The 72,089-nt window shown below is 39.0% G+C and overlaps 2 protein-coding genes across 6 annotated transcripts; one reads left to right on the top strand and one right to left on the bottom strand.

The window, feature by feature from the left end:
- Window positions 1–16,466: 16,466 nt before the first annotated feature.
- On the bottom strand, window positions 16,467–54,472 carry LOC115768107 (BTB/POZ domain-containing protein 7). The gene is made up of 5 exons (XM_030712610.1): window positions 54,232–54,472; window positions 34,045–34,112; window positions 19,531–20,054; window positions 16,975–19,470; window positions 16,467–16,912 (listed from the first exon to the last, which is right to left on the bottom strand). Exons 3-5 carry the CDS (start codon window positions 19,906–19,908, stop codon window positions 16,769–16,771), a joined length of 3,018 nt encoding a protein of 1,005 aa, XP_030568470.1. The 5' UTR covers window positions 19,909–20,054; window positions 34,045–34,112; window positions 54,232–54,472; the 3' UTR covers window positions 16,467–16,768.
- Window positions 54,473–66,810: 12,338 nt separating this feature from the next.
- On the top strand, window positions 66,811–70,511 carry LOC115768105 (guanine nucleotide-binding protein subunit beta-1). 5 transcript variants are annotated; one of them, XM_030712606.1, is made up of 4 exons: window positions 66,811–66,923; window positions 67,710–67,922; window positions 67,985–68,482; window positions 68,546–70,511. In XM_030712606.1, exon 4 carries the CDS (start codon window positions 68,675–68,677, stop codon window positions 69,695–69,697), a length of 1,023 nt encoding a protein of 340 aa, XP_030568466.1. In that variant the 5' UTR covers window positions 66,811–66,923; window positions 67,710–67,922; window positions 67,985–68,482; window positions 68,546–68,674; the 3' UTR covers window positions 69,698–70,511. The 5 variants fall into 5 exon arrangements, with proteins under 5 accessions (XP_030568466.1, XP_030568467.1, XP_030568469.1 ...); XM_030712607.1 differs by lacking the exon at window positions 66,811–66,923 and having other exon boundaries at window positions 67,481–67,922; window positions 67,985–68,101; window positions 68,246–68,482; XM_030712609.1 differs by lacking the exon at window positions 66,811–66,923 and having other exon boundaries at window positions 67,481–67,922; window positions 67,985–68,206; window positions 68,383–68,482.
- Window positions 70,512–72,089: the final 1,578 nt, after the last annotated feature.

Genomic DNA, 72,089 nt, shown 5'->3' with positions numbered 1-72,089 from the left:
ATCGCAAGCTAGGCTACATAGATTGCTGGGGATAAAGTAACAGGAGAGGCTGACTGCGCAACAACCAGCAACAGCAGAGATCTGGAAATGGCGAAGGACTTTCCTCTGCCATCAAGGGCATGAGCCGAGCTATCGAGAGAATGGCAGTAATGCAACAGCAGATTTTGGGTATGCAACAGCAAATCCTTACCCTTTTGACCGCGTTGCTATCCAAATGAACACACCACTGAAGGTGTCAATCTGGAATGCCAATGGCATTTCAAGTAAAGTACTAGAGCTGGAGGCTCTAGTACAAAAACACGCTATAGGAATAATTCTGCTGTCAGAAACTAGAACCAACGGTCCTACTTTCCCCAGAATTGTTGGCCTCGAGGCGTACCCTGTACACTGGACTCAAAAGCGCTCAGCTAGTAGCGGCTGCGCTGTCCTCGTCTGGAGTAATTTGGTTCACTTCCCGCAATTGAGCATTGCAAATCGTGTTCGACTGTGAAAGTCTCCACTGATGCTGGTAGCGTGGAATTTGGAGCAGTCTATTGCAGGCCTCTCAGATATCTAGTGAGAGGCGACTGGAATGCATATCACGGGCTGTGGGGCGCAATTAGCAGCAATGCGCGCGGCCTTCAACTAGCTAACAGCCTAGCGCATCGTCAAGCGAATGTACTGGCCAGAGGTTCTCCCATAAGATACCCGTACGGCAGCAGAGGCACTCCGTCTTGCATAGAATTCGCTATCTACCAGGGAATCCCTGACCAGCTCCTTCCAATCGCTGACGATTGGGACCTCCCGAGCGACCACCTGGCAAGGATAGTTACCTTGGAGAGCACGGCCAGAGTGGTCAGCGCAATACCGTGGCCGATCAGCTCACGCACTAATCTCTGTGTCTTCCAGAGACAGAAGAGTGATAGTATACACCTCGATGCTATAAAGAACGCCATTGAGCTGCTTAACGCAAGGATTAGCGCAGCAGCAGCCGAAGCCACCCCCCCACCAGTTGCCAGGCGATTGGATAGTGCTGGCAACGGCCTGCCCGCAGATCAAGAGGTGGTGCGGATGCAGGTTCCAGACTCAGCATCCATGGGACAAGGTGGAGTGGCAAAGAGCGGAGCGGCAAATCATGGAGGCCCTTCGCAGACACAAAGAAGGTTGGAGAGCATGGACCATACCCATGACTCAGGATACTCGCTCTGGCGAGCAACTAAATACCTGAAGCGCTAACTATGGAGAACCGTTCCCCTTCTTCGCCACAATGGTACATACTGCCTTACAGACGAAGAGCAAGCTGATACTTTCGCCAGCCACCTGGAGGACCGGTTTACACCTTTCGATTTGGCCTCTCCAGAAGAGCGCGATGAGACTACACGAGCGTAAGAGACTCCGCTTCAGATGTGACCACCTATCAGACCCATCCGCGTCCAGGAGATGATCAACGTCGTCAAAGTACTTGCCAGGGCAAAAGCACCGGGCCATGATGGAATACGCCACACTACTCGAAAGGCCCTGCCAATGCGCGCGCTCCTTTTTATAACATTGATCTTCAACGCCATATTAAGGACGCAACTCTTCCCTGCCCAGTGGAAGTTAGCGACGATCCATATGATCCATAAGTCAGGCAAGCCGCAATATGACCCTGAGTCATATCTGCCGATCAGTCTCCTGCCTTGCTTGTCAAAAATTTGGGAATGACTAATTGACGCCCGACTTGCTAGGCGTATGGATTAAATGGCCATTCTTCCAGATCACCAATTTGAGTTCAGGGGTGGGCATGGCGCTGTTGAACAGGCTCACAGAGTGACTTACCATATTCTTAAGGCTTACGACCTCAAAGACTATTGCTATGGAGTCTTTGTAGACGTTAAGCAGGCCTTCGACCGAGTCTGGATAGATGGATTGCTCCAAAAAAATCAAGAAGAGTCTTCCCGCCCCCTTCTTTCTTTTTTTTCGCTCTTATCTAATGGAGCGTATGTTTGAAGTCAAAGTCAAGACAGCAATCTCTCCGGTTCGCTATATGAAGGCGGGTGTCCCTCAAGGCAGCGTACTGGGTCCCTTCCTCTACAATTTGTACACGGCAGACATCCCCACTCCGGATGACCTACATGAGTTCGCCACCCCAGGCAAACACTTAAAGGCCACATTTGCTGATGATGTGGCAATATTTTACTCTGCCCACTGTGAGTACGAAGCCATTGATGGAGCCCAGGAATACATCCACTTGCTTGAGAGCTGGGCTAGCAGTTGGAACATCAAGCTCAATGCCTCGAAGTGCCAGAAGGTCAACTACACACTGAAGCGTTGGAAGGCACCAGCAGTCTGGATAGACGGCAGCCCCCTTCACCCTGGCATAAGCGCCAAGTGTATTGGAATTGTACTGGATAAGAGGCATACCCTTCGAGCGCACATCGCCGGCCTTCTCAAGCAGTGCCGCTTTAAGATTGCCAAGGCCAACTAGCTACTAAGCCCCAACAGCCCATTGCCACTTCGCTGCAAACGGGCAGTTTACAACGTCGTGGTGGCGCCAACTTGGAGATACGGTATCCAGGTTTGGGGAATTGCATCTCGTACAAATCGAAGACGGATTCAGACACTCCAAAACTTTGGCTTGCGCCGAATGACCGGTGCTGACTGGTACGTCAGAAACTTGCACAGAGACCTTAAAATGGAGACTGTAGACAGCCAAATCGAAGCATTCGCCAACCGATACAACGAACACTTGCAGCGAAACTGTAACCAGGTAGCAAGAGACCTCGCTGGGAGGTGTGCAGTCAGGAGGCTCAAGAGAAGATCCTTTAGTGACCTCCTCCAACCGCGACACAGGAGACGCCCCAGAGCCCCCCGACTATCTACGTGACGATGCAGCGTTACTCAAAGAAGACGCCTTTGACGTTTGTCCAAGATAAAGCCTGAGGACCCAACCAGGCTTGGTGAAATACCACCTAAGTTAACTGTGTTGTAATAATATGTAAGATCTCAAGAATGGATATACCACGTTTACATGCGTGAATGTTCAACAAATACACCGCTTTTACAACACATCTAGGCCTATTTGAATATCTCCGAATGCCCTTCTGACTAACAAATGCACGTTTTTTGTTCAGCGGTTCATAAATAAGATATTTTGCGATATGGTAAAGAAAGGTAAAGTGATAGTTTACCTGGACGATATATTAAAATCAACAAGTGATTTAGACGAAAATTAAGAAATATTAAAAGAAGTTTTTAAGCGATTAGTTGAAAATAAACTGAACTAGTTCAGCCCATCGCATCTCGAACGATAGAAGACACGAGACCGCCTCTGCTGGTATTAATGAACATTTTTCCGGAGCAGGTGTATTGCGACAATGAGCTCGCATTCAAGTCAGAGACCATAAGGTCTCTGCTATTTAATAATTACGACGAAAGCCGACGTAACGATAAATGCGCCTCCCCTGAATAGAACGTCTAATAGGCAGGTAGAACGCTTTCACAACACCCTACTGGAAATAGCCAGGTGTTTAAAGTTTCAAAGGGGTATAGTTGACACGGTCGACCTCATACTTCAGGCCACTATCGAGTATAACAGCTCAATCCACTCAGTGGTTGGGAAGAGGACTAAGGACATTTTGCATAACTATTCGCCGGAAGGTACCCGCGAGGTTAGGGGTAAGATAGAAGGGGCCCAAATTCTGCAAAACGCCAGGGTTAACCACTGGCTACAGAACAGAGTCTTTGAAGTAGGTAAAAAGATCCTAGTAAAGACAAATCTCAGATAAACCAACAAGCTATCGCCTTTGTGTGTCGAAAAAAAGGTTGAAGCGGACTTTTGGACAACGATCCTCATTGAGGGAGGGTGGTCTACAAGGACAACCTCCGTATTAATAATACTTTCGACATGGGATAACGCTTATCATACTTTCAATCATGACCATGACGACGGCAGGGTGACTGACCACACGCACGATCGCGGACGGGGATATCTTTCTACCAATCTCACGGACAACAAGACAATAACCGAAGAGGGTATGAAACTAACGGGACTATTTCCACATTCCCTTATGAGGAAATTGCTGAACGTTGACACCGGACATGTTGTCCGCCCTCGATGTGCACCATCGCGAGAAGCATTGACTTCATGGAAACAACTCCTAAAATAGAACTTACACACACGCAGCTGGTCACTGCAAGCAATAGACAGATTTCTATAAATTTAAAAATACAAGTAAAGATTAAGCAACTGACCGACACTCTAAACAAAATTCTAAAATCCTTAAAAGATAAGCAGGCCGACACAGGCGCCCTTTTTAAATCCTAACCACACGCAACAGAATAATGATAACAGAAATAGCGTACATTATGCTTACTTTAATCCTATAAAAATAGATGTAATATGCCCAACAGTAATTGATCACTATGATTTAATGAATATTCTCACTGACCAAGTCACAGCGACCCCCATAACAGACATTTTGAAAGTATCTACTATTAAACAAATTCAGTTCCCACTAATAAGCGAGCATTGCAAGAAGACAATCATTTCCCGGTTGGTTCCGTAATTCAACTCCACAACAATTTTGTGGCTGATTGCGATGGCCAGATTGTAGCTGTAGCAAATTGTTCGCAAACAGCAACTGCCACATTTTGCAAGAAGTCCGAGAGCAACATCTGCGCGCAAGGTCTCTGCAGGTTGCAGGTACTGCTCATTGGCAAACGCAGCCGAGTCACCTCGACTCTGTCACTATAGTGGACGACGGCATCATCATAATAAGCGATCCCAGCGAAATACTGGGATACTGGGACAAACCTTGTCACCTTCACGTCCCATGCAACTGTAAGTGACACGCGATACTTCAATCGCATGAGCGTGCAAAATCGGTTCCCGGCAGTAACGGCATCCCTGTTACTTAGCATCAGCAGTCACGACACGGTGTTCAGCCTTCCTTACCTTCATCGTCTGAGTGAGGAGAACCTTAACTACATCAAAGAGGTCAGAGACAGTGTCGCAGTCGGAAACAAATCGGCAATTTCCCTCGGTATAATTTTGTTAGCTTGTGCTGTGGAAGCTGTGGAGTCTACTGGTTTCATTGGCTGGTGATCAAACGCCGAGACTCCCAACAATTTCGCAGATGCTTATTGAAAACAAAATTATATTTTATTATTCTAAGTTTGGATATGAATAAAGCGAAGCGTATCGCTCCTTCATTCGATCATCCGCTTTCGCAGCGTGCGGACGTGTTATTCTAATCCGCTTTTCCGTTTCGCATTTGTGTTGAGTGCAATACTGAAGTATAAGCAGCTCAGCTGAGAAACTTTCATTTTATCCAGTGCTCTTCGATTTGCCGCAGAGTTTTTCATATTGCGTGCATTGATTTATCAACGGAGGCCTTAAAGCTTTTAACAAACTTGCCAAATTTACTATGGGAGTGTGACTACTGTGTCGTGTATAATGATTCTCACACGAAAATAGGTTATCTTAGTGCTAAAGTATTAATCCTGGAGAAACTTTATGACGGTTTTAAAGCAACAAACTGTTCCTAATCTTGCTCCTTAGAATATAATAAATACAAAAATTCAACAGCGCGTCATAGAAAGCGATCAAAAATCTGTTTCAACAGCTAGAGTGGGCACTAACCTCATTCACTTACCTTTCTATGCAGCTATAACGCATGCAGACTTTGTGAGAGAATATTCTGTAACAATTCGAAAAAAGCAAAGGAGAAAACAAGGGAAAACAATAACAATAAACTTGTGGTTGGTGAAGCACCTAATTGCTCAGCGCTTGAAGTAAAGCACAGCTTATTTATATGTTGGTGAATTCTCAACCAAAACGCAACCTGAGGCGGCGTTTGGATATATTGCTAACAATCTTAAAGTTAATATTAATGCTCTTACGTGTTTCAAGCTGGTTAAACTAAATGCGAATTTTTCATCAATGCGATTTGTCAACTTTAAGCTGAGGGTTCCTGAACCGTTATTTACAAAAGTCTATAACACATCGTTATGGTCTTTATCAGTAAAAGTGTCTAGATTCGTACACAGGCCTAAATCTGCCAACAATGATACCACAATAAGTCTGGAAGCATCGATCGATCAAGTTTTCGCTAACATTTCACCTATCACAACAAGCCCCCAGCGAGTGACGAAAGTGGCGTTACTAATGCTGTTGTTGTAGCGGCTAATATCGAATTGCTATTTCGTGAGACCGGACTACCATGCACGCTTTATTCTGCTTCGTCATCACAACAACTTTTTCATCTAATTTCGCTGAACTCGGCTCGCTTCGATATTTGCTGCACCGAATGGATGGCTAACCTGTTGCGTGCTTCAGCTACTCTTCACACACTCTCTTTACCAGAGCACTGCCCTTCGCTTCGCGTTGCGCTCTCTTCAGCTAACTGCATTTTGACAATCGATAAGAGGCTCTACGATTACCTTATAAGGCCATCCCCTCCCTTGCGTTGGCCACTCTACTCGCTTGGATTATTTGGAATTCTGGACCGCATTGCTTGGGCTACGATTTGCTGTTCATTATCGGCGCCATTGGCTGTGCGGCACACATTGCGATGTGAAGCGCTACGGCTAATTTACGATGACTCTACACTGGACAGGTTAGCCGTGCTTTGGCGGTGTAATACCAAATAGCCCTTTCGACCTATACAAAGCGCATTTACCAAAGTCTTGACGCCCATTGGTCGCTATATGTTATAGGAGATTTCAACCTTGGCAAACTGGCATGGTCATCGTTTCCTAATTCCACATCCTATCTGCCATCCAATGTTCATCATCCACACGTAATTGTTGTCATTGATAAATTATGTAGTATGGGCTTATCCTAAATTAATACAATTTTCAATCAATTGCAAAAAATATTAGATATAATTTATTTTGTTTATTAGATCTGAATTTAAACGTTAATTTTAATTTGGTACAAAAACACTGAAAGCCATACGCAACAAATTTTTTAAGAAATGTTATAAATATCGGAGACTAGGAAAGTGAGTGTTTGAATTTTTAAACAAATTTCTCTACAACCAATATATACTCAATATCGAGGATGGGATTAAGACCTGCCTAAAAAAGTTCTGGTCGTTTGTCAATTCGAAGAGAACAACCTCGTCGATGCCGTCAGCTATGACACTTGGGACGCAGTCAGCTAATTCGAATTCAGATATAGCAGATCTCTTTGCCAGATATTTTAGCTCAAATTTTGAAAAATGTTACAATTACGACGAAGGCTATTCCCTTAGCATTTTAAATTTAGGAAATATTATATTTTCCTTTAGCCTTATAACTTTTCTCAATCTGACTGTGATGGTATATCAGGACTTTTTCTAAAATCGTGTATAACAACTCTCTAACAGTCTTTACAAATACTTTTCGACAAACCCCTCTCTTCAGGAGTATTTTTAAAAAAGTGGACAAATAACGCTGATATTACAAGATGGTATTCGCAATTATGGGGGCATTGCAAAAGTAAGTAATATCTCTAAATTATTCGATATGGTTATCAAACATATCTCCTTTGTAATTAAACCGTATATGGTTTATGACTTCCTACCGGGCAGATCTACAGTGACAAATTTAGCGATTTTTTACTATTTTTGCATCCAGAGCCTTGGGCGTCGTTGTCAGGTTGACGCAGTGTATACTGACTTTTCTAAAGCCTTTGATAGAGTCAGTCACGTCTTTCTCGTTAAGAAACAGTCTAGGCTGGGTTTCCACTCTTCTTTATTAAGCTGGTTAAAATCCTCTCTGGCTGATCGTTCTTATTGCGTGCGCATCAACAATACTTTGTCCATTCCTTGTGTCGCATCTTCGGGGATACCTCAGGGGAGTTGTCTTGGTCCGCTTCTATTTAACTTGTTTATTATTGATACAGGGAGTTGCTTTCGCTCGCCCGGTCATCTATTATTTGCCGATGACCTTAAAATATTTAAGTGCCGAGACGTCTCAGCATGATGTACTGGATTTGCAGAAGGACTTACACAACCTATCTGAATGGTGTAGACATAACCAGTTACCACTGAACTTAGCTAAATGCTATCACATCACATTTGACAAATGTGTTTATGGCATTCTTCCATCCTATTCCATTAACGGGTAAGAACTTACTCGTAAATCAGAAACTTTGGACTTAGGAGTCATTTTCGACTCTAAGTTCTTATTCATACAGCATATAAACTATATTAAGCCTAAGGCGTATGCGATGTTTGGGTTTGTTAAGCGCAACTCTACCCAGCTTAAAGACCCTTTCACAAAATTATCTTTATGTTCGGATTTTGTGCGGTCAATATTAGAGAATGCCTCTTATATCTTGAACCCATCCCCAAAACAGTTTTTAAAATTTAATTTGCATTGCCTTAACTTTGCTGTCCCATTACCGCCATACAGAGCTAGGTGTCGATTACTACATTTGTCATCTTTGGAAGATAGAAGAGTGATATCAGCGTTGCTTTTACTAAACAATTTAATTGTAGGAATTATTGACTGCCCTTCCCTTCCAGCACGCTTGAACTTTACTGTGCCGAGCAAAACTTTGCGATACCATTTGCCTTTTTCTGTGGGGACTGCGATTATGCAAGTAACGAGCCTATGAATAGATTGTTAAAGCTTTATAACAGCCTACCAACAGAAATGTATAAGCTTAAAGAAATTTTCCTTTAAAACTTCTTAGTTTTACATTTGCTTTAAGTTTATATTGTCTGTTTAGTTAGTTAGTTATTTAAGGTAATATTTTGTAAGTTAAGACAACCTGTAGGCTACCAGCATTGGTTAATAAATAAATAAACAATAATTAACTGTTCTTAGTTAACTGCATTTATAAATGCAAAACAACCAAACTAAATAAAACTGCAATTATAAATGCACTAATTTGGCACAGAACACTTGTATGAAACAATTTTAGTGAAAACAGGATAGTAATAACAGAACTAGAAAATTGAACTTTTGCATTGATTACCATTACCATTGATTGAACATTGATGTAGAGGAAATAAAAACATCTCATCAGTGTTTGTATATCAGATATCCAAGAAGTTGCCAGCGTTAAAACGTTTCAAAAGGTAGCACAATTGCTGAGTGTGGTACTGAGGGCTTCGCTGTCAACGGATGTTACTCATCGGTTAGTATTATCTTCTACAGGAGATCGCAGACACAAACTTGCACTCCGGAATATCCGGAACTGTCGCGCAATGTGTTCGACGAAGCATTGAATATTATCAATGACGCAACCATAAACGTCATCGATAGTAACGGGATCGGCTAGCAAATCTCCGGGACCTATTTGCTAACTTTTGACGACAAGGTCTCCCTGAACAACACGATGTATGATAACAACTATGGGGCACTGAGAAAAAAAACCTGCGGTTTCTGCTTGACCCAAGTTCATTTATTTTTTATTTATTTATTTATGGTCGACAAAACGAGTGTCTACCTCATTATTCAATAGATTATACAATAGATAATGAAATTATATGCTAAAAGCCTAGTTAAAGAACACAAATTTCTAAATAACATTACCGACCGATGAAGGTGTTTTATTTGTCAGTTTGGCCAGCTGTGCTCCTTTCACAGCTAATTTTGTCAGTGACGCTATTAGTGCCTACATCTAAGCAGAAGGGTGTAAGTAGGAAAAAAGTGTTCTTAAGTAAAATTAAAAATAATCTTAATTTGCTATATTAATTAGGAAAATACAATAAATAGGAAAAAAGAAAGTAAGAAGATTGCTAATAAAGTAAAGAAATGTAAGCTAGATATAAAGAGTGTTAAGTAGATATGACAAAGAGAAAAGTAATGAGAAATCAGTAATGGGGGAATATTTACAGCCTGTCCGGCAAGCTATGCCCCTGCTCATAGCTGGGAATGATCAGTGATTCCCCGAAGATATCCTGAAAGCAACGATTTTATTAGGGGAAGAGAAAGTTCGGTAGAGAAAACGTGATGCAAACTATTATAATTTTTACATAGCACGCGAAAAGGATTGTGCATAGCGTAGTCTGTTGTGCACGTAGATAGGAATAAGGGGCGATAATTTCTGGTTGGTCTAGCCGGAACAGAGAATTGAAGACGCCCTAGCAGAAATGGACAATCAATGTCGCCAATAATCAACTTATGTAGAAGGAGAACACCGAGAATTGTCCTACGGTTGGTTAACGACGGAAGGTTAAAAAGAAGCAGCCTGCTGGAGTAGGATGACAACCGAAGATTAGGGTCCTAATTTAATCCTAGTAAGGCAAAAAGCAGAAATTGCTTCTGAAGAGATTCAATACGATCCTGGCTATTGTCATACTGCGGAAACCAGATGCAAGAGCAGTATTCAAGGATACGGCGAACAAGAGAGATGTACAGAAATTTCGTTATAAAAGGATCGTTAAACTTTTTAGACCATCGTTTAATGAATCCAAGTACACCTTTTGCCTCATTAACGATGGTATCTATGTCCAGATTGAAACAGAGTTTAGAATCAAAAAGAACGCCTAGATACTTAACTGTTAGTATACGTTGCAGGGATATTGACGATTGTATAACTGACAAGATAAAGTTTAGTACGATTAAATGTCATAAACATACACTTTGAACAATTCAGATGCAATTCATTGGCCATAGCGTTCAAATCGTCTTGTAGACGAGAATGATGTAGGATTAGTGTATGATAGAATAAGTTTCAGATCGTCCGCATACATGAGTACACGGGCATGTGATATAACAGAGGGGAGATCATTTATAAAAAGAGTAAATAGTAAAGGTCCAAGATGACTACCTTGAGGAACACAAGAAGTAACGTGAACCTGTTTAAAGGTAGTCACCCTCAGCATTACTCTTTGGATCCTACCTTTTAAATAAGAATTAATCCAAAGCAAATTAGACTGAGGGAAACCTATTCGGTCAAGTTTAAAAAGTAAGTAAGTAAAGTGTCATGATGCACAGAGTCAAACTCCTTACTGAAGTCAATGTAAATGACATCAGTTTGCATTTTCGAAAGGAAAGCATAATTTACCAAGGAAGTAAACTCAAGCAGATTGGTCGTAATTGAATACATGTTGAACAGGGGAAACAACTGATTTGCAGAAATGCTGCAAATTCGAAGTTATTATTTTTTCAAATAATTTAGGAATAGCGGACAGCTTTGCAATGCCCCTGTAATTTTGTATATCAGACTTCCCACCTTACTTGTGAAGAGGAGTGATATAAGATTCTTTCCAAAGAGATGGAAAGACAGAAGTTTCAAGGGATAGATTAAAAAGCTTTAGCAATGGATAAAGAAGGGAAGAACTACACTCCTTGAGTAGAATATTGTCAGAATATTGTCAGGCCCAGGAGAGTAAGAAGAAGAGTGTGAAATAATGGGAGGAGATATAGAACTAGAGGAAGAAGTATAAGAGCAAGAATTAGTATTAGGACAGACTGAAGAGTAAGTTCATTGGAAAAACTTAGCAAGGAGGTTAGCAGAATCAGAGTCATTGCTAGCTTTATCCATCCCGAGAGAAAAAGAAGATGGCAAACATGAAGATTTACGCTTCAAGTGTACAAAATTATAAAACTGTCTCGGATTTTGGGCAAATTGCCTTTTACAGCGAGTTAGATAATTCTCATAGCATTGAGAGTTCAGAAGAAAGAAGTTCGACTTGGCTATAGAATATTCAGCCAAGTCTGTACACGAACTAGACTTTTTAAACATTTTAAAATATTTAGATTTTACATTTTTTAGATGTGATAATCTGGGAGCAAGCCAGGGTTGTTTGGAAAAGAAGTCGAAGGAATTGACTTGGGAATACACACATCTAAGGGGGAATTTGGGGTGATACAAAAAAATTAATGGAAGTGTTCATATCAACCGTGTCATATAAGAAAGACCAATCGGTTGCATAAATAAACTGATTCAGCAATGAATAATTTCCTTTGCGAAAGCAACGGCGGGGCTCATTGGCTGATGAGCACGAAATGAAAGGATTACAATTGAGCATTGCAATCTCTAAAGTAGGATGATATACATCCTCAGGAAGAGATAAAGGAGGGGACCTAGACACATTAGAAATAAGGTAGTCGCTAACAAATACAAGGTCAAGTGTTCTATTCAGATGATAAAAAATTGAATTGATGTGAAACAACGAAAGATCAAGCATGCAGTCTATAAAATCGTGCTGTGCTGAGGGCACTAGATAAAAGGTACATAAGAGCATGTAATATAGATATTCATCTCAGCGTCAGTAGGCGTACTAAAACCGAAAAGTTCTGACTGGAGAGTGGTTTTCACGGCAATTAACACCCCACTACCTCGAGTCGGCCTATGCAAAATAAAGTTATTCGAAAAAACCTCAAAATCGGATATGGTTGAATTTAACCATGTTTCTAAAAATGCTATTATATCGGAGTCGAAGGAAGTGCTGGCCATGAAAAGATTTTTAAGCTTTGAAATGAGACCTCTGACATTCTGATAATGAATAAAGATTTGGTCAGAAGATGAAGTTATTTTTTTGGGCCAGAAATGGTACCCTGTATTGAAGGGGTTGGAAGGGTGACAGGCTGGTTACGCTTTTTGGGCTTGAACTCGTGAACAATCATGTGTGGAGGCCAAAATTTGGGATCACAAATGATTGGGACATATCATGTGAAACATTTATTTTGAATGATTATATTTCACGAGGGGTGGAGAAATTAAATTTGGTTATTGACACGCTAGCAGAAGATTTGCTAGCAATATAGGCTGCACATGACTCAGTAGTGGTGTCAGACGAAAGTCGAGACACAAAAACTTGCCTACGAGCAAAAACCGTTAAAGTATGCGCTGATGGGGCTGCAGGTAATACAGGAGTTGGAATTATACATTCTGGAGAAATCAATTTGCTTGTCGATGCATTCAGGGCACGACCAACGCAAGCCGCCGCAGCCCTTCTTGGCAGTTGCAGCGATATTGTCGCAATAACGGCCAGTGAGACCTGCACATTTAGCATGCATCATATTCTCACACAGCCAGCAATTAACAAATTGCGGCAGTGCAAAATCATCAACCTGCTTTAACGTGCACGGTTTCTTACAGCACGACATCATTATTATTTGCATATGCAAGTTGCGAGAGCGCAGAGTAATAAAACGGTGCACAAAAATAGAGAAAGTAAACCCTCACAAAACAATTATTCGTACACAAACAAATTGTTTGGAGCGAAAAGCAATAGCAACAATTTGCGAGAGCGCGATGCACAAGCAGAAATATGCAGCAGCGAAAAACGCACAAACAAGTGTATGCACAGGGGACCACCAAAGCAAAAGAATCAAAACAGGCAATAACAACAACGCGGCACTGACGCCGCGTTTTATAAATGCAATAATAAACAGACTTACGCTGCACCACAGATAACACTTTGCACAATTTATAAAAGCTTTTTAAATAAAGGACCAAAAAATGCAAAATTTATAAATAAGAAGCAGGATTAAAGCGCAAAAATATATAAAAATCTTGGAGCACAAGTAAAACACGTCAATCACTCTCACCTCTCTTAATGTTACGAAACATCTAGAACGACTCAGTTTATCTTTCAGTTACGCACTGAACATGAAAAACCTGCAACACATTACTAACTTACAAGATAAGTTACTAACTAGACGAATCCTGAACAGCTGCACCAGCTTGGTCGTGGTTTTCTTACTCTACATAATCATTTACCTTCTTCGGCGCCGGCTAAAGATCAGACGACAGACAGAACTTTCAGAATCATTAAAATTTAATTTCAGAAAACCGAGGATGGCCTTCATTTAGTGTTGCAAGAGCGGACGCACAGCCTACAAAGTAACTGATTAACATGACATAGGCCGAGTGACCAAGCTAAGAACGGTCTTCGTGGGGTAGGTTTAAGTTATAGTAAGTTAGTTCATATGAGGTAGTTAGCAGGCATTGACGCCTTATACGCCTTATCTATTAAATTAAATTAATTTGTGTATATATGTGCCAAAAATTACTATAGTGCAGCGTTGAAATATGGGGTTGGTAAGGTGCGATAGTGAGTGTTATTTAACTGTATATATGCATGCAAATGTGCATTGTTCTTGCATGAATTTAATATTGCATGTAGTTAATATTTAACTTATTTAATTTTTTTAAATTGAACTATATAGTTAGGTATAAAAAGGCATATGAAAAATAAAAAATTAATCTAATGATAGTAATTCTGAGTTGCAGAAAAAGAAAACCGCACTAAATCTCAGATGACTGCTCTAACTGCTTTCCGGCCTCTGCCTATAGCCTGCAAGAAGGAATGACTTTCCGGAACTAACTCACAGGTTTTATGCCGCCGTTGTCTCACCGATGCTGCTCCTGGGGCCCGTCCTTCTGGTTCTACGCCGGGAAAAAAGACGCCGGATATCCTCCGACCACTCCGGTTCTAAAGCTTCCGGAACCAGCCTGCGCCCTCAACGTGGATCCCTTTGGTGCCAGAACCAACTCTTTCAATTTGTTCCTTATTTAATGGTGTTTTCTTTAAATGTTGTTCTTTAAGTTTTGATTGCTAATTTTTGTGTCGGCGAAACTTTCGCAAACTTAACCAAGTGCGTTTGCGAACAACCCGACCGCCACTCCAATTCATTTTATCATTGCCATGGGCAGCATCGAAATCTGCTTACGTATTCGGAGATGTGAAAATTCTTGCTGACTGAGTCTGTCCTTCACGGCAACAAATTCACTGCGAGCCATTTTTTTGAAAATTATAGACCTGCTGCATGATTGGTTGGAGGACACCCTTGAAGAAGTGGCTTGGATCGCTAACTTTTCTTTGGAAGAAGGTGGGACCCGTTTAAGGGCTGAAGGCGAAGTATCCTCTTTTATCAAACGGATGTAGAAGTGTTGTTGACCTGTGCTGTATTGCTCGAACGGAAAGCCGTTCTTTACTAGCCTTGTCGTTATCAGTTGGCGTAATAGGCTTCTAAAGAGCCTCAGACTTTGATAACAGCGGAGAAAGAGTAACCTCAAATATGAGGTGGCAACACAGTGAATAGTGGAACGATGGAAACGGAAGAACAAGTTTAATTTCGAAACAGCACTTGACACAATTAGACAAAAATGGACCAAGTTAGAAGAACACAGAAGTATACCTAAACAACTAAGTATTTATGAACATAGTTAAATTGTGTATACAGGAATACAGATATTTTAAATACGAAGACAAGATATACACACAACTAAAGGGAATGCCAATGGGATCGCCGTAATCCCCAGTAATCACAGATATAGTAATGGAGGAACTGTTAGACAACGTTACGGATAAATCCACAATAAAACCAAGACTTTTGACCAAATATATAGATGACCTGTTTGCCATTTCGGACAAAACAGAAGCACAAAAAAAATTCTGAACGAATTAAATTGAATTGAATCGTTCCACAGACACATTAAATTCACAATTGAACTAGAAAAAGACGGGAAATCACAATTTTTAGACGCTTTAGTAAGTTGATTGGACAACACACTCAAAATAAAGTGGTATAAAAAAAATTCTTCAATAAGATATAATCAAAAATTCGTATGACCGACAAAAGTGCCGTAATTTACCAAATACAATGTGCTGGGGAAAATAACAAGTGCAATAGTGCGAACATAGGCACAACAAAATCCAAACTAAAACAGCCAAATTGAATTTCCACGTCAAAAAGCGCAGACGTGTAAAATAATGTATGTTAAATGTGGCAATTTATTGTTTAATTTAATATATTTTAATGTTAATAATTTTTTGTACCTTGTGTTAGTGTCCTGAAGACGGTTTGCCGATGTGCAACCGAAATCTATTGGAAGCAAAATACAATAAAATTGTTTTCATTGTTTTATTTAAACAAACCCGGACCTCGAGCCAGCCAACGATATAATTGTTTAATACCTTTTTAAAAGAATATCGAAGAGCAAAACATATAAAAATATTAATTTATTTGAATTAATTGGAACGGTAGAAACGGTCCAATTCGAAAACAATGTTTTTCTTATTTAAAATATTGTTTTAAAAACAAGATCCAAGAGAAACCAAACAAATATAAAGAAAACGAATACAATCGCAATTGCAATGCTGTTGATAGAATTCATGAAAGATGAGCATGAATTTATTTGTATGTACATGTTTGCAGAAATTCTTGCAATCCAATTGAGCTGAAGCTGAAATGAAACATATGTATGTATATAAACTATTCAAGAAGCTACATGTCGAGTTTGGTGACTGTAACTCTAAAACCCTAAGAGGTTTGCTCAAAAAACAGGATTTCGATATAGAATTTTATCAATTACTACAGGGCAAGATAACGATTATCGGAAAGAAAATAGTACTGCGCGGGCATTATGAGAACTTATGTTCCAAATTTCAAGTCTTTATCTCCTATACCTTCTGCGATCTTTGCGACGGACAGACATGACTAGATCGACTTTTTATGGAGTCAGCCAGGTACATTTCCACATAACCCTTACTTATTTTTAAATTTTTTAAACGTTTTTGGGAGCTAAAGATAAATATTCTATTTTATTATATGTGTTTACATAGCTGTTATTTATTTGATTAATATAATAAAAAAAAACTAGGTGTACATTTAATTGCGACAGATGTTATGTTAATATTATTCATTTCTCTTTTGTACATACGCTTTGCTTACATCAAAAGTGTAGAATAACAAATCATTGATGTTAGAGGCGTACATTTTTAGTAAGCTAAATTTCTTGCAGCTTAATGCTGGCACTCTGCTGACATATCATATTTCCCCGATATTTTTATGTTAATTTTCTTTAGAATGGGGTGCTTAAATCAAGCGCCATGTTGGGAGCCACTTGCAACCTCTAAAAAAACCTAGATGGCCCAGAATTGAATGCGCCTGAAGGTGGAACTTGTGGACCAGGCGAGTGTTGCTCTTGTCGCAGAATGTCAAATGGCGAACTTGAACGCTGCAATATGTGGTGGAAATTGCCTTCTGGTAGTTGATGCTGTTTAGAAAATTACAATTATTTTGGCAAGTATTTCATAAGACATTGAAAAAAAAATTCACCTGTAAGTTTCGTATAGTTATCACACCAGCTGCACTACTGATGATATGCGGAGTCGGTCCATCTCCCAAATCAAGTTGTAAGCTTTCTGACATATCTCTGTTGCTTTCAATTGGACGACTGCTGATGTTACTCATGCAACCGGCTTCTTCTGTGCCAAGTTGAAGTTGACCCAACGATGCAGTAGCCATGGCTACATCAGGCATCATGTCAGAAAGGTGTCCATTGCCAGTGTCTAAGCCACAAGCACCGCTCTCACCCCTTCTGACAATGCTCAGCGCATTGCTGTGTGGAAATCGAAAATCACCCTCTGTGATCAATGCCGGCAATTCGTTACGATGGTTCACTGATGTCGATAGACGTGCATAGCTTGACTGAAGGGCCGAGCCGGGATTGCCTGCCAAAATACTCGCGACACCTAGTAGGCTACTTGGCTGCTGACGGGGAAAAGTCAAATTTCGACTGTAGCATTCATGTACACTATTTGCACCACACGCGGATGACACTGATGCGGTCGACAAAAAAGGAGCTGTTACGGCTGTTTGGCATACAGAGCCGGTAGCTGCCGGCGACGGTGGCGGACTTTGATTTTCATTTTCTAACAGGCACTCTTCCGTATGTGTACTCGGTGGAACTCTTTCATCTCTACTCCCATGGTTAGTTAGTAGGGAGGTCTCTAACAAATCAGACACTTCATCAGGAAGATTGAACTCTCTAACGACACGAAGGCGAATTTGACGATCGATTTCATGTTTTGATGACAGTGGCAGTAGCAATGCTCGTTGGCACATTGGGGATTGACGAAGCTTATGCTCACGCTTACGCATTGCTGCAAGCGTATGACTATCTGGTGGTGGTATAGCGGTAGGTTCAAGTTTATCCCCATTCTCACCGATAATACTACAAGTCACTCCAGAAACAAAGCTGCTATTTGGAGTAGAGTTCATGCGTGAAACCATATAAAGGGTATCCGGAATGTCGGGAAAATGTCGGGATCGACGCATACGCATGAGCTCAATTTGATGATGAGACGAGGCCATTCGATCTTCCAATAAAGCCTTTACTTCCTCAAAATACGGCATGAAAAGACGTGGTCGTACAAATAGACCTTGATTTTTCCCACCCCGTATCCATGCGTTTATTCGTAAATTTTCACGCTCGTCGCCAATCATATGCGATGGCGGTGTGCTTACAAGACCGCGGCGTATAGCTTGACAAAGAACCTCACTGTTTGGCGGTAAAACATGATCCATTCTTACTAGAGGCAGTAGTTCCGAAAGTATTTCACGCAACTCAACGTCACTTAAATCGCGCTTTCTTACACCTTTCCGCGCTACGGAGTGAGCGGTATGCGATAACAGGTTTGGCTCGCGATCTTCCATGCGCCGAATAAGCTCCTGTTCCCCCCACTTTAAAACAGCCTGTAACACTTCCAACTCGGATGCTTGTAAGAAGTTGCTTTGTAATATATGTACTAACTGTGCTTTATCTAATTGATTAAGCACTGGTGAGGAGCTAACTGCAGCAAATTCTTCTCGTAAATACTGGCATGCTTGACGAAAAACCCAAGTGGAGCCATGTGGTTGACATCCCCATTTCAAGACCATTGATAGAGTATCAAGTGACAACCATTCAAGTATTAAATCTTCACAGCCCTGTGCTAATATATCAAGTTCTAGAAACCGGCCTATTTGATATAACTCCATAGCTTCCTCAAGAGTTGTAGGTCGTACACGACCAGTGTTGGTTAACGCGTGAACCTCACCAAGGGAGCCGGTCGAGCATCCAGTTCCTGCACCACGCAGTATGAGTGCCAAGTCGACTGTATCTAAATATATGGCGTGCAGTAGCACACGCGCGTATCTTTTCGGTATAACGGTTTCATCAAGTACGATGCGTGTGGGTACATGTATAGAGCGCTCTACATACTCGTCAATGTTCCGCGTTCTGCGGGCAATAAGATTACGGAAGAAAGGTGAACGAGCACTCAAAATTGCTTTATGACAAGGAAGCTCAAGTTTTGGCCGAAAGCCGTACTCGGAATTAACCGAATCTTGACGTAAGTACTCGTTTGTGCCTTCTGCTGTAAACACGAGAGCGGCATCTGCATAATCGCCGGTTTCTAACAAATAACGAAGATCGTGTTCGAGAGGGTTAGGCGTACCAAAATCATCACCTAGTTGACGCAACAAATTGATATTAATGGTCGGATCATGCGGACAAAGATCTCCGGTATACAAATAACGAAGCAATATAGAAAATATTTTTACATCAATAGACGACGTAGGCAGCTCGAGACATATGCGTGCACCAAATCCAGGACAGCCAGAAAGCAGCTCTCGAAAATATGTACATCGTGAGGATAATATTGAACGATGAACATGAAAAATGGATCCACGAAATACAAGGTCACAATCCGTACACAGATTTAAATCGTAAAGAGCGGCCAAATCTTGTTTATATGTAGTGGCCGGGGGTCGTGCCAATTCTGCTTGTACCTGTTTATAAAATATAACAAAATAATAAAAGGTGCTTAAAAATATCAGTTGCTTATTTACCGATAAATCCCTTAAAGCAGCCAACGCTTCAAACTCCTCACAGAGCGCTGCCAATTCAAGAGGCGTCCAGTCAGACACAAAGTCGCGTAAAACACGCGCGTGATCACAGGCTTTTGAGGAACGTCGACGGCGTATGAATTTGCGCTTAAGGGTCGCAAAACCTGTAACTCGCTTTCGCCTTTGATCGCGATGATAGTGCGCACCACTATAAATGAAACTTGGGTCAGGGCCTGCGTTGATTCCATTTGAGCCCGTTGAGACTATACTTTCAGTGTTAGTCGACTGTAGCACGTGTACGTTTCCATGATCACTGCTAGCACCTGCACTCTCAGTAGTTGTGGCCATTGAATAACCAACGCTAGATGTGTTGGACCCCATTTCCTTGCGGAAAATGTTGAAATCCGCAAAAAGGGTTAATAGCCAAGTTCCTCACACTTTAATTAATTTAACTAAATAACAATTTATTTGAATAATGTAGCATTTTCTTCATCTTATCAATTGTAAATATTGAATCAGTGGAGTATCTGGAAATAAATATTAACATTTTATTAGATTTTATAAATAAACCCATTGAGCCTTCTAGCCGTGAGAGCTCGACTAGCAGAGCCCCTATTCCATACTATCCAGCGGACCAAACATTCGCAAATGATATCGCCTACTCTCGAAATGCGAAACTTAACCCAACAAAACTCTCGCAATCGTATCGGAAAACGATAGCAACATGATTTATTTGTCGTTCAGTTTTTGGCCAGCCAAAACACGATCTTTAAGAAAGTAGTAGTAGATTATGCATTAAAATTGTGGCTTAAACTGGTGGGTAGTTCCAATTGGTTTATTTATTTGATTTATAGCTATGTTGTGCAGGCGTGGTGGTGGCAAAAGCTTTAAATCAAGATACTTCAAATCAATATACTATTTAAGAAGCTACGTGTCAAATTTGATGACTCTAGCTTACGAGATTTGCTCAAAACAAAGATTTCGATATCGATTTTTATCGATTGGAAACAGGGCACGTTATCGACTATCGGTAACGAACATGTACTGCGCGGGCACTGATTTTGATAAACGTAATATGATAGATTTTAGAAAAGTCAGTATACCATGTATCAATTGATAAATGCGCACAACTTACCATTGCCAATAAAAGGGATTTAAACACAAGTGTTCTGACAAGTATCTAGACGTTACACTGGAAAGAATATTAACATTCAACAGGCACACCTCACTGATCAACAAAAATGGCTGCTCTCTTAATAAACTCTCTTTAGAGACAACCACTGAGCCCCCTATTTTACGCAGGTATGTGGGTTGTCTGGGAATTCCGAAAGTAGGTAAAACAATAATTGGAGATAAAATACGTAAAAATGTAGACATACACCGTCAACCTAATATTAGCCAGGCGACATCATTTACATAAACAATTACATTTTATGTGGTCGGAGTTGCTTCCTTTTGCCTTTTTCATACATTTGCAGAAAGCCAATAAAAAGGGTCCGTATTACGAGTTTTCAATGCAATAAAAATAATCCCAGAGCCCTGTTTGGTACTGGAATGGCTCCCCTTTTTATCTACGACAAGTTTAACTTGTTAACACTAAGTAGAATGCTTCTCAAATTATATTTAATATACAAAAACGGTGGAAAAAAATAATGTTTATTTGTTCCGTGGACGCGAAGTCAACTTATCGTTTGATAAAATTGATCGACCTAGTGCTTGCGTATGTAATGCCAATTTAGTTGTAATTGAGAGAGATACCGTAATATTCTGCACGAGGCTGAAGGGCAGTGTTTTGACTTATGCTGCCGGCGATGCCTTGCGGGAACGAAAGTTCAGCTTATTATTTCTGTTAGCCGGCTATGCCGGCTGTAAATAGTTTTATAATAAGTGTAGAACCAGCTTTCGTAATTATAAGATTTATTTTCCGGACAAAGCCGTTAGATCAGATAAGAATTCGAATATAGTGCCCGAAAATAAAACCAAACCTCATCAGAAATTGATCCGTTTCAGAAAAAACCCAGAAATGGAATCAAGATCCCATGGACCCGTCGTCATAAAAATATATAGACACCCTACCAACACTGTAAAGCCCCGTACTACTAGTGCACATGCCGAAGCATCACAAGCTCAATAAAGGTAGAACCCGTCACGTCAGACGGGACAGAGACGCCAGCAATAAGGCAATGTCACTCAAAGGGTATAAAAACGCAGCCACAGTCGTGGTTGCTGATATCCTGTCGAACGACGTTGGCGTTTTCGTTACGTAAAATCCTTAAAACAAGTGTAAGAGGTTCTAGTCGGGAGCTCCCAACTAGGGGATACCCTGAACCCTCTTTTTCCAACATCAAATGCATATATATATATTCTATTTTAGAAGCTATATGTCAAGTTTGGTGACTCTAGCTGTTATTATTTACCAATATTGCCCAAAAAACAGGATATCGATATCGATTTTTATCGATTGCTTGGAAACGGAGTAAGTTATCGATCATCGGAAACAAACTCGATCTGCGCGGGCACTAAGAGCACCTACATCTAAAATTTCAAGTCTCTAGCTCTTATAGGTTCTGAGATTCTTGCGTTCATACATACGGACGGACAGACAGACGGACATGGCTAGATCGACTCGGCTATTGATACTTTATGGGGTCGGAGATACTTCCTTCTGCTTGTTACATATATTTGGATTTTGCACAAATACAATATACCCTTATACCCATTTTTAATGGGTTCAGGGTATAAAAATTTAAAAACGCAACACCTGTCGACTCCCCATTTGCTGTGAGTTCCAACACGGCTCCAGTGACGTAAAAAAAAAGTTATTTTAAAATGTTTGGAAAAATTGCCCCATTCTTTCTATTAGACACACTCAGTATGCTTCATGAAAGGCTTCGACCTACCAACGCAGGCAGAAGTGACATTAAACTTACGCGACAGCAGTATCAGTTACGGTAACATGCCCCTCATAGGCAAGTTTTTGTGTCCCGGTTTTTATCTGACACCACTTGTGAGTTCATTGGCTGCCTATATTGCTAGCAGATCTTCTGCTAGCATGTCAATATTTTTATTGAAATTCTCCACACGTCGTAAAATAGCAGCACTCAAAATTAATGTTTCCTCCCATGATTGTTTACAAGTTTAAGCAAAACCAGCCTCTTTCTGTCACCCTTCCGGTTCCTTCGATACAAGGTACCGTTACTGCAGCAATTATCAGTTCAATTCATTATCAGATTGTCAGAGGTCTCATTTCTAAGCTAGCACTTCCTTGGATGGGATATATTTGCATTTTTAGAAACATGGTTAAATTCAACCTTATGCGATTTGAAGTTATTTCGAACAATTTCATTGTGCATAGAAATATTTGACCGACTCGGGGTTGTGGGGTATAAATTGCCGCTAAAGCAGTTCCCCAGTCAGAACCTTTCCGTTTTAGTACGCCTACTGACGTTGGATTGTTTCATTATACCCCAAACAAATCAAAAATTGCGATAGATTGCCTAATATAAATAAAGACCCAAAAATCGAAACTGCAAAAGTGCAATTTGCACACAAGCAAAACAGGGAGAAGCCAGTGCTGCCGATAACAATGACGACGTGCCTACAAAAATAGCAGATAGCTTAAACAATTATCAGGCAATCAGCAACATCCCACCCCCACCACCAGCGTATTCCGAAGTCAACAGCAAGTGCAGGGGCTGCCAGCCCCGCTCATTGATGAGAGTAGATCTCCACCTGTTAACAAGATCGATCGCGCACCAGTTACTACTCCAGCAATACGACATTTTGAGCACAACTACAACCACCGCGTCCGTCAGTAGCGGCTGCAGGACCTCTGCCTGCACTGGTACAAGCTGTACCGCATTGGAGCCTATTGGAAACTCACCAAAACCACCAATGAGGTGGTTCGAGCCTATACCGGTCTTCCCCGGCAGCGGCATCTTGCAGCGCTCATAGCAGCCAACCCATTGCTCTGGGGACACTAAGGAGCGTATGTAGTATACCAGCCTTTCAGGAACCGCTGATCAAATAACAAACAGCTGGCTCAAAAAAACGGCGAAAAACAACGCTAATGGCCGAAGCCGTCCAAAAGGGAAAGTACCCACAAAAATTGCGAAAGCCAGCAAAGTAGGTGAAAGCTCCACTGCTCCCCAACAAATGGAACAGATATGCTGAATTTGCGCCTCTGACGTCGAAGACGACGAGAAGGGAAACTCCTAAGAACTAAGAATTCAAAGTCTCTCCCTGTGGCGCCATGAGGATAGACACTCACAGAGCCATTATTCGCAAGCTTACTGGGGTCAGGGTCCAGTTCAAGCACTTCTGGCACAAGACCGTATCGCGTAGGGATACCTAGGAGCCAAATCGAAGGTGCCTTTGAAAACACACGGCCACGTTGTGACAAACCTTTACAACCCGGGGACCAGGCTACCCACAGTTTACGCCGGTGCTGAGCTTACTAACGATTCGCCAAGTCGCAACTACTGGTATGTAGACCTTAACCAGGCTCCTAACAATAAAAACGCGTTTCACATTGGCAAGGTTGGCAGCGCTTGAATGTCAGACAACCGGCAAACAATGTCGATCTTGACAACCGAGGGTGCCGAAGCTGCAGTTCAAGCCCTGTTGTCAAGTACATGCCACGGCTACCAACGCTGCGCCAGAACAAATGTACTTTGAGCTTACAAGCCAAATTACAAAGGCGCTTCCCCCCATCGTTGAAAGCTTTCCTTCTCTGAAAAAGCGACTGAGGAGGGGGTACGTCCGTCCCCAGGGCCCCAGGATCGACAGGGTCTATTGCCGTAGCGCTAACAAGGTCAGGAAGGAGTTGACTATTCTGAGAAGAAAAGCCACAGACACCATTCTGGAGGAAGCAACGGCAGACGAGAGCCCAAAATTCACCTTGTGGAATCTTACCAGCGGATATAAGCTGCAAGCCGCGCCAAAGCCTTCGCCAGCAACCTAGAGGCGCAGTTCATGTCGTTTGAGACCGCAACGGATGGCATGCATGGCATTTGGGCCTCGCAAATCACCTTCCAAAAAGTGAAGCAGGATATAAAGAGCATAAAAAACAACAAAGTCCCTGGGGAAGATCGGTTGGATAACCAGACAATCAAGTAACTGCTATGCAAGGCGGTGCTTTATCTTGTCACCATTTTCAATGCAACTTTTTGGCTAGGTCACTTTCCAGTGGCCTGATATGATACACAAGAGCGGAAAGTCGATACAAACGGCAAGCTGTGCCAGAATTCCCCGTTCGACATCCCGATAGCACCAGCGTCGAAGGACAGAGTGGAAAGTCCCTAGTCAACTGGAATCCACTCGCCCCATCAGGCTTTGACAAGATTCTGGAAAGGTTCGGCATATTTAGAAGAATCCTGGATACACCGGAGATAAAACGCTTATTTCCGAAGTTCTAGTTTGGGTTTCGACTCAAGCACGGTAACCCAGAGCAACTCCATCGGGCCACAAATTTTATTTTTGACGGCTTCCGACCCAAACTTCACAACATCCTCACGTACGATATGACCACGACTAGCGAAATGGCCCCCGTCAGTTGCCATGACCTCTTGGTGGCCACGCTTGTTGATGACACGGCAATCCTTGCCAAGAACAGTTGCGTGTTTGAAACAATGGGCATACTGCAGGAGTGTCTTACTCACTTCGAAAATGGGCCTTAGGTGGAATACGTAGGGATCACACTCGACAGACCACTTACGGTCAAGAATCATGTCACCGTGGTATCCAACAACTTGAAAAGCAAAATCAGGCATCTGAGCTGGCTGTTAAGCCCAAAAAAACTCTTGCTCCGAAACAAATTCCTTATTAATAAGGCACTCCTTGCCCCTCTGTGGCGATATGGGCTCCAGCTTTACGGAATAGCCGCAAAGACGCACCTAAACCAACTTCACATCTTCCAGGCCAAGACCTTGCGAAAAATCTCTTTAGCCGAATGCAAAAGACCTATCCTACAGACCTAGCCAACCGACGCCTTAAGTGAAGCATGCAGACCCTCAACAAAATAATCTAGACCTAACAAAATAAACATGTACATAAAACCAAGGCTACGTTAATATGAACCCCCGATCCTCACGCCAATAAAAGTTTCTTAGCTACAGTAACAGCATATCAGTTGTAAATAAGCGAATTTTAGATCCCAAAACAAAAAAATGGTGTTGGGTGATTTTAATATACCTAACATTTCGTGGTCATTATTCACTGCCAAAAATTATTTATTACTCTCACCTCAGCATGACTTTATAGATTGCATGCTAGACCTTTCGTTATTTCAAATCAATTCAATTTCTAATCAATTGAATAGAACACTTGATCTTGTATGTGTTAACGATTACCTTACTGCTAATGTGTCCAGGTCCTCTCCATTATATCATCCAGAGGATGTACAGCTGTGAAAAAAATAATAGCACCACTACAACACATTTTGTTCTTGATGAAAAAAATGCGATTACTCTTCCGAATTTTTTTGAAATTTGGTTTTTTGTATATTGTTTGGTATTCCCCATAAACAAAAACAGTGTTAGCATTCTTCACATTTTTGCCAATATTTTTTTCTTTGGGGAATTTTAAGAAAAAACCCCCAAAAATGCAGGAAAAAATATAGCACCATTAGCCCTTTTCTTAGCGAATCCTCGTTATATCGCGGATTTGCCTTTGCAGAATGAACGTGTTTATTAGTTTTGACTAAGATATCATTTTTTCTATCATAAAACTTAATAATAATCATTACGATGGAACGTGGAATGCACTGCACTCCAGAGAAGCGCGATCTTATCAAAAAATTGACATTGGACAGAAAAACTTGCAGAGAAGTTGGTCAATTTGTAGGATACTCCAATAAAATAATTAAAAACGTCTTAAACTATCAAAAAAATATTGAAACACGCGGACGATAACGATCTATGACCCATCTTCATGTCAAAAGACTGATTCGTCAGAACACGAAGGATCCCTTCAAGCCTGCTACCGAGCTTAAAAAAGAGCCTAACATAAATGTGACGGAACAAACAGTTCGCTAATGTCTTAGGCAACATAACCTAAAAGACTGCAAACCAAGAAAGGTACCACTTTTAAATGCGACACCTATTACTAAGCGCATGACGTTTGCCAGGGATCATACAAATTGGACATCCCAACAATGGAGGAATATTCTATGGCCAGATGAGTCTAAGGTGGCTATGATTGGTGGAAAGAGATCTGGATCATACGTTAGACGTCCAAGGAACACAGAATACAAACCCAGTACACCACTAAACCCATTAAGCATGGAGGGTGTGGTGTAATGGTATGGGCCTGCTTTTCCTACTATGGAGTAGGTCCAATTCATTGGAGAAAACCATCATGGATCAGTACGTGTGTGTGAAGATCATGGAGACAGTTATGTTACCCTTTGTAGAATACGAAGGACACTAAACTTAATATTAAATGATGAATATATATTTAGTATTAATAGTTAAAAATTATTAACCAATGAATTCCTCACTTATTAGCCATTTTTTTATATTTTAAATTGACTTTTGAAAACTGGTGCTATTATTTTTTTCGCCTAATTTTATCAATTTCAGCAAAGTTTCTTAAATATCTGAAGAACGTTAAGCAATAGGATGATTTTCTTTTTATTCCCATGTTTGTAAGTCTTCCCTTTCTAAAAATGTGCTTCAAATTTCCTTACTGTTACCTGCGCCGAAGGACAGAGTTGAAAGTCCCTAGTCAACTGGAATCCACTCGCCCCATCAGGCTTTGACAAGATTCTGGAAAGGTTCGGCATCTTTAGAAGAATCCTGGATACGCCGGAGATAAAACGCTTAGTTCCGAAGTTCTAGTTTGGGTTTCGACTCAAGCACGGTAACCCAGAGCAACTCCATCGGGTCACAAATTTTATTTTTGACGGCTTCCGACCCAAACTTCACAACATCCTCACGCACGATATGCCCACGACTAGCGAAATGGCCCCCGTCAGTTGCCATGACCTCTTGGTTGCCACGCTTGTTGATGACACGGCAATCCTTGCCAAGAACAGTTGCGTGTTTGAAGCAATGGGCATACTGCAGGAGTGTCTTACTCACTTCGAAAAATGGGCCTTAGGTGGAATACGTAGGGATCACACTCGACAGACGACTTACGGTCAAGAATCATGTCACCGTGGTATCCAACAACTTGAAAAGCAAAATCAGGCATCTGAGCTGGCTGTTAAGCCCAAAAAAACTCTTGCTCCGAAACAAATTCCTTATTAATAAGGCACTCCTTGCCCCTCTGTGGCGATATGGGCTCCAGCTTTACGGAATAGCCGCAAAGACGCACCTAAACCAACTTCACATCTTCCAGGCCAAGACCTTGGGAAAAATCTCTTTAATCGAATGAAAAAGACCTATCCTACAGACCTAGCCAACCACACCAGCACGAAAGCAAAGGAATGGTTCAGGGCAAACTCTGGGAACGTTTTGGAGTGGCCTGCTGAGTCGCCTGACCTGAATCCCATCGAAAATTCCCTTAAAACGATGCTAGGACTCAGTTGATTCCATGCCAAGACACTGTGCAACTATTATTGCTAATAAAGGACACTAAACTTAATATTAAATGATGAATATATATTTAGTATTAATAGTTAAAAATTATTAACCAATGAATTCCTCACTTATTAGCCATTTTTTTATATTTTAAATTGACTTTTGAAAACTGGTGCTATTATTTTTTTCGCCTAATTTTATCAATTTCAGCAAAGTTTCTTAAATATCTGAAGAACGTTAAGCAATAGGATGATTTTCTTTTTATTCCCATGTTTGTAAGTCTTCCCTTTCTAAAAATGTGCTTCAAATTTCCTTACTGTTAAAAATTGGGGTGTGGCAACTATTCAAAAATTGCTTGTGGTAGTGGTGCTATTATTTTTTTCTCAACTGTGTGTCATCCTTCTTTAGAGGATGCAATATTCAATTGCAATCCTCTTATTTCTAATTCATCATATATATGACTCGGTTTATATAATATTCATGTTTTGAACCTGAACTCCCTTTTAGATGTTTGTATTCCCCATTCAAAACTGCTTCCTCAAAACCACCTTGGTTTACTTTTAAACTATCAAACCAAAAAAATATTAAGTTTATTAAAAAGTTGAATAAAAAAAGTCTAGTTTGAGTATTCAATTTTCAATTCAATCTTCAATTTTCAGAATTCTCACTGTTATGAGAATTGTCTGACTCGCTGCAAAAGGCAGTTTGCCCAAAATCTGAGACAGTTTTATAAATTTTTTTCCTATCAACTTTCTCCGCAGTCTGTCCAAATAATAATTCTCACCCTTATATTTCTTCCTCTAGCTCCATACTTGCTCATATTACTTCATTTCCCTCTCCTTTCTGCTATAAATTCTTTAAAATCTTCTTACTCTCCTCGCCGTGATAATATTCCTAGTTGTCTACTCAAAGAGTGTAATTCTTCCTTTCTTCGTCTATTGCTAAAGCCTTTTAAACTATCTCTTGAATCGTCTGCCTTTTTATCTCTTTGGAATGAATCTTATATCATTCCTCTCCACAAGAAAGGTGGAAAGTCTCATATAAATAAATATAGGGACATTGCAAAACTGCCCGCTATCCTTAAATTGTTTGAAAAAATAATCAGTTCGATTTTGCAGCATTTCTGCAAATCAGTTGTCTCCCCTGCTCAACATGGATTTGTTAAGAATAGGTCAAATTTACTCTTTTCATAAATGATCTTCCCTAAGTTATATCACATGCCCGTGTACTTATGTATGCGAACGATGTGAAACTTATTCTTTCATACATCATGAGTTGAACACTATGCAACTTTAGTGCTCGGCCAATCAATTGCATCTTAATTGTTCAAAGTGTATGTTTATTACCTTTCATCTTACTAAAGCTATCTTGTCAAGTATACAATCGACAATACTCCATTGCAAAGTATACTAAAAGTAAAGGTTATTTTCAATCTTCATATAGGTATCATCGTTAATGAGACCAAAGGTGTACTTGGATTAATTAAACGTTGGTCTAAAGAGTTTAACGGATCTTTTATAACCAAACTCCTATACAAGTCTCTTGTTCCTGTATAACAATAGCCAGGATCGTATTGAATTAGTTCAGAAGCAATTTCAGCGTTTTGCCCTACGTGGTTGAAATTGAGACCCCATTCTTCGGTTGCCATCCTACTCCAACAGACTTTTTTTTATTAATCTTCCGTCCTTAACCAACGATGGGACAATCCTCGGTGTTGTCTTCCTAAATAAGTTTACTGTGGCCGACATAGATTCATTTTTTCTGTTCGTCCTCAATACTCTGTTCCGTCTAGACTTACCAAGAATTATCGCCTCTTATTTTTACCTGCGTGTACAACAGATTACGCAATGCACAATTATTTTCGTGTACTATGTAAAAATTACAATAGTTTGGTGTTGTTTTCCCCACCGAACTTTCTCTCCCCTACAGGATACCGTTGCCTGCAGGATACCTTCGGGAACTCATTGACCATTCCCAATTAAGAGTAGGGGCTTGGAGCTTGGTCGGTTATTTCCCATCACTATCTATATATGCTATCTACTTAGCACTCTACATATCTAGTATAAATTTATGTACATTATCCAAAATACTTATGACATTTTCTTAAATAATTTAAATAATAAAATAATTTAGTAAATAAAATTGGGTATTCTTACTTCCCTATTAATTGATGGTATTAAGACAAGAACACAGACTGACGTCATCGATACTGAATGTTTTCGATTCAATTAATAACTTCTTGCTACTTTATGAACTATATTTTTTCGGTTCCCAAATCTTCTTTTATTAATTTCAGATTACCCGAGTTAGAGAACCCAAAAAGTTCTTTCAGAAAGTTAGTTTTTAACGCAGCATCTCATCCGACAGCTGATGGCTCGAATCACATGTATGGTGTTTTTCGTATAAATGTCACCTATCGGCTTGTGTCCACAGAAAAGACGTAGGTGTAGAACATACGTAGGGAAATAACATTTCCCACTTAGCTGTGTAGCCAGCGGCACAAAGGACTCCTGTTCAAAATAAAAACTTTGCTTCCCCTCTCTCTTTTTCATATAATCCACAGCTTCCTCAAAAACAGAAAGTTTGTAGTGGTAGTCGACGGCACGTTCTCTGCAGTCAAGGAAATCCAAGCTAAAGTCCCCCAGGGCAGTGTCCTTGCTCCGTGGCTCTACACTGTTTATACAGCCGACATGCCGACGGTGGACCCGACGACACTGGAGCATCCCGATAGCTTCAACCTCGCCACGTTCGCCGACGATACAGCAATCCTCTCAAAAGCCAGCTGTGTTTACCAAGCCACTGACCAACTACAAGAATACCTGCACGAGTTTGAGACGTGGGCGGGCATCAAAGTGGCGAATTGCCAAGCAACCAGGCAAAAATCGATATTCTGCATATTCGCGATCCGGAGAGATACCTCGCCAGGAGTATTCCTCCAAAGCGAACTTCTTGATCATAAAGACGGCCATCGCTACCTGGGAGTCTATCTTGATCGCAGGCTCACTTGGAGCAAACACATCGCAACAACATGCCACAGCGTACGTCAAAAACTAAAAAGTATGGCTTGGCTCCTTAAGGCAAGCAGCAAGCTTTCTCTGAGCAATAAGGTGCTGCTTTATAAAACCCTCCTGGCCCCAGTTTGGCGCTATGCAAGCCAAATTTTCGGCACGACAGCAAAATCTCACTTGAGGAAAATAAGTGTCTTCCAAGCGAAGGTACTCAGACTGAGTGCTGGGGCTCCCTAATACATCCGCAACCGGGCCCTAGCAAGAGACCTAAAGGTCCCCTTGGTGGGCGACCTTCTACGTCAGCAGTCCACCAGCTACATGGCCCGTCTTTCTGCCCACCCCAATATATTGGCTAGAAGACTTTTCAGAAGAAAGCGACGGAGACTTCGCAGAATCCACCCCATCGACCTCCCAAACCGGGTAATCATTTGAAAAAAATAAATAAATAAATAAAAGAAAAAAAGTAAAAATAATCATACTAAAAATATAAGATAAATTGAATTATTATAAAACTTAATAGGTAATATTAAGTATGTTTATCCCATTATAGTCAAGCTAGGTTAAGATGCTCATGTATAGTATCAATAAATTAGCTAATAAAAAGAGAAAAAAAAGTGTAGCCAGCGCATTTAGAACAACATGGTATGGTGGCTTTTATCAAGATTTTCTAAATTAGTTATAAGGGCTACTACTGTAGCAACGCAGTAACAAGACGCTTTAGTCGGGAGCACCCGATTAGAAACACCTTTCAAGCTCGTTTGTATTACCACTAAAAAAAATAAATTGCAAAAAATAAACAGTTCCCTCAATAAGACTTGAACTCGTAACCTACCACAATGCTTGCCACCGTCGCTACTTAACAGCAATACCAACTATTGCTAGCTTACGGAAAAAAAACTAATTAATATAGCAGCACATACACACAGAACTGAATGCATTACAATCACAATTGAAATGCTCTTGATAGAATACAATAAAGACGCACATAACCAGAAGAACTTATGTGCTTTAGAATATTCGTATGTTCTCGAAAAAATATTTCATTAAATTGTGGCTTAAATTGGGGGATAGTTCAAATGGTTTTATATAATTTATAGCTATGATGTGTAAGCGGGGAGTGGCGATAGCTCTAAAATTAAGCAGTAAAAGGCTCTAGTCAGGAGCTTTCGACTAGAGGATACTCTGAACACTCTTCTACCAACAACAAATGCAGCTCGTGCTGCGCGCTCATTTGCTTTGTAAGTAATCAAAATCAATTAAAAATAAAAATTAGTTCCGCCGATAGGACTCGAACTTGCAACAGACCACACTACTTGCCGCCGCCTCTACTCTACTCAAAAGGCATACCACCAATTGACTCTTAGCGAGAAAAAAACGAACTTAAGAGCAACACATACACACAGCACAGAATACAATTGCCATTGATAGAAGACGCCCGTGAATATGTGTGTGTACATATGGAAATTCTTGCAATTTGCCAGCCAAACCACATTTTCTTAAATAGCTTCTGATTTTGTTAACCGATCTCTATGAAACAGAAGATCTTTTTGTACTATAGAATATTCGTGTATTCTCAAACAGACAATTGCATTTAAATTGTGGCTTTATTTTCGGGCAATACAAATTGGTTTATTAACTTGATTTATAGCTATGTGGTGGGGATAGCCATAAAGTGAAAGATACTATATATTTACTATTCTAGAAGCTACATGTCAATTTTGGTGACTCTAGTTTTTAAATTCTAGAGATTTGCTCAAAAAACACGATTTAGATATCGATTTTGATCGATTACTTGCAAACGGTCTATCGACTATAGAAAACAACTCGTACTGGGTTCCAAATTTCAAGTCCCCAGCTGCTATAGGTTTTGAGGCATGGAAAAAGTTTACGATTTTGCATTGTATTACACATGGTTTCTTTGTAGATGAAGACCATCGATGTTTTCGATTGTTTTTAAGCAAAACATGGATAGTATGGATAGTATATAGAAAATAATTGGAAGCCATTAGTTATATTAACAAGACACACATTTATTATTTCCAATACAATTCATGTATTCAGGTTTTCCGGCTCGTTTGGTTTTTCGAAATTTTGTCTTGAAACAATAAAAGCATCCGATTGTGAAGATTGCAATTTTTGAGATATTTTGTTTTCCAAGAAATGGACAAAATAAAAATTATTCCATTTTAAATTTATATGCCTTATTACACTGTCCATATTTCTTAGACATTTTTGAAAATATCACATTTTTTAAAAATGTGGAAAAAGGCCGCAAATACGTACGTTTTCCCATAAGCAAACACATTTTACACTTTACATAAACAGCTGATATAGCGGCGAAGGCAAGCGGATACTTTAAATTAATAGTAATTTTAATTATAATTTCAAATTTTAAAAATCCCACAGTTTTTAGCATTTAAAGATGGTCAAACCCCACAAACTAAACTAAGTCCCCTAAACCAAAGACAATATAAATACTAAGCTGAGTAACGCCATACAACAAAATGCTACATGCAGCTTGATTTTTGGAAATTGTTCTTAGTTCCTTAAAACTTTTATCCATTAATATTATCTAGTTGAACATTAAAAGCTGGTCGACCTAGTCATGTCCGTCTATCTGTATGCACATGCTACACAGAATATGGCGAGATGGATGTGCTATTAATTCTCACCAAGATGAAATATATACTACAGTTGGATCCATGTTGTACACATTTTTACATTTTAATTGCACATTTTAATTGGGTACAGAGTACGAAAATATTTAAACCAAAGTTTTTTATAGAATAATTTCAAATTTGGTTGATATCAATCTATCCATTTAGAACAGATTAACAAGTACATCAAACTAGTTATGATAAAAACAAACTGGAGTGTCAAGGCATCATTGAAAAAAAACATCCATTTTCGGCGATCATGCAAATTAGTTCGCATCAAAGTAATAAAACTTACAGACCAAGCTATCGTTAAATTATTTCTAAACTTACGTGGCCAACATTTTCCTACGTTCGTTGATGGAATCAAAATTCATTTTTCTAATGAGTTTCCCCAGTAACTGTAAGAAAAAACAAAAGCGCTCATATAATTTTTGCCATATAAATTTAAGCAACATATAATAACAAATATATATATATATATATATCATATATGATTTTTATATATGATTGGTGATCAACTTAATAAAAAATCCATCCCTCCTTGGTGGAAATGGGGGTCAAGGATGTGGTAGGTGACGTTTCGAGCTCAAATTAATATCCAAGGATCTATATCAAAGATGTGAATCTTTTGAGATGTGAATGTCACTTTTCGCAGAATTAAAACTTTTTCGGTACAAATACGATTCAAAGAATTGATGGGAGTAGTTTTAAGTTGTGTCCGATTTACTTCAAACTTATTTGGAAAATTCCACCCTCAACAGTTAATTAGCGGAAAACGGTTGTATGCAAAGTTGTTTGTTTACCATCCGATCGGCTAAAAAAAACATTTTCAAAGATCTTTGTAAAAATTCATTTAAGGGATGTTTCGCACTTCTCGGAAAATCCATCCCTCCTCGGTGGACATGGGGGTCAACGATTTGGTGGATGACGTGACGCGCTTAAATTCATTTTCAAAGATTTTTCATCAAAATTCATTTGGGACGTGTTTCACGTGGGAGCTAGAGGGGAGCTCCCTAGTTGGGAGCTCCCGACTAGAACCTCTTACTTCTTATAGATGCAAACTCGATCTGCGCAGGCACTAGGAGCACCTACATCTAAAATTTCAAGTCTCTAGCTCTTATAGGTTTTGAGATCCTTGCGTTCATACATACGGACAGACGGGCAGACGGACAGACGGACGGACGGACAGACAGACAGACGGACATGGCTAGATCGACTCGGCTATTGGTGTTGATCAAGAATACATATACTTTATGGGGTCAGAGAAGCTTCCTTCTGCCTGTTACATGCATTTGGATTTTGCACAAATACAATATACCCCTATACCCATTTTTATTGGGTTCAGGGTATAATGAAGTAAAGTCAAGTAAATAAATTACTACGCGAAATAATTGTATAACCGTCTGTATCAGAATACAACATGTAACTCTTACTAATTCCCAAGAAACCTTGACCAGGTTCCACAGACAAAAGTAGGCGACAAGTCGAAAATCGTATAACTGAAAACAAAAGTGGCAGTGAACTTTGGTCAGTTGGGACGAGAAATCTAGGGGTTTTCTATATATGGATGACTTGATAGTCATTGGCAGTTCCAAAATATAATATAAAGTCAATAGCACAACCTTATATATCCAGAGAAATGCTCGCTTTTTTAGAAGTGACTTTTCTAGATGACAAGGGTTTCGACAAAGGTATTTTATCAAAAGGCAAAAACTACGATGTGTTTGAGAAACACCCAAATCCAACGGATGTAGATAGAAGATGTGTTGCATTTTGGATTATACTCGCCCCATGTGTCAGTCAGTTTTAGAATATCTAACAAGTAAGGAGTTCCCGACTAGGGGAGCTCATTTGCTACGAGCTCATTTGCTTTATTTATTATTTATTAATGGTCGACAAAACGAGTGTCTACCTCATTATTCAATAGATTAAACAATAGATAATGAAATTATATGCTAAAAGCCTAGTTTAAGAACACAAATTTCTAAATAGCATTACCGACCGCTGGAGGTGTTTTATTTGCCAGTCCGACCAGCTGTGCCGCTTTTCACAGCTAATTTTGTCAGTGACGCTATTAGTGCCTACATCTGAGCAGAAGGGTGTAAGTAGGAAAAAAGTGTTCTTAAGTAAAAATTAAAAATAATCTTAATTTGCTATATTGATTAAGAAGATACAATAAATAGGAAAAAAGAAAGTAAGAAGATTGTTAATAAAGTAAAGAAATGTAAGCTAGATATAAAGAGTGTTAAGTAGATAGGACAAAGAGAAAAGCAATGGGAAATCAGTAATAGGGGAAAATTTACAGCCTGTCCGGCAAGCCTGCTCACAGCTGGGAATGGTCAGTGATTCCCCGAAGATATCCTGAAAGCAACGATTTTTTTAGGGGTAGAGAAAGTTCGGTAGAGAAAACGTGATGCAAACTATTATAATTTTTACATAGCACGCGCAAAGGATTGTGCATAGCGTAGTCTGTTATGCACGTAGATAGGAATAAAGGCCGATAATTTCTCTTGTCTAGCCGGTACAGAGAATTGAAGACGCCCTAGCAGAAAAGGACAATCTATGTCGCCAATAATCAACTTATGTAGAAGGAGAACACCGAGAATTGTCCTACGGTTGATTAACGACGGAAGGTTAAGAAGAAGCAGCCTGCTGGAGTAGGATGACAACCGAAGATTAGGGTCCCAATTTTAACCTAGTAAGGCAAAAAGCAGAAATTGCTTCAATACGATCCTGGCTATTGTCATACTGCGGAGACCAGATGCAAGAGCAGTACTCAAGGATACGGCGAACAAGAGTGATGTACAGAAATTTCGTTATAAAAGGATTGTTAAAATCTTTAGACCATCGTTTTATAAATCCAAGTACACATTTTGCCTCATTAACGATGGTATCTATGTGAAGATTGAAACAGAGTTTAGAATCAAAAAGCACGCCCAGATACTTAACTATTAGTATACGTTGCAGGGATATTGACGATTGTATAACTGACAAGATAAGGTGTAAAGTTTAAAAAGTAAGTAAGTAAAGTGTCATGATGCACAGAGTCAAACTCCTTACTGAAGTCAATGTCAAGGTAAACTCAAGCAGATTGGTCGTAATTGAATACATGTTGAACAGGGGAAACAACTGATTTGCAGAAATGCTGCAAATTCGAAGTTATTATTTTTTCAAATAATTTAGGAATAGCGGACAGTTTTGCAATGCCCCTGTAATTTTGTATATCAGACTTCCCACCTTACTTATGAAGATGAATGATATAAGATTCTTTCCAAGGAGATGGAAAGACAGAAGTTTCAAGGGATAGATTAAAAAGCTTTAGCAATGGATAAAGAAGGGAAGAACTACACTCCTTGAGTAGAATATCGATAATAGGAGAGAGAACTAGAACTAGCGGAAGAAATAATAAAAGGGTATGAATTAGTATTAGGACAGACTCAAGAGTAAGTTGATTGGGAAAAATTAGCAAAGAGGTTAGCAGAATCAGAGTCATTGCTAGCTTTATCCATCCCGAGAGAAAAAGAAGATGGCAAACATGAAGATTTACGCTTCAAGTTTACAAAATTATAAAACTGTCTCGGATTTTGGGCAAATTGCCTTTTACAGCGAGTTAGATAATTCTCATAGTATTAAGAATTAATAAGAAAGAAGTTCGCTTTGGCTATGGCTATGGCTGGGAGTAAGCCAGGGTGGTTTTGAAAAAGTAGTCGAAGGAATTGACTTAGGAATACACACATCTAAGAGGGAGTTTAGGGTGATATAAAAAAAATTAATGGCAGTATTCATATCAACCGAGTCATATAAGAAAGACCAATCGGTTGCATAAATAAACTGATTCAGCAAAGAATAATTTCGTTTGCGAAAGCAATGGCGGGGCTTATTGGCTGATGAGCACGAAATGAAAGGATTACAATTGAGCATTGCAATCTCTAAAACAGGATGATAGACATCCTCAGGAAGAGATAAAGGAGGGGATCTAGACACATTAGAAATAAGGTAGTCGTTAACAAATACAAGGTCAAGTGTTCTATTCAAATGATTAGAAATATAATTGATTTGAAACAACGAAAGATCAAGCATGCAGTCTATAAAATCGTGCTGTGCTGAGGGCACTAGATAATTTTCAGCAGTAAATAATGACCAAGAGATGTTCGGCAAATTAAAATCACCCAACATCATAAATTGGTCATTATCACGCGCGTGTGAAGAGACTTCTTTAATACAAGTAATATGTTTCATATAAACTTGAATATCAGAAGAAGGTGGGACATAAGAGCATGTTACATAGATATTCCGTGTAGGAAAAGACACATAACTGAGACAATCTCAGCGTCAGTAGGCGTACTAAAACAGAAAAGTTCTGAATGGAGAGTGGCTTTAACACCCCACCACCTCGAGTCGGCCGATCATTTCTATAAAAAATAAAGTTATTCGATAAAATCTCAAAATCAGATATGGTTGAGTTTAACCATTTTTCTGAAAATGCTATTATATCCGAATCGAAGAAAGTGCTGGCCATAAAAAGATTTTTAAGCTTTGAAAGGAGACCTCTATGATAATGAATAAAGATTTGGTCAGAAGATGAAGCTAGTTTTTTGGGGCAGAAATAGTACCCTGTATTGAAGGGACTGGAAGGGAGACAGGCTGGTTACGCTTTTTTGGCTTGAACTCGTGAACAATCATGTGTGGAGGCCAAAATTTGGGATCACAAATGATTGGGACATATCATGTGAAACATTTATTTTTAATGATATTATTTCACGAGGGGAAGAAGTAGAGGGCAATTGCAAAAGTTGAGGCTCCAACCGGCGATTGGTTGGGGACTCGAATTTATATTTGCCAAGCAACTCGAAACTCGAGTCAAAATTACTCGAGAGCTGCTTAGCCAAAGTTATCAATTTTAAGAACTTATTTCTCACTGAATTATACATTCTGGAGAAATCAATTTGCTTGATGATGCATTCTGGGCACGACCAACGCAAGCCACCGCAGCCCTTCTTGGCAATTGCAGCGATCTTGACGCAATCACGCCCAGTAAGACTCGCACATTTAGCATACATCATATTCTCACACAGCCAGCAATTAACAAATTGCGGCAGTGCAGAATCATCAGCCTGCTTGAACGTGCACGGTTTCTTACAGCACGACATATTTATTAAATGCGTATGCAATTTGCGAGAGCGCAGAGCAAAACGAAAACGGTGCACAAGATAGAGCAAGTAAACACTCAAAAAACAATTATTCGTACACAAACAAATTGTTTGGAGCGAAAAGCAATAGAAAAAATTTGCGAGAGCGCGATGCACAAGCAGAAAGTATGCAGCGAACACACGCACAAACAAGTGTATGCACAGGGGAGCACCAAAGCAAAAGAATCAAAACAGGCAATAACAACAAAACGGAACTGACGCCGCGTTTTATAAATGCAATAATAAACAGACTTAAGCTCCACAACAGATAACACTTTGCGCATTTTATAAAAGCTTTTTAAATAAAGCACCGAAAAATGAAAAATTTTGAAATAAAAAGCAGGATTAAAGCGCAAAAATATATACAAATTGGAGCACAAGTAAAACACGTCAATCACTTTCAACTGAGAACTCTCTATTTAGCAGTAATATATATTAAAAAAAACAAAACTAAAATATTTCTTCGGTCAATGTAGAACAATATGATAAAAGGACTCGAACCAAACGCACTATTTGCCACCGTCTTTACTCGTAAACCATGCCAACAATTTATTTTGGCTGCGAAGCATAACGAATTAGAATAGCAACATATAAACAAAGCTTAGAATACAAGACAATCGCGATAATAAAACTGTTGGTAGAATAATAATATAATATATAGAATAAAGACGCGCATAAATGTGTGTGTACATGTGTAAGGAAATTCTTGCAATGTGCGCTAGTTGCCCCAAGCACGTGGGCAGCCAAAACACGTTTCCTTTAATATCTTTGTTTTTTAACCGATTTTGAACAATAGATCTTACAGAATAAAATATTCGCATATGTTCAAAAAGGCAACATCATTAAAATTGTGGCATAAATTGTTGGGAAGTTCCAATTGGTTTGTTTATTTGATTTACAGCTATGTGTGTGTGTACTTGTATAGAGAAATTCTTGAAATGGGGGCTAGCTGCCCCAAGCACGTGGCCAGCCAAAATACGTTTTCTGTAATAACTTTTGTATTTCTTAACCGATCTTGAAGAAATTTTTAACAGTAAATCTATGGAATAAAATATTTGTATATTCTCAGAAATGCAATATCATTAAAATTGTGGCTTGAAGTTCCACTTGGTTTATTTATGTACCTTACTTATGATAGTAGGCTCGGTAGGGTCGGTGGCAATAGATATAAAATTAAGATACTTAATATCTATATACTAGTCTAAAAGCTACATGTGAAATTTGGTGTCTATCTCTTCTAATTTATGAGAGTACATTATACCCTTTTTATCCATTTTTAATAGGTGGCTCAGGGTATAAAAATATAATTTGGCCAACATTGCTATAATACTTATGTCTGCACTAGGAATTTTGCATTGCAACCGACTTAAGTACCCAAGCGTGTGAAGAAGTTCTTACACAATAACACAATGCTACGTATCTACCAGTAGAATGCGGCAATCTACTGATTAATTAAACATTTTCGCTCAGAAGAATACAAATTTCCAGTAGAATACCTTAATGATAGAGATAATATAGCAGATCCGTTTTCAAGAATTACCATCGCAACGAGTTATGAAAAATTACATGCGAAGTCTTAAAAGTTTCCACAAGACAACATGGCAGACAAAATAAATCCTACGCACGAAATAATAATGAAAATAAACAAAAAATGCTTCTATGCCCAACGTTTATCAAGTCATTAAACAAAATTTAAGAAGCTAGCAAAAATTAAGAGATTACTTTTGATAAAATATTACATAAATAAACGTAGGAAATGCCTAAAAGCTAGGAACTGTTTAGTAAAGTAACAGAACCTTAAAAGTATAATCTATCAGTTGACTAAACTAATTGCTACTTACGGCTTCAATATTTTATTAATTGCTACAATCACTAAGCATACACTAGTGTATTGTCATATTTCTGCATCAACAGAGCCCCAGAAGTGCTTACGTCCATTGTGTTATGCGCAACTAGAGTACGATTGCTACGATAGCCAAACGATCAGCGTCAAGCCGTATCGCGCTAAGTGCACATCGCCGCAGCATGATGACATATGTAATCATTTTAAATACGAAATGATCGCACACAAAAAGACACGGGCTGTGACGTAACATGCGCAACAGAAAGTTGCAATCTTCTTAAATTCATAGACTTCCCTTGGCTTGGCAGACACATGCATATGCAGTTTTGCACCAATATGTATGAAATGAGACACACATACAACAACTATTTGGCGGGTCGCGGCATTAATACTAATATTTATAGAAAAGGTATATAATGTTTCAAGAAAACAATTATTAATAATTGTACCCATGGTTGCCAACTAAATACGAAATTATATTTTTCATAGACATTGGATAAAAATGTATATATATGAAAGTTTGTGCTATTTGGTTACACCACTTATGAATAGTTAAAATGAAGTTGGAATATTGAGCATGGATTTCCTTACACGATATTATCATCTTTTTGAATTGCATTCCCAAAAACCAACCAGGAGATCAAGCCAGGAACAATATTTGGAAAGTCTATAGATTCAAAAAGTAACTAAATAATTCGTATCGTAAATACGAGACATTGCAGCTTAAAAATAGAAAGATGTACAATACGGCACGGGTTGAAAAGCCATTTTTCATTCCACCCAACAACAAATTTAGATAAAAATATACTACAGAAATTACACGCAATTCAAAACATGAGTGCTCTAGTCGGGAGTGCCCGACTAGGGGTTACCATAAACCTTCTACCAAAACCAAATACAGCTCTCGGTGTTTAAAGTTATTGCTTTGTACCTGAATAAAATCATGCCACATGACAGCCATAACATAAGCTTAGTCTCGATGAAACATAAGTGAACTAAAATCGCAATTGTAACTCTACTCGTGCAAACAGTCCTCGGTCATGCCTAGATCCTTGTGCACCGTGTATATTTTTGCACGGTTCTCTTTCCCTTCTTTGTTGCGTACTAGAAATATGATACCGGTCACCACAGCGTTTATTGCCAGATACAATCGCCATCACTGGTCTCGTTTTAATTCCTCAACTTCGTACTTGGCGCCGTTTATGTGGGCCTATGTTGTCAAATCCGTTCTTGATGCTCACCCTAACAGGTCTGTCGTTGATAACGGTGACACCCTCGTCTACTATGATATTTGACCCAGGTGGTTCGGATATGAGTAGCATTGAACTACGGATCCAGCATGTAGTTCTTGGGTGCATATGTTTTCTGGTATTTGTAAATTTACGCCGGATTGTGCGACTGAGAAAACAATTATCTTCTTACAACCATACTTAGCTTTAGATAATTTTTTAATTAGGTGAATTATGATATTATATGCTAAGCAGTACATTCATTAATTTAATTAAAGTACTACCTGTATTATTAGTATTACTTTTAAATGAAAGTCGTCAATTATTTTCGAATTTACTACAACGTGTTCGCTACCATTAGATTCTATAGCTGTCTCTATTTGTGTATTGTTTTCCTTAATCAGTTCAGCTTCAAGGGTGTGTAATCTGAGTGGGTGTTATCAATTTTGTATTCTGCACGATCGAATACAAAAAAAAAAAAAAAACCACAATAAATATTAATGAATATACCTATACCAATGAAAATGTAAGAATTTACATTGCACAATAAAATGAACTAGCAAAAGTCTTATTTTATGAGAATATAAAAACATATATAAAAATCTTGTACGAGCCGGTTTTCTTCACGTAAGGTAACCTTTTGAACCACCTTCCCTTTTATAAGAACAGTTGTCTCAAAATAGCTTATATTTATTATTCAATGCATCTTCTACACCTTTTCCCCTAGCTCTAATACGCTATTCTGTCTGGACGGATCCGCTGTCTTTTTATCTCCCTCTCATTACAGGAAACTGCTTTGGCTTACTCTCATCCCTATGAGTTGTGCGATAGAAAGGCATGTCTGTTTTTTATCTTGCTCCCAATACAGGAAACTGCTTTGGCTCACTCTCAGTGCTCTTTAATTATGTTTAGATACCGTTAATATGTTTGTGTGTATATGAATCCGACAAGCAAAAATGCCCACAAATTTAATTTTTTCAAATGTCGGAGGCATTTCTTCCCTTTTGAAGGGACGAGTAATATGAAATAATGAAAGGGTTTGCCACGTCGATGCGAAATTCTTTGCATTTTAGATCAATATCGTTGTAATGTTGGCCAAAGCGTTGCATGTGTGCATTTACAATTTTTTGGACTTGCTATGTACGCATACTTGCATATTTTATATATGAATAGAAACAGTTATGCGTTTGTGTGCGTGTTGGTTGCCTGGCTGTCCAATGCAAATTTGACTGGATTTGAAGTTTTTGGGATTTCTGAAATTCGACCCACACACACTCACACAAATGTGTGTGAGTAAGCTGATCATGGGTGCATGGATGAGAGTAAGTCAAAGCAATTTCCTGAAGTGGGAGCGAGATACAAAACAGCGATGCTTTTCTACTACACAAATCATATGAATTAGAGTTGTGTCGTTTAGTTCAGACCAAGTTCGATTGACCGTTCCATTAAAATGAACTAAAGAACTTATTCAGTGATTCGTGAACTAAATCGGTCATTTAGTTCACTCGTTCAGCTATTCAGTCGGTCATGAAAGATGTATTCTGCACTCGTTCAGTCGGTCATGAACGATACATTCTTTATACTCGTTTAGTCGGTCATGAACGATACATTCTTGATACTCGTTCACTCGGTCATGAACATTATATGCAACGCAGCAGTTCAGCCGATCCTGAACGATACATTCTTCTAAGATGTTTAGTTCTTAATAAACATAAAAGATATCGGGATTTTAATTTCACTTTTAATTTGACTGCTTAACTGAACTAAGCGATTAGTTCATGACCGACTGAATAGTTGAGCAGAATTCATCGTTCATGACCGACTGAATAGTTGAACGAGTGAACTAAATGACCGATTTAGCTCATGGCCAGAAAATGAACGAGTGAACTTATTCAGAAAATTGAACTAGAAATCCCCACTCTAATCAAAATAAATTAAAAAACTGGGAAAATTCCCAAATGTCTGGAAGCTACCCAGTCAGATAGCCGTTGTACCTGAATGAGCTGGAGTCGCCAGCTTGACCATCGTCGATCCTGCCGCCAGATGCCATTAGAATGGTTGCGTAAGAGACGGAGCACTAAGGCCTTTTTCCATTGTGTGGGATGTCGCAGCCTGAATTTCTTGTTGGCGACCCTCTGACAACGAATTGTACGAAGTCATCTGAATGGTTCGGTAATATAACGGGATCTTTGTTTTAGCTACCTTTCAGCCAATTGCAATTGGATGAGTTGCCGGGTCCTGCCAATAGTCCTTATCCTAGGCCCTCGCTGTGGTACAGATACGGTTATTAGCTGCCATCATAAACAGTGTAGCAAGTGTATACATGGTGTTGTACACTGCTCCGTGAACCGCACTGGTGGCCATGAGCTGATTTTGCGTGGCAACCTGCTGCGCATTAATGTTTGATGCAGCGACCGTAGTTGTCTCAGGAATGAGAACTCCTGGTCTTGTAGTGGCAGCGAAAGTTGCACGCAGCTGCATAGGAAACGGGCTGTTCCGACTGCCCTGCCAGTAGTTGTTGGGCTGCACCACACTTTGAATGTCAAAGACAAGGTTGTCTCTAACGGTGAGTGGTCATTGGGCCAGACGCGACTGTCTAGGCTTCGGCTTTTTCCTCAGTGGGCTTGCACCACAAGGAAGCCCCAGTTCTTTCGGTGTGTTTCCTCACTGGTAAGTTTGGTGCGGGCTGCCTTTTAATGTTCCACGTTAATCGCCATAACTTTTGCATACTACATGATTGCATCGATAGATTCCAGAAGCTCGTCAAGTCTTCTTGACTTGGCCTGCTTGATTTCCCTGCTGATGCTGTTGGCTAACCTGTTGTGTGCTTGCCTAGCAGCCGTTGTGGTACACCTGTATGTGGCGTTTAATCAGCCGTTCATTTGTTGAATGCGCCTGTTAATTCTGTAGTTATACCTTGGTTGTCCTCGGTTAGGCTGATGAGTTAAATTTGTTGCAAATTTCGCTGCAGAATGGATAATATTTTCCAGTATATCTACCGCCTCTTCAATATCATGGCCACAGTGAAGCCACTACTGAATCTTGGGTATGCTCGCATTTGCAGGAATAAGATGGCACTTGGATTCACCTTCTGCTGGCTTACTCAGTAGTTCAATCTGCAGCGGAAAATGATGATCCTAGGTCGTTGGAGGTGCTAATTTTTAGCAGACTATACTGCACACCTTTGTATACTACAAATTCAATGGCTGTCGGGGACTGGCGCGCATTATTTGGGAAGCGCGTTGACGAGCCAGTTGCCAGAATGTTAAGATTCTGCTGCTGCACACTTTCAAGGAGTAGATCGCCCCTACAGTTTGAGCTGCTGTTGCCCCACCAATAACTCCTGGCATTCCAGCCACCAAAAGCAATAAATTTGGCACCAAGCTGCCTAAATACATGGTAAAAGTCTTGAACCAACCACTGTTCCCGCGGGGGGCAGTAAATTGCCGCAACATTAATGACTGAGCCATTTAGCAATGTAATTGCAATTGGTGCACACTGAATTTACTCCAAGGTTGTTGGCATGAACGCAATATGCTGGATTGTGCGCTTTATTAGGATGGCTGCATCTCCACTTCCGACTGTTTAATGGGTGGTTTGCCAGATAAGTAAAGTATCCCCTAATATCAATAGTAGCTTTCAGCTATTAACATTACGTCAATTTCGTTTTGCAGCATAAATAACTCCATCTCTTCCAGTTTATTATGTAGTCCAGCTGCGTTCCAGGCTAAAATTTTAAAGCCGTTGGTGTTAATTCTGCATATATATTATGCCCATTTCTCTCTGAGGAGGAAGTGGTGAAGTTGGCGTCGTAACTAGACATTTTGGTTACAATTGACGCGCTCCATGGTAGACATCAGAGTGCTAACGGTAGCAGGCCAGTTTTGAGGGCGGCTGCATAGCTGCTTGTAGCGTGAGGCATTGGCTGTTGGTGTTGCATCTGCTGACGAAATGGGTTGCACTGCTGCTCAGAGGGCCGCTGTGGTTGTTGCTGCTGTGCCTGCTGGCGCTGGACAACTGGAGGCCATAGCGGTTGCTGCTTTGGACGCCCCTGCTGCCTGCCGGAGCTAACTGGAATGGTGGGTTCTTCAAGCTGAGATAGCAATCTATTGGCTCTCTGTAGACCGGCAGGCTCCCTCTTTTTAGCGGTATTCTTGAAGAAAATGCAGCCCCTGTAACTGGCTGCATGTGGGCCCTTACAATTAGCACATTTCGCTACTGCACTAGGCGCCTTATCACAGGACGTTGATGGATGCTCTTGTCCGCACTTTACGCATCTAAATATGGGGCGACAATAGTTCTTTGTGGGCCCAATCTGCTGGCAACGGTGACACTGCACAACATCCGTACTTCTTATTGGCTTTTCGACCTTAACTCGCTGGCCTCCCAAGACTGTTAAGCCGGAAATCACATCGGTGTTCTTTTAAGGCTCAAGCTCAACTTGAAAGAGATCAAGAGGCTCGCCAGTGAACTTTTTGATAACATTAAAAAAATCGGACGTTATGTCCCTTGTCGCTAAGCTTCTGCTTGATCCAATCATTAGGAGTAGCCCGATGAAGGTGTCTAATTACAACCCTGAAGCTACACTCACTGCTCAGCTGGTAAGTATGAGATTCACACCACATTCTTCAAAGAATCTTACCAGAGCGCGGTATGAGCTAATATCAATGCACTGCATACGAAGTCCGCGATCCGAAGTCGGTTTGGATTGGTAGTTACCCTCTCCAAACAAGTCATCAATGTCCTTTAGAAATGGGACAATATTGCCATTTAGTCCAGGCACATAGAGCGGCTCAGGCCTGATATTAATATTACTGGCACCGTCTTGAACATTTGGGCCAGCGTTAGAGTTATTGGTAGGCATTTGTGGGGCTATTTGATGAGGCTCCTCATTCCTGGCCTTCATATTGTTAGTAGCGATATCTGCAGCTTCTGCTTCAGCATTTGGATTCATAATTGGCTAAAGGGTGGCGTCAATTGCTTCGACGTTCGTTGTCAATTGTTCGTCTTCCAAAGACACAGCTTCGATGTCATTTTTATCTTCAGTGGCTATCTTCTTTCGCGTCCTAGGGCTTTCCAGTGACACGACGTTTTCGCTGCAGTTTTTGACAAGTCTCCTGTTGTTGTGCTTTTACTTAAACAATTCAAAACTTACATTGCTTTACATGTCTGCGCTCTTTGACGTGGAGGTTGAAACTATTTGGGAGTTCAATAGATGTCTTATATAGAGTGCAGTTTCGGTGTCCGTTTTGTAGTTTAGTCGCTGCGTTTATAATGTGTAACATTTCTAATGTATGTCTTGTTGTGGTGTTGTTCTTGTTGTAGAATTGTTATCGCATGAAATTTGGTGTGTGTTTGCTTTTCATACAGTGGGTCATTAGAGCTGTTTTTTGTATATTATACTGATGTCTTAATTTTAAGACCAACTTGTTTTGAGTTATTCCATAGCAGAGGGTATTATAACTTTTTCCGACCCCATAAAGCATATATATTCTTAATGAGTATCAACAGCCGAGTCGATATAGCCATGTCCGTCTGTCTATTTCTATGCGAACTAGTCTCTCAGCTTTAAAGCTATCTTCATAAAGTGCTTCTTCATATTGCACGCAGAACATATGTCGGAACCAGCTGGCTCGGAACGATAGCTATATAGCTAACATAGGAACGACCGGTCCAAAGTAGGTTCTTATATGCAAAACTTTTTTTTTTATCAAGATATCTTAACCAAACTCGGCATTTATTAGTCTTACTACGCTCCTTATATATTTCCATAATGCTATCAACATCGGACTACTATATCATATAGCTGCCATAGGAATAATCTGTCGAAAATTAAATCGTTGTATGGGAAAACTTTTTTGTTTTTCAAGATATCTTAACCAAACTCATCATTACCTATTTTCCATGTGCGTTATGAAAAAGTTGGGTCTGTAAGGGCATTAAATCGGCGTGCCGAAGATAGCCCTTCTTTCTCGTTTTTAGTTTAGATGTACACGTTATGGCAAAAATTGTTATCTCCGCAACACGGTATTTTGTAAATGACGTTACTTTTGTCTCTCCTTGGTATTTCGCCTTTGTGTTAAAGAATTTGAATTACGTATTTGTAGGCTTGTTGGATTATTCTAATTCTTTTTTGTTGTACCATACAGATTTCGTGAGGCGTTCCGATAATTGTGTTATGTAAGAGATTTGTATATTTTAGTAGACTCTGTTGGCTTTTGTGTTCTGATTTGTCTTTTGAATAATTTTCTAATTAGATTATGTGGGAAGTCATTTATGGTAAAGTTTTTTTAATTTCATGTTCAATTTTTTGTAGAATATTCTGTCCGATATGTTTTTTATTCTTCTAATATAGTTTACTCCTGTATTTATTATCATACTTTTTGGGTGGTAAAAGTTAAAGTTCATTTTTCGGCCAAAGGCTATAACACTTATTTTTGAGTGAGTTGTCCACTCTGCTTACTAACTTACTAAAATGATAAAAACAAACATAGAACAACTTATGACCATAGATTCTCCAAAGTGTTTTTGAAGAGCGAGAGGAACATACAAAACAAAAGAACAACACAGAAGAAAAGGCATTAAAACGAAACAACAAACTACGAAATTAACGAAACCTTGATTTAGCAGACAACAACACTCAAAGAGAATGGTTTATAGACAAAACGAAAGCAGCATTCCCGCCAAACTTAGAAAAGTTACTTGTGAATGGGCCGAAATTCACACTCCCGATTAATAAGAAAGAATGCCATCTCTTAAAATATGTTGCGGACGGGGAAGAGTTGGTACAGACGACAAAAAAAAATAAATACAAGAGACGGCACGCACTATATTATCTTTATTAGTTAAAGAATACAAAACTAGGAATAACCAAAGCACTAGGGATCGAGCAATACTGGACACAGTGGAACAGACACGTAAATTCTTACGAGAAAATAACAATGCCAAAGTATTATCTTCTGACAAGGGTAACAAAACAGTACCAATGAATGTCGCCGATTACAAAAATAAAATGAAAAATATTTTAGAGGACTTATGGGGGTATAGAATACTACGACAGGATCCGACATCAATATTACAGGCAAATAACAATAACCTCGTGAGACAATTATTTAAGATCGGTCTTATTTCCTCCCAGGAGATATGGACTACCCAAAATTCACAAGGAAGGACGCCTCTGAAACCAATATGCTCCTCTTTCGGTTCCCCATCATATGGATTATGCAAATATATTATAAAAATATTAAAAACAAATATTTATATTATGGCTTTATTTTGAATATTAAATCATAACACGCACAATATTATTAAATTTAATTATTGGCAATGACACAAAATTATTTTATTATTCTTTCTTTTTTTTTATTTTCTGACGGGATTTTTAAAATAATAATAGTTAAGATTTTCACTTACATGTTTTCCTGCCTTAATATTAACGCCTTAGTGGATCGTTTTGAATTCTTTCTTACCAAAAAATTGGACGCTTTGTACTTTGTCGCCGCTGCCCAAAGCCGTCGGCTTGGTGATAATGGAATTCGCATTTTTAAGCCTGTGTTTTTGGCTCGTAGATGCGAGACTCGTCGATTTTTTTTATTTTTATGTTTTTGTTCCTATCATGCGCAACATTACTCACGTATTGTTTTATGTTTTACGCACAAATTCTTTTCGTACTTGTTTTTTATATTTTAAATTGCACAGTATTCACAAACTAATTTCTTTGTAAATGGCATTTTTATAGTTGGCCAGTTATAGCCAGACTCTTTGCAAATATTTAAGAAATTGTTTATTATATGTAAGTTGATTGATGGCAGTAGTTTGACTTGACAAATAATAATGCGATGTTTATTTAATGAGTTCACTTTTTAATCCGACTTCAAAACTATGTTAAGTAATTTTCTCTCAATCTTTCAGCTCCTGGTAGCGTATTAAGAACACATCTTCAGAGACAAAATATCGAAACTTGTTGGTAATTGCAGTACACATCTGATTCGTGAATGAATAATTCTATACAACGGAATATTACATGATATTTTTATATAACAATATTTATATACAACTAATTTAAGCACCAACCGCACCCGATTTGCGTTTTGCTAAAGGATATACAATTCAAATACTAACGAAAACAAGTTAATTTTATTACACATGGCAGGCCCAACCTATTTTAAAATGTTTATTCATTATAAAAATCATAAAGTTAATTGCCTTGTGTTTACACCATACAACACGTGGAGTTTAAATTTGATAGTGGGGCTATTTAAATCCTAAAAGACATGCATTTGATTTAAAACTCACTCTTATAGGTTCCTCGACCGACGCATACATGCGGGCAGACGGATATGTTTAGGTGGACTAGGGCTAAGTTCCTGCCTTCTGCCTGTTAAATACAATTGTACAAAAGTAGTATATTCTTATTACCTATTTACAATGAGTTCAGGGTATAAATAGACATAATTCTGCTCTTACTCAGCTTTTTTTACATGACTGTGATAAATATGGTTTGATTTTTATTAATATATAAGTTAACTCAGCGGTTGTTGATTCGTTGCAACATGGCCAAAATTGCTGACCACGTATCTGCAACATTTCCGCAGCTGAAGCTAAGAGTTCTTTGGAACTCAGCGATCAGGCTACCCGGTGAAATTACATTGCCACCGTTGCCATTGTTAGGTTTCATAGATTTGATTTAAGTTTCAGTTCTAAAATCAGTCTTGAATAAAACAGACACGTTCTCCCGCAAATAAGATTTCTTAATTCAACATTATTGGAACCAACTGGGACGTTCCCAAGATTTTTTTTATTTGAACATAAAGGGAAATAAATGATATATTTTGTTGTTTGTTTGATGAAATAGATATTTTTGGTAAATTTGGACCCCTTATAACGCAATGGACTTCTAAAAATAGTTGTTAAAAGGATTTTTTTTTTCAAAAAAAAAAAAAAATTTTCTGTGGATGGGTGATTATATTTCCCATATATTACCCATTTCAAATAACTAAAATCAGTGCAAATTTAATGGATATACACCCAATTCTGTTTTTACACGGTCTTTTTTTAACACGGTTTTGATTAAACACGGTTTTTTTTTGGAACCAATCTACATTGTAAAAACAGAATTAGGTGTACTTACGACAATAATTTACTTGAATGGTGTGCGGTATGATAAGGATGTTTAAGAAGAATATAAAAAAAAAAAAATAAATCGAACTCAACACAAAAACTCATAATCGAACTTTTGTAAACTCACGTTCGCGCATACAAACAGTTCGAGTGCGTTTCTTCGTTAGACAGTCACGCAGGGGTAATAGCCACATAAGTACTGATGGCTAATGGAATCTTTATTCTTTGGATTGGCGCGTGCTCATACAAACAGGGTGATCTTTTGATAGTGCTACTAACACTTATTTCAGTAAAACATTTTATTTTTTGTTTTGAGAATCAGCATGGCCGAGTCCAATGAGTTCTTAAAGGCAAACTCAGATTCAGTCCAGTGCCACCTAAATGCATTAAATGACTTATGCTCCGGAACCAGTTGCCAATTTCTATGAGCCTGATTTATTTGTGTACATAGAAGCCTTCTGGAATCTTTTTCAAATCACTTATATTTGGTAATCTGGCTTCCAAATAAATAAATTGTTATTGGCAATTTCAACAGTTCGGAATTTCAATTATGATGAACATCTACAATGCTTTCTTTGGCGTGACGACCCATCTGAACCAGTTGAAGCCTACAAATTGGGCACGGCAACATAAGGTACCAAGCACGCAGCTTTTTAGCAATTCTATGCATGAAAACGAGTCTGAATTCTCATTCGTAGAGCTTTCAATATGGCTCTAAAGTCTGGGGACATATTTATGCAGGTGATGGAGATTAGATGACAGGTGAAGAGATTACTCAGCCGTGGATAATTTCCTATTCGCAAGTGATGCTCAAGTGAACCTTCCGATGACGAACTTGAGGTGGATAAGGCGAAGCTGTTTAAAGTTTCATGACGTAACGAAATTTGTCAAGGACCTCGTGCTGGCTTTAGAGCGAAGTCTCCTTGTTTCGTTTTAAAAAAAAATTTCATGATGGACTATTTACAAACGTACCGCTCTATCTACTGTTCCATTCCCTGGAATTGCAAGAGTTATTTCTTAACATCGATTACCACGCTTCGACTTGTGCTTTTTCAAGCCACCATTCAAATACATTCCTTTTGTGATGCAAATATTGTAGCATACACTCTGGTGCACAACTATAAACGAGCCCACTTTTTTCAGTGTACTATTCTAAAGAATCGAGCAAGCGAAAAACTAACGAGGAATAAAAAGAATGTGATATAAACAAAGTGCAAAACAACAACAGTAATCTCCTCGCCATTTCCTCTTCATTACTTATTCAATTTTCGGCTGGTGCATAACGACTTATAAACGCACTATTAAGTTTTTATTTTATTTATTTATTTATTATCACTTTATTTTTTATTAATTCAGCTACGCGCTTTGGCATGCTTTTAATAAAGTTTTCAGGCGGAGAATTGGAAACTGATTCCCAGACCTGAATTTGAGCCACTTTATGATCAGATGCACCATATACTAAGAATTTGGAAAAGGTTTTTTATTGGGTTCATATCTAGCGAACACATTGGCCGTGACAAAACAGTTATTTTTAGCATTGTAACCATGCTTGGAGCGTCTCTTGCTAAGTAGAAAAGGTAGTAAATTCAAACGGAGAATCTCTGTGTACTCAGAGGAATCCATGACAGTACCCGCAAAGGTTAACTTCAAGCAACCATCAGCACAGAAAGCACTCCTAAAACATAAGGGAACAGCCTTCAAAGTTTCTTTTTGACAAAAAAATATAGTCAGCAATCCAAAAGATTAGATTATGTGGTGCTAACAAAAGCTTTAGATATATATGCACATTTTTCAGATTTGTGGTCATATTTTTATTTGCAAATTCTAGACGAGCTGTCTTGTGATGGTGTAGCAATCTTGTAGTAGATTTTAGATTTTGTATTTCAATCACTTTGCACTGCTTTAAAGCATGTGCAATGGTACAGCTGTACACATTAAGGTAACAGTCATGGGCAATTTGATTGGGCGTTTTCATTGAGTTGCTAGCATAATTTATTATACATCGCTTGTCTCGGTCAGAAACATTTGTTTTTGGGATTTTCATATTTTTTGTGCTGTATTCTTCAGGGTTCTTCAAATAATTTCTGACTACAGCATCAGAACGAATTATTTTTCTAACGATTTGTGCATCAAGATCCCCTCACTGTTAAATGCACGTATTTTCCCTGATTCCTCGTCGGTATGGTATAACCCACGCGGCATGTTCTTATTTATATTAATTATTCTAGAAGCTATATGTCAAGGTACGTGATTCTAGCTCTTAAAACCTAGAGATTTGCCCTAAAAACACCATTACGATATCGATTTTGAACGATTACTTGAAAACGGGGGAAATTATCGATTATCGGAAACTGCGAGTACTGCGCGGGCATTAGGAGGACCTAGGCTCCAAATTTAAAGCTCATATACATAGGTTCTGAGATCCTTGCCTTCATACATACGGACGTACGGATGGCCACACCGACGGACATAACGATATAGACACAGCTGTTGATGCTGATCAAGAATATATATACTTTATGGAGTCGGAGATGCCTGCTTCTGCCTGATACATACATTTTCACAAATACATTATACCTTTTTTAACCACTTTTGATGGCTTCTGGGAATTCAAAATATCGCTCCAGCGCCAATACTAATATTTTAAATTGCAACAGCAAATAGAATGTAACTCGCTACTGATTTTATTCTATAATAATGACAATAATGATTATATACATACATGTGTATGTATATTGTTCACAATTTTTAGCACTACACAAACAAAGTGTACAAAATTACCTTGACCCAAATTGGCATGCGTCAGAATAGTCATGGACACTTCCTTTTATTTGTAGTCGCCGATTTTCTGTATACATATTTACGGATGTGTTTATGTATAGATAAATATTTGTATGTACACATGCAGATGTTTGCTTATGAAATAAGTACTTTCTTATTTTTCGTTAAATGAATTATTCAAAACTATATTTCCTTTTACACATAATATAATATATTTCTAATTTCTATTTCTACTTTCATCCATACAAATATGAAAAATTTAATACATACACAACTTCATAAATTTGTATAGCGCTTAGGATTCATATGTCAAAACAATTATATATATTTAAGCTGGAAAGAGTTATTTACTCACGCGTGATTTACATAAATACACTATTTACTGTCATTTTGATGCCCATATAACATACAGAACATTTTGTTATCTTTTACATTAGTTGACCAACACTTTTCAGATAACTCTAACTGTAAAAAACTCTCTTAAAATTATTAAAAACTACAAACTTATACATTTGCGGAAACAGATTTCTGCATGATAGTCAACCAAATTGCTTGGTTTATAATCACTTCTTATTAAGTGCAAAAGTTAAATTTTCACGAAAAGGAGATCAAGCAGCTAAAACACTATCGATTATATAATCGAATATAGCTGGTAGTACTATTGGAAAACAACTCGTTTCCACTACAATTTTAAGCTATGCTAACCAATGATCATTTTCAATACAAATGGAATTTTGCGTTTGCGCTCAACTCCGTACATCTATTATATAAATAGCGTATATTAAAATTAATTTAACTGAACTAAGTAATTCTAAACACGACATGCTATTTTCATCTTATTACTTGTCATATTTTTTTGTTGGTAGCATCGATATCACTATGCAACAGCATTTTCGATTTTTATCTAACATTTATTTATTTTTGATCGATTTAGGGCCTTAAATAGCCTTATAGCAGAATGGCTTTAAAAAAATTTTCGTTTGCACGGTTATTTTTTCTTAGTAACAGTACAACATTTAGATATTTTTTAAGATATTTTTATTGATATCGGTAGTCTTCAAGAATCATTGGTATAAAGAATAAGTAAGGCAAGAAGCCGCACGATTTGCATTTTGTACCGATTATTATTGTTAGTCTTTCAGTAGTATTTTATTTATAAAAAGAATAAGTAGGGCAAGAAGCCGAGTTATTGAACTTAATTAAGGGCATAGCATAATTTTTGATGTAAACGCCGCCGCAACAACCGTGCGTCGCTGATCGGTTACTAAACACCGCCCTCAAGAACTCAACTTCACTTCGGCGGAGAAGAGCGGAAGCCCCGAAGTGAAGTTGCGCAAGCTCGCGGCGAAGTTGAGTGGCCGAGGAAAGCGCACGGCTCGACAGCGAGCTTGCCTTCACTTTTGCTGGGACGATCAATGTGAGTAGACGGGGAGGGAGAGAGAAAGAAACAAAAATAACCAAAAGTGTACAGCGGAGCGCTAACGGTCCAGGAAGTGCGGCAGGGTTTATAGATAGGGAAGAAGAGTTCATACTCAACTCTTCTTTCCTATCTATAAACCCAAGTCAAGTCCGAATGCAAGTAATGTTGATAATGAAGTCTGCTCACTCTTTATACCCCGAACCCATTGAAAATGGGTAAAAAGGGTATATTGTATTTGTGCAAAATGCAAATGTATGTAACAGGCAGAAGGAAACATCTCCGACCCCATAAAGTATATATATTCTTGATCAGCATCAATAGCCGAGTCGATCTAGCCATGTCCGTCTGTCTGCCCGTCCGTCTGTCCATATGCATGAACGCGAGGATGTCAGAACTTATAAGAGACCACGCTGAATCGAGTTTGTTTCCGATAATCAATAACTTACACCGTTTCCAAGCAATCGATAAAAATCGATATCGACATCCTGTTTTTTGAGCAAATTGGGTAAAAATTAAGAGCTAGAGTCACCAAACTTGATATGTTGCTTCTAGAATATTATATATATGTCAAGTATCTTTCATTTTATACCTATCGCCACCTCCCTGCTACCACCGAAGAGCTATAAATCAAGTTAATAACCCAACTTTTATTGCCCAACAATTTAAGCCACCATTTTAGTGCAATTGACTTTTTGAGAATACACAAATATTCTATGGTACAATAAGATATACTGTAGAAAATGTCATTAAGATCTGTTAAGAAAAAACCAAAGTTATATGTAACTGCGCCATTGAATGGGGCAGCTAGCGAAAATTTCAAGAATTTCTGTATACATGTACACACACAGATTCATGCACGTCTGCTAAAAATTCTATCAACAATTGCAATTGCGATTGCTTTCTATGTTGCTATTTTAATTCGTTCTTTTCTCAATGTTACACAATTGTTGGTGTGGCTGTTGAGTAGAGTCGTCAGCAAGTAATGTAGTCAGAGTTCGAACTCTGCCAAGGGAACTTTTTTTTTTGTTATTAATTTATCTTTATTACTTCAATTGAGCGCGTTGCGCGAACTGCATTTGGTGTTGGAATAAGAGGGTTCAGGGTATTCTCTAGTCGGGACTCTTACCGACTGTATAGTCTCGTCACCTGTGAGAACAGTCCCGGCATTTAGTGAGATAACTCCCGACAGATCCATCGAGCTCTGAAGGCAAATAACACGGGCTTAACCAGTTTGGAGCATTTATTTAAGCCACCATCCTAGCAAACATACAAATGTCTTGTAACTTGCTGGCCCTGGTAAGACTGAGAATTGTACCCCAGCCAGTAGCTCCTTTTCAAGTGCCGCCCGAGCAGGGACCATGGCGTGTTTAAGGGCGTGGTGTATTTGCGGATTAAGGCCCCGCAGGTATGCCCAAACAACCAAGGGTATTTTTAGTCAGGCCTACCCTAGAGTGGATCTACCAAAGCAAAAGATAAGGAGAAAAAATATCATGTACAGAGAAAATATAAATTTAGGGTTCTAGGCAGTTGGGCATACCCTAGCTTATACATCTCATAACCTGTGCTAGTTGTCAGAGTGAACTTCTGCAAGAGTTAGGTGACGAATATGTGTGCGGAACCAAATATACAAAATGGACGAAACGAACAGGTAGCAGATGGGCGACGTCGAAACCACGCTAGCATACGGCGTTGAAATGTCGTTAATGCGTCGCGGAAACGTCTGTACAGTGCGACGAATTCATCTCACGTGCGGTGAAAAGTTGAAACGTCAACACAGTCGGCAGGACGGTAACAATGGGCGATTTTTTTGGGGAAATTTAACGATGATGCAACAACCAATGAGAAACAAGCCTGTACGTGAATAAATGAAGAATAATAAACAAATATACATAAAGAACGGCAGAATAAAAAAATATATTTACTCTATATATATATTTCTTTTCTTTTTTTTCTGCCGTTCTTTTTTATATATACAAAGTGGACATAATAATAATAATGGTCAAAAAGGCACTGACAGTATTGATGAACATGAAACGGAGAAGTAACTACGAGTGACAAAAGTGAACGATCTCCGAAACTGCGACAGTAGTGTGACCTTTTTTTTTTATTTATTTTTTATTTTTTGCGTAAATAACAAACAAAAGAAAGCCAATCAGAACCGAAACCAGAACCACCCGCCCACCAACATAAGGAAAAGGGCGAAAAAATAAAACAGCGGGATCAGCGGAGCAAAAAAAAACGAAGGGGCAATAGAAGGCGACGCTGACTTCAGAGAAGGGTACCTAAAGAAAGTAAGGGGAACACGAAATGGAGTCAGGTGAGTGCTGAAATTCAATGGTAGGTGTGCGCTGTATCCACTAGTGACGCACGAAGATGCTAGGGGCAATCGCCCTGCAGTTCGGGCTGGAAAAGGAAGGGCACATGGAGGAGCTGCGTAAGCGGCTATCTACTTTCATGCAGGATGGCGGCCATTGCCCCCAAACTTCGGCTTGGGTTGCTGAGTTGGAGGCACAGTATGCCAAACCGTTAGAGGTGCCAGCCTAGCACTCCCTTACCGACGTTGGCGGACGGCCTCTTCAAAAATTCGAACCAGACCTGAGGAGCTCCCAATTGAACGAGCGTCCAGTTATTTTGACCCCTATTTTAGCTGTCAGGGAGTGTAGTGGAAGAAGCCCGCCGAGCAACAGCGATCGACATCGAGATATGGCGGACCCCCGCTGAGCCGAGTAGTGTTCTTTTTGCTCCCAGGTCGCATCCTTAGTCGGATTCTAGGCCACTCTCGAACGTTTCGGAACAAGTTTGGAAATGTGGTGTGAGGTACGATGCCCGATCCGACCCCCATGGTTTCGCGGACGACCTTGAGTATCCTTCACGTATGGTATCGCCCTCGATCGCATGCCTAGTGCATTGAGCGAGTTATTCAGGGACAGGGCCGCCATGAGTCCGGGTATCGCGGAATTAGGGAGGACAGTACAGAAAAGTCAGTGTGTTTTACGTGAGCGCCTGCCATATTCGCTTAATCTCAGGGTATTCGAAAAAAAACTAGCCGAAACAATGCGTCGGACTAGCGCCCCTCCAGGACCCTGCTTGCACAGTGTCTCTTCGGTACCTATTAAATGTATGCCGTGATTTGGGTATAAACCACAGGCACCACAATACTCCCCGAAGGGCCGCAACCAAAAAGTCAGGACGGAACATGTTCCGCGGGCTCCTGGCCACCCGTGGTACCAAAATTTACTTACAGTTTTTGGTCGACTGCCGTACAATTCTACTACCCAGTGTACCCTTCCGTCAGACAAAATGGGTCATCTTGTTTCGCCGCTCGAATTAGCTGGATGCCCAAATCAACGTTGGATAATCACCCAGGGTCACCACGAGGAGGCCACATATTTGTGGGGCACATTGAGTCGACTTGACGAATGATTTACGAAATACGCAGCATGCCCTTCTACATCGGTCCATTGAACCGCGGGAAGACAGTACAGTCTACGTGGGGACATCTCAATCCGTTTCTCTCTATGCACAGTGGGACCCAAGCGGCAATTACGGACGGAAGGGTCCCCGCCTCCCCAGCAATGGCCCACGCGAAGATCACCATCATCGATTGGGCACCGGTCGTGGTGCCTGGGTCCAAAAAAATGCTTCCCACGTCAGGGAAAGGGAGTGCTTGCTCCGCAATCGAATGGAGAGGACACGAAGAAGGAAATGAAGGAGGAATGAAAACCTTACTCAGAATCGGACAGAGCAAACAACGAGCCCAAAAGGCAATGTATAGAGTTGCAGCTGATCATGGAGGAGGAACGGCGGAAACGTGCTCGGAAACGTGCTTGGAAACAGAATAAGCTGGAGCAATGGCTAGAATCCACCCAGACGCTGGTGGTCGGGAGAGGCTGTCAGAGTGGAGGAATCATAGGGTTTCATCTGGGATCGGAAGGAGCACAAGATCCGGCTGAAGGATGAAAAGTTATTGAAGCAAAGGTACTACCCTTAAAATCCAACAACGCTAAAGGCGATCGATGCCCTCAACAGGCACACCAACAAATTATTTTTTTTTAATAAAAAAATTAAAATAGCAGTACAAACCACAGCACAGAATACAAATGTGATAGGAAATTTGTTGTCGCTCTTAAAATTTACGAGATTTGCTTAAAAAACAGGATTACGATTTCGAATTCAATTCTTATCGATTGCTTATAAACGGGGCAAGTTATTGATTATCGGAAACAAACTCGTAAAACGCGGGCATTAGGAAGACCTTTAAAATTACAAATCTCTATCTCTTATAGGTTGTGAGATCTTTGCGTTCATACTTACGGAGCTGTATTTAACAGCATGGTAATTGCGAAAGTGATTGCCTTAGTGGGGAAAGTATTATTTTTTTTTTATCTGGTGTGGCTGTTGAGTAGAGTCGACAGCAAGTAATGCGGTCAGTTGCGAGTTCGAGCCCTGCCAAGGGAATTTTTTTTTATTAATTTATTTGGTGTTGGAAAAAGAGGGTTCAGGGTATCCCCTGGTCGGGAGCTCCCGACTAGAACCTCTTGCTTGATTTTTTTTCCAGGATCTGAGGTGATGTGCGGTTCTGGCGGTCGTTTACCCACCCAACCATGAATCTCTGATGCCAGATTACGAGAGACTCCCTATTCTAAGCTGATCTATAATATTAGGTCACTATGCCTTTCATTAATGGAAACTTAAGCGTTCAGTTTGCCTTAAAACAATATATCGGCTTCATTTATTTTCGATTATTTTGGCTAAATTTTAACATTCTTGGTAAAAAAAAAAATATTTTTCTTTCGTTATATTCTAACTCCACGCGCTTTGCAATCGAACTTTTTTTTTCAAGCCAGGAAGAAAAACTTTCTTTCCTCATATCGTGTCTTAATAGCCGTTATTATTCTAATAATTGTTCCATATGTCGTGCCAGTTGTATAATAAAAAAACGAATCGATGCTGTACGACGTTAATCGGGATACGTATTTATATTTGAAACAAGCATCGTTATTAAAGTCCTAACAAAGTCATTCAAAAAAAATTAAAAAGATTTTAAATAAACTTACTAGTGGGCGCATACTTTTATTAATTACTGTCACACAGCAAATTAGCAGCTGATGCTACCTTCCTCCGTTTTAAGCTATCGAGTTATGCAAGGGCTCGAAGCGTCAAAAACTGCTTCTGAGCATACGCACGATTAAGTGTTACTGATCAGCTGTTCTTTTACTATGTAACGTTATATATGTATTTCTGAATGCATAATTAAATCATAAACAGAAACTCTCTCGCTTACAAGCATTGTCCAAGCGCGATCTGCACCTGCACACTCACTTAGCTGAAAGCTCTAGGTATGTATGTCTGTTTGCAGATGCGACAACGCAACGAGAAAGCTTTTGGAATGCTGACACGCTCAAAAATGTAAGGGAGGAAGAAGGAAGTGTGGTGACTTACATGCTACGGCGGTGAAAGGCCTTTCAACGCTGACGACGGTGTTGTTTAGTTTATGAGTTGTAGGTTGGTATGGTAGAGATCTTCTTGATCTCTTTATTTTTCTTTAATCAGGGGCGCACTAAAAGTTTGTTAATTAAATATGCTTATTTTTTATATTTTTATTTTTGTTTTGTTGCTGCGGGCGTTCGTTTTTCTGCGTGAAAGCACTGCTGACTTGCTTTGAACGTTCGTACTTGCGTTCGTATACCTCCAAAAAAATTTGAATAAAAAAAATGTCAATATTTCTAATTCTCTGCTAGAGGTTTTAACTATGGCACTGCACCTAATAGTTTAATTTTTTTTTTTTTTTGTTTTTGTTTAGTTAACTTGGTAGTTTTGATTGTTTTCTATTTTGCACTGGGTTGGCGATGGGGATCCGGATAGGGTTGATGAGACCGCCATGAGCTTCCATGTCTCCTAGACCCGTCGGCTGCTCTAATCGGCACTGCAGACGTGCTTCAAGAAATAGCACTTTGCTGGCCAGAATATTAGCCCATAACCCAGAATTATGTTGGTTGGCTGGGGCTATACATTTTTTTTGTCTAGCGATCTTATGAAGCACTAGCAACGATTAGGATGCGGACGATCGAAATAATCAGGCTCTATAGAACAAAACTATATTATTTTTCACGGTCTGAAAAAATATTATTATGTGCGCATACCTTCTCCTCTTTTCCGACTCCTTATCTTTATTAGAAGCTGCTAAAAGTGAAGCAAAGATGAGATGCCCTTAGATTAGGGTTTTGGCTGTCAGTCACACGTGAGCGTCTTGGTTTACCGGGGATTGCGACAACGCAAACAGTTCTGGCCCCTTCCGTGCCCAATTGTTTTTGGTTATATAAATGGAACTTAAAAGTCAAATTCTACATGCATCAACACAAGTATTAATCATATTTCGATTTTAGCAATAGTAGCTTTATTTATTAGACACCAAAAAAGTGAATATTAATTTGCGTAGATGTTGATGGTTAGAGAGCTCGAGCTAGAAGAAAGTGAACATACTAAATAACAAAATAGTGTAAACAAACTTATCAAAGACAAAAAAACTTCAAATGTATCAATTTTTGTGCTGCCAGATCGCCACAGTACCCCATTCTAGACTTCAAGTTGTGAGACGAACGGGGAGTCTAATTGTGCGGCGAGTTTTTGTGGATTGTTGGAGCAGTATAAGTGTGTTGGGAGTATCCTTAGATGCGTCTTGTTGTTGACCTACTGGCGATGTTGCTTCTAAGTTGGTTGTCATTGATTGTTGTTGTGTCTCCATGAAAGCAGGTTTGAGGCGATCAATTGATACATTGGTATCGTGACCATTGATAAGTATGTTGAAAAATTTGGTTTGTTTTGATTTACTTCAAATGGGCCGCCGTAGGGCGTCTGAAGCGATCCACGTACCGTGTCGTTACGCAGAAAAACATGAGTTGCATCAGATAATTGCTTGAAGATGAAAGGCTTTGATGAGTCGTGGTTGGATGTTTGAATTGGTCGGATTTCGCGCATCATCTCTGTTAGATCCTTGGCGAAATCAGTGTGTGGTTGAAATTGACTGAAGTTGTTGAAAAATTCTCCAGGAAGACGAAGAGTTGTGCCGTAAACTAGCTGTGCTGCTGTTGTTTGGATGTCGGGCTTATATGCTGAGGAGAATCATTGGCAATTTGGATGGCCAGCCGATCCTGTTGTGACACATTATAGCTGCCTTAATCGTGCAGTGCCAACGTTTGATGATTCCGTTTGCCTGTGGATGGTAGGCGGTTGTTCGTAAATGGTCAATGCCGAGGATGCGCGATAGCTCGCTAAATAACCTGGATTCAAATTATCTGCCTTGGTCCGTGGAAATGCGTGCTGGAACTCCAAAGCGAGAAATCCATGTGTTTATGAGTGCTGTGGCTACTGTTTCAGCTTGGATATCCTCGATGTCGATTGCATCTGGCCATCTTGTATAGCGATCAATGATCGTGAGACAATATTTAAATTGACCAGATTGAGGCAATGGTCCAATGAGGTCTACATTGATATGTTCAAATCTGCGTGAAGGCAGAGTGTATTGTTGGGGTGGTGAATGAACGTGGCTCGTGACTTTAGATTTTTGGCAAGGGATGCAGTGTTTGACGAAGTAAGCTATATCCTTATGCATACAAGGCGACACAAAGCACTGTTTGATGAGTTTAATTGTTGATCCAACTCCTCCATGGGCAATGCCATGATCTTGCTGATAATATTTTTTCGATGTGGTACTGATATGAATGGCCGCACTGTGGAAGTAGGAAAATCGCATAAGATTGGAGTACTTAATTACGGTAAGTTGATAGAATTGATTTGAAGTGAAGTTATCTTGTAATTAAGTAGCTTTTTCAGCTCTGGACAACTTGCTTGTGAAGCAGCAATCTTATTGTAGTCGATGATGTTGGCTTCAATAGTTTCGATGCGAGAGAGTGTATCAGCAGCAATGTTATCGACACCTGCTATTTGCAGAATAGATGTCGTGAATTGCCCGATCAAATCTAGCTGTCGAAGCTGACGTGGAGAAGCTTTTTCTGATTTTGAGTATACCAATGGTTTATAGTCAGTGTAGACATAAAAAATTTTGCCTTCGAGCTTATAACGGAAATGCTCCCGGATGACAAGTGGAGACAACGAAGCTGGGGGTGATCATATAAAGCTCTCATGTGGAGATATATGAGCGATGCAAGCTTACAAAATCTCGAATTTCTTCAAGCACATAAGCAAAAGCTTCAGCTACATTACAAACGCTAGCTTTTGTCTGTTACAACGCAGGCGACATTTTTTTCGTAAACGATACATGGTGGAACTGTGTTTATTTTTTTGGTTGGTCTCATCGACCATTACATAAGTTTAGACAAAAACTGGGTAAAATTTAAACAAAACCTATTGGAATAACATAAAATTTCCATTCATCCGTATGTTTTCCAATTTAAATATAAGAACGCAAAAATTCATGGATTTGCGGATGCTTCTTGACATGCCGTGTCGCAGTGTGATAGGTCAGGAAGGCCGTGTCGCAGTGTGATTCCTAGTAATTGTACGCGGGTACATTCCTCAGTAGCATTCTGGGAATTCGGGGAATTCCCTGCTTTTGCTTTACTAGCTGATATTGAACGAAAGCACGGCAGCAGAGGCAGAGACGCTCTGCTGCTGAGAGAGGTTCGATGGTAAGATACCAAGAGTCTTGAGTAAGACAGAGATGGCTACATACACTCGACATGAGTAAGTTTACGACATGAGTGCGTAGGCTGACATGGTCAGTTGAGCTTGGGTATTTGAACCGATCGGAACTCGCTGTGCAGCCGCGTCAATCATCAGAAGTATCAACATGGATGACATACCTTTGCCGCCGACAGACATACCCCTTCCGCCGACATATATAAGTATGTATGCCACACAGAAAATGTATGTCGATATACCTTGCCTGCCTAACGAGCTCTCTGGGTGGGGTGGTAAGGGCGATGAGACGTGATATTTTATACATATGGCACATTTGTATGTAAGTGGTTACTGTTCGTGCAAGATGTAACAAAAATCTATAGTCTTTCCCTCACTGCTCGCAATCTAGGAAGTTTTTCTTAGGTGATACTTGGCGTTTATAATTAAAAAAATAACTACATTTAATAACTTCGAAAATCTTGTCTCTTTTCTCAAATATGAGTAGGCGTCTGACTCTGCCGGTAACTTGGGCGAGGAGGGACGAAATATAACAGATTCACTCCGATAAGGTGGCGTGATCTCGCCTGTGGCCGCTTCTTAGCCTATACTTCGGGATAGCGCCGATGATAAATGCGCCGAGGGCATGGCTGACGTGCGCCGAAACTTGGCCTGGGTGGTAGCCTGTTGGCCTCTCTGGCCTTTCGTTCCCTGAACCGTTGGTAGTTTGTTTATTTATTATCGTATCTTTTATTTGTTCGTTCCGTGTCGCATGTAGGTTTAAAGTTTTAAAATTTTTATATCTCGACACACCGTTTTAATTAAAGTTGCATTGTCACCAACAAAAAATTCCTCGTTATATTTTTATAGTACATATCGGCCTGGTTAGGTTTTTCACGAGTTCTTTAGTACTTTGAAACTTTAATGTGCTTTCGAGCACGGCACGCCCGCCGTCGACCGCTGACAAAATCGAACTCTCCGGCTGTACATTTGGGCAGCAACATCATAGGTGCCGAAATTCGGCACACGCATACATAGAAAGATGGTCACCGTTGCTGCCCATTTGCACAACTGCATTTTTGGGTCAACGGCCCATATGAAGGCCAAGTGCATGCGATCCACTCTCCGTCCAATTTCTTTAGGAGCGAATGATAAAATAGCTTACTTACTATACTTCTTTTGAAATTACCTAATTTGAATAAGGATGAATTAAGAACACAGAAAAACTAACAACACATTATGTTGTTTAAGATTATACAAAGTTATATAGAAATACATATCGAAGAGACGGAGCTTAGACGACTGCTCATGCAAAGGTAACATTTTAATACGGATTGCTTATCGCATTATTTATTTTATTTCCTGGCTTTAATGCATTATTATAAAACAAACAGTCTACAGCTCTTAATTGCCACGAAGGCGCACAGCAGTACTTGCTCCCATTGTCATAACCCCTGAGACAATAACGATCAGTACCGAGCGCTCGTAACATAATAATTTGCCGAAATTAACACCCATCGCAGTCACTTTATATTCTCCTCCCAAGGTACTGATAAGGGTTCTTTAAAATAATTTGTTATTCTTATTCAAGGACCAATAAGAATGCCCAGCATGCTGCAAATGCTACGGGAGGCGCTTTGAAATTGCAAGCGCCTTTTCGAAAACATATTCAAAGATTTTAACAAAATGTTATAAATATAAAAGCTTATGTTTAAGTTAAGTTATATTTTACATAATTTTACGATTGTAATGCAACCATATGCATTTATGTATATGAAACGCCTCAAATGAGGGTACACTTTTCTTTTATTTATTTATGAAGAGCAAGTGATATACAATGTATCTTATTCACTATTGACTTCTAACTCATTTTCAGAGCTTCCTTGGTGTTGTAGGTCGTCGTACCGTACATATGTACTCCTCTGTTGTGACATTTTGCTCAATGCCAGTGTTGTGTAAGAGAAACAAAACTTCGGCCAATAATTCAACATTGTTGAAAGCAACAGAAATGACTTTATTTTCGAATTTCAGTACGTTTTACTTTTTTACTTTTACTTTTTGTATATAAATGATAAGTCCCAATTTCTGCGCTCCTTTATAGAGAGAAACAAAACTTTTTAATTTCAAAATCGCCATGGCATTCAATCAAAGTTGTATTCTTCTATAAAATATGGAAACCATTTGCTCATGTGCTTAATTGAAAATTTAAGGAAGTTTTTACGTTCTGAAGTAATATTCCCGGTCCTGCTAAAATACCTGTTAAAACATTTCCTGGAAATTTTTTTTTATTTATTTGCAAACGAAAGTTCAATCGGGTATGTACTTTTTCCAACGCTTACGTGGTGATCTTTACAAATTGACAACTGGACAACTTGATTATATGGGGTGTAATACCTCCATAATCATTTTGAGGGTACCGTGGTAGGACTAAATATTATATTCGTGTATACAAAGGCATTTTGTGGCTCTGTTCATTTAGAAAAAAAAAACAACCAAGTTAGCTGTAATTCTTACAGCGGATAAATAAATAATATCGATGACAAAACGAGAGCAGCTTCAAACGTTTTCACGGGCTATCGAGCGAAACACAAAACGCAAAAGTAAAGTGTGACAGCAGTAAAAAATATTTGCAATAATTTGAAAATGTATTAAGTTATTAAATCAACTATGACTAGTGACGGAAACCTTCGTACATTTAAAACGTATGCATTTCCCACAACTAACAGTAAACGCTACTTGTTCGAAATCACATCCAGTGTTTTTGAATGTCGATGAAAACGCATCAATAATTAAAGCGTACATTCATGATACAGAAATTCGATATTACTATCGAGCATGCCTGAAATCTTTCTAGGTGTTGGCTATCATTTGTTAAGTGCAAATGAGAACTTGTGTTGAGATTGATATACTGTGAAGAAGCTGAAACTATTAGCGATTAGTTCAGGTTTAAATATCAACATACGGAGTTAACTTCATACATTTACTGAGCGGTTTGTTGTGTACACAATATTGTCAAGTATAAAGATATAAAGTAACCTAAAAACATTTATTAAAGTTCTTGATTCAAAGTGGTTTGGTGTGTGTGCTCACTATTAAAATATATTGTCACTGAAATACAACTGAATATATATAATAAATATATATATATATATAAACTATATATATAGATACAAATATACATATATACATAGGCATAGATATACATATATATTGTACATGCATTTATATATATATATATATATATATATATATATATATATAACTCATATATAGATACAAATATAAATATACACATAGATATAGATATACATATATATTGTACATGCATTTATATATATATATAAATATGTATATATATAAATACATGTACAATATATAAGTAGATCTGTATCTATGTATATATGACTGAACATAATTTGTTCATTTTACATATATCGTAAAATGTAAGTTTCGTTATATTTGTTGAACTTTGTGTTTAACTTATTTTATGAAATTAAAAGTAAGTTCGGAAATGTGTATATAAATAATTGTAATTTTAAATATTTAAGTATTTAGAATTGATTTTTCTCTTGTATTTCTTTCTCCCTCTGTGAATTTAATGAAAACCCACTTTCTGTTGGTGCGAATGGGATAAATGCTCACTTACATTAAACTATGCTTGTCGCACCGACACTGGTTACATTCGAACCTGCTTTTGCTGCCATATATACCAATACTCGCCACTATGAAACACTGGCTGTACTGCTTGCTCAAATTACTTTCCTCTTTATTGGCAGCGGTGGTGCAAAAATTGCAATTTTGGTGTACCAAAAAAAAAGGAAATCGAAAAAATCAAGCAGTGGGTGAAAATAGACGGACCAAACGAACGGCCATCAGTAAAAGAGAAAATTATTTTACTAGGCACAGTTAAGTGGATAGTTAAATATATTGGAGGTGTAAACGGAAATCTGCAACTAACCAAACCAGTGGATAATAGGCTGATGATTTTTGTGAGCAAATTTTATCTATCGCCATTCAATCCAATTAATAAGTTTTGCATTATTTATTATAGACAAAAAGAGTCAAAAGGAGGCTTATAGTTCACTGAAAAAACTGTAATAAGGCAATCGGCGTGCATCACAAACGTTGGGAATCACTGTAAAAAAGGGACACAAATACCACCGATTTGGTACGGAGTTCTAGGTTTTCAAATGCACATTCTTTCATGTGAATTAAAACCAAGAAACACTCATACTTCGCAAATTAATTAACTCGCCACAGCAGGCCAAGGCACGTAAGTGTTCCAAAAAATTTATGTAATTTTAACCAGCAGGAAAACACGGATAATCGGCGTGTACCAAAAACTTAGAATCGTATACTTTACAAAATTTGATCCTTAAAATCTGAAAACAAATCATCTTCATTTGGAAATATATTACCGGTGAATGTCCAACTAAGTCAACATTGCAGTATACGGTCTTGGCAGCAAGGGTGTTCCGGCGTACAAAAAACCAAGAGATATCGAGGAACACAGAAATTGATATATATATATATATATATATATAGAAACGTGAGTAGCTTTTAGAACATTTTTTATGAATATATTTCAAACTAACTTAAAGTACATATTTAGCTTTGAACCCAGAAATACATCAAGTTAAACAGTCCATTTTCTAACGACGTGTTAAGAAGTCCTAGTGCCACTACAAGTGCGAAAGAGATACAAATTTAAAGAAAGAACGAAACTTTCGAGAAAATTAAGATGAATGAATTAGACAGTCTAAGACAAGAAGCTGAGTCTCTAAAGAATGCGATTCGTGATGCACGAAAGGCTGCATGCGATACGTCGCTTTTGCAGGCTGCCGCTTTGCTAGAACCTATTGGACGTATACAAATGCGCACGCGACGGACGCTGCGCGGTCACTTGGCCAAAATTTATGCCATGCATTGGGGAAATGACTCCAGAAATCTTGTATCAGCCTCACAAGATGGTAAACTTATCGTTTGGGATTCGCACACTACGAATAAAGTGCATGCCATACCGCTGCGTTCTTCGTGGGTCATGACCTGTGCATACGCACCATCGGGAAGCTACGTCGCTTGCGGTGGCCTCGACAACATGTGTTCAATCTATAACTTAAAGACACGCGAAGGTAACGTACGTGTGTCCCGTGAACTGCCGGGCCATGGTGGCTATCTATCATGCTGCCGTTTCCTAGACGACAATCAAATTGTGACAAGCTCAGGAGATATGTCGTGCGGTCTTTGGGACATCGAAACTGGCTTGCAGGTTACTTCTTTTCTTGGCCATACGGGAGATGTGATGGCCCTATCCCTGGCACCGCAATGCAAAACCTTTGTCTCAGGTGCATGTGATGCGTCTGCAAAGCTATGGGACATACGAGAAGGTGTTTGCAAACAAACGTTCCCCGGGCATGAGTCTGATATCAATGCAGTTACTTTCTTCCCTAATGGACAAGCCTTTGCGACAGGATCTGACGACGCAACCTGTCGTCTCTTTGACATACGTGCCGATCAAGAATTAGCTATGTATTCACATGACAACATAATTTGTGGTATCACCTCCGTTGCGTTCTCCAAAAGCGGTCGCCTGCTATTGGCGGGGTACGATGATTTTAACTGTAATGTATGGGACACAATGAAAGCAGAGCGCTCGGGCATTCTAGCCGGCCACGATAACCGTGTTTCATGTTTGGGGGTTACTGAAAATGGTATGGCAGTAGCAACAGGATCGTGGGACTCGTTTTTGCGCGTGTGGAACTAAATATCGTGCACAACGCGTATTAATGGGTGGGGTAGGGTCAACGTGGCGGTGATTGCGTGCAGTCAGCGTTTAGCAGTAGCGACAATAACAACAGCAGCAACAAAAACAAAATCCCCTCAAATAAAGGTGAAGATACATACATATTTCGCAGCAATAACATTTTTGTGCTCTGATATCAATGGTTCCATGTTACTGTTATTTGGCGAAACGGGGACAGTTTAGTTGGACCGCTTGATGTAGTAATGATGCAACCGCGATAATGAGGATGGAACACGGCGTTAACTGCAACGTAGACCACAGCAAAAACAAGAACTTTATATACAAATTATTTATATTGCTATATACTTATTATACTTATACAACAAACCAAAACACAGACACAGCAACATACAACTAGACATACACACATACAAGTATATTATTAGTGTAAATGAAAAATACGAAACAGATCCCATACTGCGCTGTCGCTGATAGTCAGTTGTGTTTAGTCAGAATTCCGGTTAAAGCTACAGCTAAAAGTACGTAAAATTAGTTCAAATCGTCTACATGTCATATATGGGCTGAGACCTTCGCTATATAGTAAAAACAAAATGAGTGTGCACCATGTTGATTACTATGATAGCACTAGCACGACAATTATGGTAATACTACTGTAATATCCGTACATATGTATATGAATAACGGATGATTCGTCAGTCTCATTTGCCAGTCATCAAAACAAAAAATTCTTACATGACTACATACACGACAGAGAGTTGGTCATAATGAAGCAGAGTCAAATAAAATAAAAGCATTTACAAAAAAAAAAAAAAAATCTGGTAGAAAACATAAAAGCTATAAATTACAAAATGTAATTATTGAAGAAATGAAGAAAATCAGTAAACAATACACTTTATAAAACATTTTTCTTATAACGTTTAAGTCCTTAATTTATATACAAACAAAGTAAGAATGATTTAAATAACATACTTATTAGTGAAAAAAAAACTATTTACATATTTAATTGACGGCCATATAAGCTACAACAATAAATGAAATAATTAACTCTAAAACCTAAAGAAATTTATAAATGTTTAACGAAATCTTAACATATAGACTAACAGACGAAACGGTCGTGAATGTACACACTCATGCATAGCAAGTAGCAACATTACGTGTGAATTTTCAAACCTCGTGACCGGCACATTAACTTTATCAATTGTTACAGGATAAGTGTACTCGAGAGTTCATCATACTAAACTTTACCAGATGTGGAAAGGGTTGCAATTTAATATGTAGTTTGCTTATTGTTTGATCATAAGACACTAAGAGTTTTATATTATGACCTAAATTTCATCTGTTATTTTGTTTAAACATACATGCAACTTAAAAGCCATTCATATTTAACCGCTCAACGAGGATGGATAAAAACTTAAATAAAAAAGCACTTTTTTTATTCTTACTGAATTCAATATTTATGATTCCTAAATATAGCTGGAAAGGCTTGCACGACGAAACATACACAATGCTACGCCAAAATGATTAACAACTGGACCCACACGCATTACAAAAGTAAACATAAATCGTTTAATTAGTAATTACTACGGGAACAGAATTTACAAGCTAATTTATAATGTTTAACTGTTACACTGAACTGTGGGTATCCTCAATTATCTCACAATCCAACTCAATTAAAATTTAGTTACGATAAATGGCAAAAACAAAAAAAAAAACACCCAAAAAGCACTTGGGTGGGTATTAACACAATTCGAAATCTCACAATTTGGTAAAACTGTATTACGGTAAGTGGCATTGTGTATAATGTTTACATTTTTACGTGCATAGCAGTTAAAATTTCATTAATTAAATTTTACGTTAACAAAAAAATAATTAAAAAAAAATAAAAATGTTAAAGTATTTAAGTTGCATTTGACACAAGTTTCGACAATGCATTTAAACTTAAGATAATGCTATAGCACAAAGCTACTTGGAATGTTTTTTGGTTAATATAAAAAGCATTAGTCCTTGTTAATTTCTAAATCTTAATACATATTTATATGTTTATATATACATTTTAATATACCTGTTATACATATTTATCTGTTTTATAGGTATATATTTCTATATACATGCAATACATTCTTCATTATGTTTATATGTATTTGCCACAAAATAACATGCATACGTACAATGTACTTTTATTATGATTTATCTTGTGTACAATTTAACCAAAATCAAAAGTAATAAATACAATTATTGTCTGTAATTAGCTGAATTCATCAAGAAAGAAAGTATACCAATAACAAACAGAATGCGTATGGTATTATCAATAAACAAATAGATATGCAAAAGTAAAATACATGTTCATGTTAAAATTAAATTAAAAAATCAAAAATACATTTTGCCTACATAC

This window comes from Drosophila novamexicana, unplaced genomic scaffold (assembly GCF_003285875.2).
Source record: "Drosophila novamexicana strain 15010-1031.04,08,12 unplaced genomic scaffold, DnovRS2.1 tig00001636-arrow-arrow-pilon, whole genome shotgun sequence".
NCBI classification, from domain to species: domain Eukaryota; kingdom Metazoa; phylum Arthropoda; class Insecta; order Diptera; family Drosophilidae; genus Drosophila; species Drosophila novamexicana.
This window is presented reverse-complemented; position numbering and strand designations above follow the sequence as displayed.

Bases quoted from the DNA above. Each gene is read 5' to 3' on its own strand.
- LOC115768105 (XM_030712606.1), top strand. From the start codon at position 68,675: ATGAATGAATTAGACAGTCTAAGACAAGAAGCTGAGTCTCTAAAGAAT.
- LOC115768107 (XM_030712610.1), bottom strand. From the start codon at position 19,908: ATGGGGTCCAACACATCTAGCGTTGGTTATTCAATGGCCACAACTACT. The intron at 19,471-19,530 runs GTAAATAAGCAA...TTTTATAAACAG, and splicing joins CTGCTTTAAGGGATTTATCG to GTACAAGCAGAATTGGCACG. The intron at 16,913-16,974 runs GTGAATTTTTTT...TTTTCTAAACAG, and splicing joins TAACTATACGAAACTTACAG to CATCAACTACCAGAAGGCAA.